This window comes from Aquarana catesbeiana, linkage group LG07 (genome assembly GCF_042186555.1).
Source record: "Aquarana catesbeiana isolate 2022-GZ linkage group LG07, ASM4218655v1, whole genome shotgun sequence".
Taxonomy (NCBI): domain Eukaryota; kingdom Metazoa; phylum Chordata; class Amphibia; order Anura; family Ranidae; genus Aquarana; species Aquarana catesbeiana.
This window is the reverse complement of record NC_133330.1, coordinates 337,493,486-337,565,574: the sequence shown is the minus strand read 5'-3', so window position 1 is coordinate 337,565,574 and position 72,089 is coordinate 337,493,486. Positions and strand designations below refer to the sequence as shown.

At 46.8% G+C, this 72,089-nt stretch overlaps 2 protein-coding genes across 3 annotated transcripts in view; one reads left to right on the top strand and one right to left on the bottom strand.

Annotated features, from left to right (window-relative positions):
• The first annotated feature begins 23,588 nt into the window (after positions 1 to 23,588).
• HYI (hydroxypyruvate isomerase (putative)) lies at positions 23,589 to 53,148 on the top strand. Of its 2 annotated transcripts, XM_073593918.1 has the most exons (8): positions 23,591 to 23,844; positions 31,620 to 31,731; positions 35,113 to 35,227; positions 41,090 to 41,168; positions 41,237 to 41,286; positions 41,935 to 42,004; positions 49,520 to 49,654; positions 52,506 to 53,148. In XM_073593918.1, the coding sequence occupies exons 1-8, from the start codon at positions 23,643 to 23,645 to the stop codon at positions 52,577 to 52,579; spliced, it is 837 nt and encodes a 278-aa protein (XP_073450019.1). In that variant the 5' UTR covers positions 23,591 to 23,642; the 3' UTR covers positions 52,580 to 53,148. The 2 variants fall into 2 exon arrangements, with proteins under 2 accessions (XP_073450020.1, XP_073450019.1); XM_073593919.1 differs by lacking the exon at positions 49,520 to 49,654 and having other exon boundaries at positions 23,589 to 23,844.
• A 5,029-nt stretch (positions 53,149 to 58,177) lies between these two features.
• The window catches only part of SZT2 (SZT2 subunit of KICSTOR complex), a gene marked incomplete in the record, with an annotated part of 250,239 nt that continues 236,327 nt past the window's right edge, over positions 58,178 to 72,089 (bottom strand). Inside the window, 1 exon segment of the mRNA XM_073593915.1 lies at positions 58,178 to 60,094. Coding sequence (XP_073450016.1) covers positions 59,951 to 60,094 — 144 coding nt within the window.

Here is a 72,089-nt window from a genome sequence, read left to right as displayed (position 1 = left end):
CAACTGCCTCACAACCCAATACACCCACTCTTCTACCACCAAGAGGGGATGCTACCACCCCGGGCATGGGGTGAGTGTGGCCAATGGAACTTCCCCCCAAGTTTCATCTGCCCTCACTCCCCCATGCCCAGCGTAAAGGTAATACCCTCTGCCCCCACCTACACCCACTCATCTACCACCAAGAGGGGACGCTGCCACCCCGGGCATGGGGTGAGTGTGGCCAGTGGAACTTCCCCCCAAGTTTCATCTGCCCTCACTCCCCCATGCCCAGCATACTAGTAATACCCCCTGCCCCCACCTACACCCACTCATCTACCACCAAGAGGGGACGCTACCACCCTGGGTAGGGGGTTAGTGTGGCCAGTGAAACTTCCCCCCAAGTTTCATCTGCCCTCCCCCACGCCCATCATACTGGTAATACCCCTGCCCCCACCTATATGCAATCATCTACCACCAAGGGTGACAATGCCTCAGGCTCTGCTACACCCACTCATCTACCACCAACACAGGGCTGATCCTGGAAATATTTGATTGCCTCTCGAGGGATCAGGAAGGAATTTTTTCCCCAGCTGGCGCACGTTGGATCATGCTTTGCTGGGGTTTTTCGCCTTCCTCTGGATCAACTGCCTCATAGCCCAATACTCCCACTTTTCTACCACCAAGAGGGGACGCTACCACCCTGGGTAGGGGGTGAGTGTGGCCAGTGGAACTTCCCCCCAAGTTTCATCTACCCTCACTCCCCCACGCCCAGCATACTGGTAATACCCCCTGCCCCCACCTACACCCACTCAACTCCCACCAAGAGGGGACGCTACCACCCTGGGTAGGGGGTTAGCGTGGCCAGTGGAACTTCCCCCAAGTTTCTGCCCTCACTCCCCCATGCCCAGCATACCCCCTGCTCCCATCTACATACACTCATCTACCACCAATGGTGGCAATGCCTCTTAGGTTCCACAGAAAATGGGGTGCCTTGCCGTGGCTCTGTGGCTTACGCATGCATTTGTAAATGTGTGTAACTAAACCCCTGTCTTTGACACATACTGCTCAACAGGACAGTTTGGTTGGTCACAGGCTGGTCGGTAAGTTGAGTGTGGAAATGCCTTATTTTTATGTGTTTGCCTTTGCAATGCTCCTTGCTGCAGTGACCAATTACAGGTGGGGGCGGGCAGTAACCACTTTTTTGTACCAGCAAGGGTGGCAATACCTCTTAGGCTCAGCTACACCCACTAATCTACTACCAAGGGTGGCAATGCCTTTTACTGTAAAGTGTTTTCTACATTTGCAATATAGCCCCATCTATGGGATTTTTTATTGGATATTGTAATAAAATTTGACTACTTTTACTTAACAATACTGGTGTGGTACTGTTACATTTCTATATAACTGTGTTCTTTAGGATGTTTGTTTTATGTAAACAGATGGGGATGGGGATTCCATTTGGTTTTTCCGATCCGCCAACTGTCTGATTGAAAAAAAGAAAATACACTTCTATGGCCAACCTTAAGGACTTTAGCAGCCCATAGATTATGCACCTTTTTTTCCATCCACAATGGGTGAATGGAAAGAAAATTGCTTGATTTCCCCCATCAACACAGATGGGGGAATCCCTCTCATAACGCTATTGTGTTTTGCCAGCGGGGTGCTTTCCCTGCTGGCAGAACAGAATGATCATTGCTGGCAGTGATTGCCTGAATAAAAATCCCACAGACTGGTTGTACTGAAGTCAATCGATTTCAGTACAACCAGCCTGCCCATGGATAGATTGAATCTCAGGCCTGTCCCTGCTGAACCAGCCGAGGTTCAATCCTTCTGTGGCCGGCTATAGATTGTAAGATCCGAGAGGGCTGATATGAATGTGCAATATAAATGTGTAAATTGTTGGCATTATAGAAATACTTGTAATAAATAAAGTACATTTATGCTTTAATAAAATTCCGTAAATTGAAAAGTTGTAGCTGGTGACTGGGTCTCTTTATAGGATATTTAGTGAAAGCAATAAAGAGTAACAATCTTATGTAGGGACAAACCTGCAACTAAACATATATATATATATATAGAGTTAGGGCCGCACTTTACAGAGGAGCCTTGGCGGGGCGCTGCGGCTTCCACATAGATTTTCAAATGAGTGCAACAAAAGCCTCTGATTTTACCCTGAATTGTTAGAAACGACAATTTGTTTCTTTTGCTGGCTGTCTGGTAAGTCTGCTGGTAATTTTTTTGCCTATATTGTGCAATCTCCTTCCATGTGCAACCATAAAAAGACAGAGAGGGCGCCCAGACCTAGTGCTTTATCCTAAAACCATCCCTTTATTAATATAAAAAGTGGTAAGTATTATACTCACAAGGTGATAAATGTATCGAGCACATCACATAGTACACCGTCATCCAATCCACATTGCATCAGATCATGTGGTAGGAGAAGGTGAAGATCCAATACGCTAATGCATTTCGAGGACTAGCTTCTTCAGGGCTCTGAGGAAGAGGCTAGTCCTCGAAACATGTTAGCCTATTGGCTCTTCACCTTCTCCTACCACATGATCTGATGCAATGTGGATTGGATGACGGTGTACTATGTGATGTGCTCGATACATTTGTCATCTTGTGAGTATACTTACCACTTTTTAGATTAATAAAGCGATGGTTTAACCACTTCCCGCCCTATGGCGGATTGACGTCCGGGAAGTGGTTCTGTTATCCTGACTGGACGTCATATGACGTCCAGCAGGATAACATGCCGCCGCGCGCCCACGGGGGCGCGCATCGCGGCGATCGGTGGATCGGTGTGTCAGTCTGATTGTTTATCCACGCAGCCCCCCCTCAGATCACCACACTGGACCACCAGGGATCGCCACTAGGACCACCAGGGAAGGGGCAACATGTGGATGGCCAGGTATGTACCCCATGGCCATCCACATGTGTCCAGTGTGCCCAATCTGTGCCAATCAGTGCCCACAAATGGGCACTGATTGGCACCATTATGTTGCAGTGATGCCCAGCAATGCCACCCTTAGGGGCATCACTGCAAATAACCAGTGTCATCAGTGTCCATCGGTGCCACCTGTCAGTGCCCACCTATCAGTGCCCATCTATGCCAACTATCAGTGCCACCCATAAGTAACCATCAATGCCACCTACGAGTGCCCATCAATGCCACCTATGAGTGCCGCATACCAGTGCCACCTATCAGTGCCCATCAGTGCCACCTATCAGTGCTCATCAGTGCCGCCTATCAGTGCCCATCATCAGTGCCACCTCATTGGTGCCACTTAATCGGTGCCTATCAGTGCCGCCGTATCAGTGCCCGTCAGTGCAGCCATATCAGTGCCCGTCATTGAAGAAGAAAATGTACTTATTTACAAAAAGTTTTAACAGAAACAAAGAAAAACTTGTTTTTTTTCAAAATTTTCGGTCTTTTTTTATTTGTTGCGCAAAAAATAAAAACCGCAGAGGTGATCAAATATCACCAAAAGAAAGCTCTATTTGTGGGAACAAAATGATAAAAAAATTGTTTGGGTACAGTGCAGCATGACCGCGCAATTGTCATTCAAATTGCGACAGCGCCGAAAGCTGAAAATTGGCCTGGGCGGGAAGGTGTCTAAGTGCCTGGTATTGAAGTGGTTAAGGATAAGGCTATTTTCACATGGGGGACCACGTTAGCACTAAAGCACCGCTCTTTTAGCGACACTTTAGCGCTGTTTAAGCGGCGCTTTTCGGCCGCTAGCGGGACGCTTTTAATCCCCCCCCGCTAGCGGCCGAAGAAGGGGTTAAAAACGCCCGTGTTGCGGCGCTTCCAAAGCGCTTTTCAGGCACTGCGGAATCACTGCCCGTTCATTCCAATGGGCAGGGCGTTTTGGGAGCGCTGTATGATGCTGCTTGCAGGACTTTTTGTAACGTCCCACAAGTGCACCGTCCCAGTGTGTAAGCACTCAGGCTTTCATATTCGGGAGACAGGTTTCTAATGTGTCCCTGTACCTTTAACACCTTCCCGCCTGGCCGTAAAATGAGGGCTGGACGGGATATTCGCCATTCTGGGTGGACGTCATATGATGTCCTCCCCAGAATGCACCTCGCGCTCCCCACATTCTGTGCTGCAGCCGGACACAACGGGTGACAGATCAGTGTACTGGCATGCTGCTGGTGCCATGTGTTTACTGTGACCAATCACCGCTGACCACATGACAATTGTACGCAATGAATGGCTACTAAATGGTTGCTTATACCAGTGAAATATAAGCAAATCATAGTGTGTAAAAAATAAAAATCCTGATCACTTCCCCAGAGTAGTGCAGTGTTACTATGTATGGGAAGACTGTATTGCTCTGGTCACAGTATGTAAAAAGAAATCATAAACACAAAAAAAATCATTAAAAAATTGTAATAAAAAAGGAAAACAAATGTAGAAAATTTTAAAAAATTGTAGAAAATGTAAAAAAAAAATATAAAAAAAATTTTTTTTTTGCATACTGTCACCAGTCAGTGTCCCTGATCACTGCCACACCAGTTATATGAGGACACTGTACTGCACTGGTGACAGTATGTAAACAAAAACAAATGGGTAACATTGTTTTTTCTTCTTCATTTTCCAAAATATTGCAATAAAAGATTACGACTTCAAAAAAACCCCACTGTGCCTCTTACTAAATACCTCAGACTGTCTATGTTCCAAAAAGGGGGTCATTCAGGGGGTATTTGTACTGTCCTGGCATTTTTGGGCCTCAAGAAATGAGATTGTCCGTCAGTACATCAGGATATGTGTTTTTCAATATTTTCGTTCTTTTTTTGTTTATATAATAACCAAAAAAAACCCAGTGGTGATTAAATGCCACCAAAAGCTCTATTTGTGTGAAAAAAAAATTATAAAAATTTCATTTGAGTACAGTGTTACATGACCGCGCAATTGTCATTCAAACCGTGATAGCGCTGAAAGCTGAAAATTGCCCTGGGCAAGAAGGGGCTGAAAGTGTCCGGTATTGAAGAGGTTAATGAAAAGAAAAACAGTACAATGGATCCCCTGCAGCTGACCGCCCCCCCCCCAGAAACAACAGACCCCCTCCCCCAGAAACAACAGACCCCCAGCAAGAACAGAATTCCAGTATCAATAGAGCCCCCCACCAGCACTCTTGTATCCTCTCTGCAGTCTCCGACCATCTCTTGTATCCTCTCTGCAGTCTCTGACCATCTCCTGTATCCTCTCTGCAGTCTCTGACCATCTCTTGCATCCTCTCTGCAGTCTCTGACCATGTCCTGTATCCTATCTGCAGTCTCTGACCATCTCTTGTATCCTCTCTTCACCCTCTCTGCATTCTCTGACCATAACTTGTATCCTATCTGCAGTCTCTGACCCTCTCTTGTATCCTCTCTGCAGTCTCTGATCATCTCTTGTATCCTCTCTGCAGTCTCTGACCATCTCTTCTATCCTTTCTGCAGTCTCTGACCATCTCTTGTATCCTCTTTGCAATCTCTGGCCCTCTCTTGTATCCTCTCTGCAGTCTCTGACCATCTCTTGTATCCTCTCTGCAGTCTCTGACCCTCTCTTGTATCCTCTCTGCAGTCTCTGGCCATCTCTTGTATCCTCTCTGCAGTCTCTGACCATCTCTTGTATCCTCTCTGCAGTCTCTGACCATGTCCTGTATCCTATCTGCAGTCTCTGACCATCTCTTGTATCCTCTCTTCACCCTCTCTGCATTCTCTGACCATAACTTGTATCCTATCTGCAGTCTCTGACCCTCTCTTGTATCCTCTCTGCAGTCTCTGACCATCTCTTGTATCCTCTCTGCAGTCTCTGACCATCTCTTGTATCCTCTCTGCAGTCTCTGACCATCTCTTGTATCCTCTTTGCAATCTCTGGCCCTCTCTTGTATCCTCTCTGCAGTCTCTGACCATCTCTTGTATCCTCTCTGCAGTCTCTGACCCTCTCTTGTATCCTCTCTGCAGTCTCTGGCCATCTCTTGTATCCTCTCTGCAGTCTCTGACCATCTCTTGTATCCTCTCTGCAGTCTCTGACCCTCTCTGGTATCCTCTCTGCAGTCTCTGACCATCTCTTCTATCCTCTCTGCATTCTCTGACCATCTCTTGTATCCTCTTTGCAATCTCTGGCCTTCTCTTGTATCCTCTCTGCAGTCTCTGACCATCTCTTGTATCCTCTCTGCAGTCTCTGACCCTCTCTTGTATCCTCTCTGCAGTCTCTGGCCATCTCTTGTATCCTCTCTGCAGTCTCTGACCATCTCTTGTATCCTCTCTGCAGTCTCTGACCCTCTCTGGTATCCTCTCTGCAGTCTCTGACCATCTCTTCTATCCTCTCTGCATTCTCTGACCATCTCTTGTATCCTCTCTGCAATCTCTGACCCTCTGTTGTATCCTCTCTGCAGTCTCTGACCCTCTCTTGTATCCTCTCTGCAGTCTCTGACCATCTCTTGCATCCTCTCTGCAGTCTATGACCATCTCCTGTATCCTCTCTGCAGTCTCTGACCCTCTCTTGTATCCTCTCTGCAGTCTCTGACCATCTCTTCTATCCTCTCTGCATTCTCTGACCATCTCTTGTATCCTCTCTGCAATCTCGGACCCTCTCTTGTATCCTCTCTGCAGTCTCTGACCCTCTCTTGTATCCTCTCTGCAGTCTCTGACCATCTCTTGCATCCTCTCTGCAGTCTCTGACCCTCTCTTGTATCCTCTCTGCAGTCTCTGACCCTCTCTTGTATCCTCTCTGCACTCTCTGACCATCTCTTGTATCCTCTCTGCACTCTCTGACCATCTCTTGTATCCTCTCTGCAGTCTCTGACCATCTCTTGCATCCTCTCTGCAGTCTCTGACCATCTCTTGTATGCTCTCTGCAGTCTCTGACCATCTCTTGTATCCTCTCTGCAGTCTCTGACCATCTCTTGTATCCTCTCTGCAGTCTCTGACCCTCTCTTGTATCCTCTCTGCACATCTCTTGTATCCTCTCTGCAGTCTCTGACCCTCTCTTGTATCCTCTCTGCAGTCTCTGACCATCTCTTGTATCCTCTCTGCAGTCTCTGACCCTCTCTTGTATCCTCTCTGCACTCTCTGACCATCTCTTGTATCCTCTCTGCAGTCTTTGACCATCTCTTGTATGCTCTCTGCAGTCTCTGACCATCTCCTGTATCCTCTCTGCAGTCTCTGACCATCTCCTGTATCCTCTCTGCAGTCTCTGACCATCTCTTGTATGCTCTGCAGTCTCTGACCATCTCTTGTATCCTCTCTGCAGTCTCTGACCATCTCATGTATCCTCTCTGCAGTCTCTGACCATCTCTTGCATCATATAAAACCAAAAAAATGAGAGAGAGAGGAAATCTGTCCCCCATAAGGGTGATGGGATTTTCACAGATACATATTTCTGTCGCTAAGGTAAACACAGCCACAGAGGGATAAATCGAAAAATATAATTTATTACAAAGTGTACATTATTAAAATAATAACAACATTCGGTCATATTTGTTTGTGACCAAAATTGATACTCCGTTCCAAGAGCTTGAACAGATGCTTGTGTGTATGGAGAGCTGACGCGTTTCGCAGACTAATTTGCTGCCTCTTCGGGGCTGTTCACCGTGCATCTATATCATTGTCCAAGTTGTAAAGAGATATAACATTAGTATCAAAAATAGACAAAGTTTTAATAATCATATTAGCAATGTTAACAGCATTTTATTAAATTGCTCACTAAAACATCCTGGCATTGACAGAAAAAGGTTACCGCAACATCAGAGAGAGCAAAAATGAGTCACATCCCGTGACAACAAGGCGCTGTCACAATCACCAATGTGGTCTTGTGGACGTCGGACCGTATATAGGGCTTTGATAGTTGGATCAACGATAATCTAAAAGTTCAAGACATATATGTTGAGATGCAAAAAGCATCATATATCGACGTATATGTACCTAGTAGGTACAAAACTGGTTCAAAATGTCTATTATCCGGTGAACAGCCCTGAAGAAGCAGCAAATCAGCCTGCGAAACGCGTCGGCTATCCATACACACAAGCATCTGTTCAAGCTCTTGGAAACTGAGTATCAATTTTTGGTGACAAACATACATGACCGAATGTTGTTATTATTTTAATCATGTGCACTTTGTAATAAATTATATTTTTTTCGATTTATCCCTCTGTGGCTGTATTTACCTTAGCGACAGAAATATGCATTCGTGAAAATCCCATCACCCTTATGGGGGGGGGGCAGATTTCCTCTCTCTCTCATTTTTTTCTTGTTTTTATCTATACAGCGGGGATGTGGATGCAATATTCTGTCCCTAGAATCTGTCCAACATAATTATCTACATCTCTTGCATCATGTCCGTGGTGGTGGTGGTAGGGGGTGGGGGGTGGGGGGTGGGGGTGGGGGGGGTGTGACATCATGTTTTATGGCAATGGGTGACACCAATTCTAGTGATGTCACTGGGAGGGCTAGATGATGCTGGATGCCCTCCAGCCAGGAAATTGGGCGGGGCTCTATCTGACTTGCTGCAACTTCTAATGCACATTGTGAGAAGCTCACAGTGTGCGGTGAAATCAGAGGAAGCTATTTCTGGCGCTTGCACAACTGTCATTGCTTAATATCTCCCAATAAATTTTCTTATGAGAAAGGATTTTCCTGAGCTGTCAGCAGAGTGTCGGTGAGCCTCGGCGCCGCCTGCTGAGATCAGAGATTATCCGTCCCTCCCGCCCCGGTCTGGGAGCCCTCCACACGTGCGCAACGACCCACCACGCCCGCCACCACCGGCTGTGATTCTGAAGATTTGATCAGGTCATATTTATGTATGGGAGAGAGAGAGAGCCGAACGATAGAGGCAGCGGGATCTGGAAGAAGGACCGTCCCCCTCCCATCCGTAACCATAGAAACGCTGCAACCTGTGGCGATGCTGCAGATGATACCTCGATGTAAAACGCACTTTTCGGGAAGGATCGCCCAGGACCCTTCGTACTCCATACCAGTCAGTTCTGGTTTCCTCTAGCTGACCCATCTAATGTCTCCTATAAGAGGAACCTGCCAATATGGGCAGTGCCAATGCTGGCTGCTCCTCCTGGAAAATGCCGTCTGCCTGGTCTTCATGATGACCTGGCAAAGTCTATGCAATTGTAGTCACTGACCTGAGACAAGTCAGATACAAAGTTCTAATCTTCCTCTCACTTTCCTGGTCTGGATTTTGGTTGACAAAGTACTAAAAGGCCGCACAACAGCCAGGGAATAGGCATTTTCAGAATGAGGTCTGCAAAATCCTTACTGAGAATCTATTGATTTTAATCAGATTGGTGGATGCTGGAGAGTTAAATACGCTGACATTTTCTGAGATCTTTGCATTGAGTTCCCAGGTTTGCATACCTGCTGTGCCCATTATGAGGGGTTCCCACCATCCCGGTGCTGAGTTCCTACGTCTGTACACCTGCTGTGCCCATTATGAGGGGTTCCCACCATCCCTGTGCTGAGTTCCTGGGTCTGTACACCTGCTGTGCCCATTATGAGGGGTTCCCACCATCCCGGTGCTGAGTTCCTAGGTCTGTACACCTGCTGTGCCCATTATGAGGGGTTCCCACCATCCCGGTGCTGAGTTCCCAGGTCTGTACACCTGCTGTGCCCATTGTGAGGGGTTCCCTCCATCGCTGTGCTGAGTTCCCGGGTCTGTACACCCGCTGTGCCCATTATGAGGGGTTCCCTCCATCGCTGTGCTGAGTTTCCGGGTCTGTACACCTGCTGTGCCCATTATGAGGGGTTCTCACCATCCCTGTGCTGAGTTCCCTGGTCTGTACACCCGCTGTACCCATTATGAGGGGTTCCCACCATCCCTGTGCTGAGTTCCTGGGTCTGTACACCTGCTGTGCCCATTATGAGGGGTTCCCACCATCCCTGTGCTGAGTTCCTGGGTCTGTACACCTGCTGTGCCCATTATGAGGGGTTCCCACCATCCCTGTGCTGAGTTCCTGGGTCTGTACACCTGCTGTGCCCATTATGAGGGGTTCCCACCATCCCTGTGCTGAGTTCCTGGGTCTGTACACCCGCTGTACCCATTATGAGGGGTTCCCACCATCCCTGTGCTGAGTTCCTGGGTCTGTACACCCGCTGTGCCCATTATGAGGGGTTCCCACCATCCCTGTGCTGAGTTCCTGGGTCTGTACACCCGCTGTGCCCATTATGAGGGGTTCCCACCATCCCTGTGCTGAGTTCCCGGGTCTGTACACCCGCTGTGCCCATTATGAGGGGTTCTCATCATCCCTGTGCTGAGTTCCCGGGTCTGTACACCTGCTGTGCCCATTATGAGGGGTTCCCACCATCCCTGTGCTGAGTTCTCAGGTCTGTACACCTGCTGTGCCCATTATGAGGGGTTCCCACCATCCCTGTGCTGAGTTCCCGGGTCTGTACACCTGCTGTGCCCATTATGAGGGGTTCCCACACTCCCTGTGCTGAGTTCCCAGGTCTGTACACCTGCTGTGCCCATTATGAGGGGTTCTCACCATCCCTGTGCTGAGTTCTCAGGTCTGTACACCCGCTGTGCCCATTATGAGGAGTTCCCACCATCCCTGTGCTGAGTTCCCGGGTCTGTACACCCACTGTGCCCATTATGAGGGGTTCCCACCATCCCTGTGCTGAGTTCCCGGGTCTGTACACCCGCTGTGCCCATTATGAGGGGTCCCCACCATCCCTGTGCTGAGTTCCCGGGTCTGTACACCCGCTGTGTCCATTATGAGGGGTTATCAAACTACGTCCACAGCACTGGAAGATAGCTACACAGAGCAATATCCGGCAGCTATGAAGGAGGCACTGAAGGGAAGATTTTACCAAGATTCAGCCTACTGCAGATAATTGGATTCCCACAATTACTAGACTGCAGCTTTACGGGACCCTGCTAATGGGGTTTAATGACACCATTTTATTCTTTTGTCAAATGTGTTATAACCCATCAAAGGCCAGCAGAGAGAAGAGATTGAAATCTGACCATTTTTGTCGCTGACTTGTGAATTGTGAAGAAATGAGGATGGCACTCTGCTAAGAATGATTCCCCATTCTTCACCTTCAGGTTGGGGCTCATTAGATGTCATTATCCTCACACCCCCAGGTGGTCAGGAACAGAGCTGGGAAATATGGCCGGGAGATTTCACCATTGGAATATCCAAGACATAGAAGAAGCCAGGGGCTGACTTATTAGAGAATGATGACATGACTGAGAATGCAACCTACCCATTCGCTGGAGACCAGTGACATCACTGAAAATGCAGCCTATCCATTCACTAGAGAGCGATGACATCACTGAGAATGCAGCCTATCCATTCACTAGAGACCGGTGACATCACTGAGAATGCAGCCTATCCATTCACTAGAGAGCGGTGACATCACTGAGAATGCAGCCTATCCATTCACTAGAGACCGGTGACATCACTGAGAATGCAGCCTATCCATTCACTAGAGAGCGGTGACATCACTGAGAATGCAGCCTATCCATTCGGTGGAGACCAGTGACATCACTGAGAATGATGCAGCCTATCCTTTCACTGGTGACCTGTGACATCACTGAGAATGCAGCCTATCCATTCGTTGGAGAGAGGGTCCGGGCTGCTGCTCATTTTGAGACACTGAAAAGTATAAAGGAGTACAAGTGATGTTCCTTCCTTGAATTTTTTTTATTTTGGAGTCATAATGGGATTCAGTTGCTATGGGAAGAATACCGGTAGGTTTCTCCAAGGTCCGTCAACCCCTCACAGGCACGTGACCAAATGCTGAGGCCCCAATTGGCTGGTTTTATATTATCCTCAGGGCGCAGTGCTCTACGTCCTCCCACCCTGCAATGCCAGTGAATCGGCATCGGCCATTCAGAGAGAAGTCACCCTCTTCGGACTTTGTCCGACGGACTCCGGTCCGCAGGTCCAAGTATGCCGTAAAGTCCGGTCATGTGTGCGCGGCATAAGTGTTATTTTGTTTTTTAGTCCCCCTTTATTTATTTTTTTTTGACCTTTTGTAGGGTTTGTATATAATGAGGAAAGCCCAGCTGTCCACCATGAAGGGACGATAAGCCTATCATGCAGCGTATTGGTCAGATGTAGGAGTGGGGGGTGGGGGCGCCAAGTAGTGGGTCTCACTAGAAGACCTCGCTTTGTTCCCGTCTCGCAGAGTCGGGCGGTTCGCCGGGTTGCCGCTGCGTCGCGGTATAAAGCGGAGTTTCCGAAGAGGAGAGTCGCAGCGTGGGGCGTTCTGATCCTCTCTCTCCCCCCCTTCGTTAGGAAGCTTCTTTTCATCTCTTATCAGAAAATTCCTTGCTTTACATGCACGCTATATTTAGCGAGATTTGCGAAAATGTCAAATCAATACACCTGATGTTTTTCTCTGGTCGCGGATTACCCTCCGCGTGCGGCGGGGACGCCAAAAACATGAGGCGGCATTTAGCGCTGTATGAGATACATAAACAAGTTCCACTTCATTTGTCCTCATTATACATCCCCTTTGATGTCTAATAGTCGGTTTTTATCAGGACTGACTGTCGGAAGGGAAGGGAACTTTTCTCGTCCCCCCCCTGAGGACCGCCGGAAGAACGCTGGGAGAAGGACGAGGAAATACATAAATAATGGAAAGCAGCCGAGATTACCCGAGACTAATATTCCTAATGAGAGCGGCTGGAGAACTCTCCCAAAAAAAGAGACGCTTCCACCGGGCCCTGAGCGCCATTATTAAAGGCAACAAAATGAATCCTATGTGGGGGGGGGGGGTAATATAAAGTCAGCTACAAGGGAGGGAGAGATTAAGAATAATAATTATTATATATTTTTTACTAATTATAATAATAATAATTATTAGTATTATTAACCACTTGCTACCCAGGCCAATTCTAAAATTTCTCTCCTACATGTAAAAATCATCATTTTTTTGGCTATAAAATGACACGGAACCCCCAAACATTATATATGTTTATTTATTTATTTATTTATTTATTTATTTATTTATTTTTCGTTTGAATAATTTTTATTGAGAATTTTAAGAGCAAAGTACAAATAATCATTACACAATCGTTATCTTATGATCTGGGCCAACATGACCCTATCCTGAAGGAAAAAGACGTAGTTAGTACATCAGCAATAAACACTATATATGTTTATTTAAGCAGAGACCCTAGAGAATAAAATGGCGGTCGTTCCAAACTTGTTATCTCACACGGTATTTGCGCAGCCATTTTTCCAAACTTGTTTCTTTTTCTTTTTCTTTTTTTTTTTTTTGAATTAATGCATTAATTTGTTTCATGCATTTAAAAAAAAACAAACAAAAACGCTTAATGTGAAAGATGATGTTACGCCGAATAAATGGATACCCAACAGGGACGCTTTACTTTTTTTTTTTTTCCAAGGGAGGGAGAGATTAAGAATAATAATTGTTATATATTTTTTACTAATTACAATAATAATAATTATTAGTATTATTAACCACTTGCTACCCAGGCCAATTCTAAAATTTCTCTCCTACATGTAAAAATCATCATTTTTTTTTTGGCTAGAAAATGACACAGAACCACCAAACATTATATATATGTTTATTTTAGCAGAGACCCTAGAAAATAAAATGGCGGTCGTTCCGAACTTTTTATCTCACACGATATTTGCGCAGCAATTTTTCAAAACGTGTTTTTTTTTTTTTGCGGGGAAAAAGAACAGTTTCATGCATTAAAAAAAAAAACAAAAAACAGTAAAGTTAGCCCAATTTTTTATTTTTTTTTGCATAATGTGAAAGATGAAGTTACGTCGAGTAAATAGATCCCTAACATGTCACACTTCAAAATTGCACGCGCTTGTGGAATGGCGCCAAACTTTGGTACTTGAAAATCCCGCTTTAAATTTTACAGGTTACATGTTTTTAGTTACAGAGGAGGTCTAGGGCTAGAATTATTGCTCTCGCTCTAATGTACGTGGCGATACCTCACATGTGTGGTTTTAATGCTGTTTACATATGTGGACGCGACTTACGTATGTGTTCGCTTCTGTGAGCGAGCACGCCGGGACAGGGGCACTTTAATTTTTTTTTTTTTTTTTTTTATTGTTAATTTTACTTTTACATTTTTCTTTTATATCACTTTTATTCCTATTACAAGGAATATAAACATCCCTTGTAATAGGAATATGGCATGACAGGTCCTCTGTACAGTGAGATATGGGGGTCTATAAGTCCCCACATCTCACCTCTTGGCCGGGAAGCCTGAAATAAAAAAAATATTAAAAAAAAAGATCTCAGCTTCCCAGCCAAGGCGGCGCCATTTTTTCAAATGCAGAGGCCGGGAGTGATGTCATAACATCGCCAGGGCCGTCTTTAATATGGTTTGGGCCCTGGGCAAACATTTTTTTGGTGAAAAAGTATGACTCTTAGGTGCAACTTGTGTGAATCCTGGGTAAAAAATTTGTAATCACTTTTAGTCATGGTGACCTTTCAGAGATGGGAAAAAGGCTTCCAAACAAGGACACAAACAGCGATATAAACCTGAGAAAGGTTCTAAAACAAAAATAATGACTTTCCATCATATCTGCAGATTTAAGAAGATTGAGAACAACTTCGAAATTCCTTTAATAGCCGAGAACGGTGTAGAAGTCTCCACTACCACAACGGTCCTCGCTGTCTTCTGGGTCTCATTCCGAGCAGATGTCCTTCTGAATGGTGACGAGAAGTGGGTTGTTCGATCAGCAAGGGAGCCATTCATAGAATGGGTTGTATGTTTCTCAATAGATACAAGGCATTCTCTGATTTGATGAGGTGGTGGTAGTGATGTGAACACCCCGTCTCTACAACTTGTCCGTTCAGAGGACACTTTTCCCATAGCAGAGGACCCAGAAGATAGTGATGATCACTGGAGTACTGGAGGCTACTACAGCGATTCTCTGCTTCTGCCTGGATCACCAAAGTATGGAACATGAATACTCCAAACTGGATCAATAAAACCATGAAAAACTCTCCACATCCGGAGTGCAGCTTTAAAGCTTGTGTGATATTTTATTCATCTAAACATCTAATGTGCCCACCTGGGAATATCCAATATTCCTAATTACCAAAAGAACACCGTTAAAATATTGTACTTTCATCGAATACAAAGAGATTTTTTTTTTTTTAATAAAAAATAAAACACAAATCCTCATCCTCACCCCCTCCAAACACAAACCCCCTTCATCAATCAATTCTAACACCCTCCCCCCCAATACCCCCCCCCCGAACAATTCCCCCCATATCACCCTCCCAGCACAACCCCCTCCCCCATCACCCTCCCAGCACAAATTCCCCCATTACCCTCCTAGCACAACCCCCTCAATATCCCCCCCCAGAGCAATTTCCCCCATATCACCCTCCCAGCACAACCCCCCCCCCCCATCACAAATTCCCCCACCCCCACTACCCTCCTAGCACAACCCCCCACCCAATATCCCCCCTAGAACAATTCCTCCCCCAATATCACCCTCCCAGCAAACCCCCCCCATCACAAATTCCCCCACCCCCACTACCCTCCTAGCACAACCCCCCCCCCCCCCAATATCCCACCCTAGAACAATTCCCCCCATCACAACCCCCCCTAATATCCCCCCTAGAACAATTCCTCCCCATATCACCCTCCCAGCAAACCCCCCCATCACAAATTCCCCCACTACCCTCCTAGCACAACCCCCCCCCCCCAATATCCCACCCTAGAACAATTCCCCCCATCACAACCCCCCCTAATATCCCCCCTAGAACAATTCCTCCCCATATCACCCTCCCAGCACAACCCCCCCCATCACAAATTCCCCCACTACCCTCCTAGCACACCCCCCAATATCCCACCCTAGGACAATTCCCCCCATCACCCTCCCAGCACAACCCCCCATCACAAATTCCCCCACCCCCATTACCCTCCTAGCCCACCCCCCCACCCCCAATATCCCACCCTAGAACAATTCCCCCCATCACCCTCCCAGCACAAATCCACCCACTCCCATTACCATTCTACCACAACCCCCCTCCAAAAAAAGTCCCCTCCTAGCACAATTCCCCTTCCCCCCTCTACCATCATCACCTCTACTAACCCCCCCCATCTAGCACACATCCTCTTACCCCACCCCCTCCAAACACAAATCCCCCTAAATCACCAATTCTATCACCCCCCTAGAACAATTCCCTCCCTATCACCCTCCCAGCACAACCCCCCCAGCACAAATTCCCCCATTACCCTCCTAGCACAACCCTCCCCATCCCAATACCCCCCGCCCCCATCACCCTCCCAGCACAAATTTACCCACCCCCCATTACCCTTCCAGCACCCCCCCCCCCAAAAAAAAGTCCCCTCCCAGGAAAATTCCCCTTCCCCCTCTACCATATCACCTCCTCTAGCACAAATCCTCCCCCCCTCATTCAGGACAAATCCTCTTCCCCCACCCCCCTCCAAACATAACCCCCCCTAAATCACCAATTCTAGAACCCTCCCCCAGAAACAATTCCCCCCATCACTCCCCTAGCACAAATCCCCCCCCCCCCCCAATTTTTCCTCCTAGCTCAAATACCCCAATTCATCCCTACTAGCACAATTCCCCTCCCCTTTATCATATCACCTCTTCTAGGACAAATCCTCTTCCCCCATCCAAACACAAATCCCCCTAAATCACCACTCCTAGCACCCCCCCAATTCCCCCTCCTAGAACAATTCTTACCTCCTACGGCCCCCAATTCCCCCTCCCAGCGCAAATCCCCTCCCCCAATCTCCTTGTGGTGCCCCCACCACCTCACATTATACCACAGTGCCTAGGGCAGCCGTCCCTCCTGCCCACCCCATGCCCCGGCACTGGGCGCGGGCACAACTGTGCAAGACTGAAGGGGAGGCCGGAGACAAGCTCTGATGTGTTTTCCGTTACTGCCCATTGGATCCATCATCCTGGTCCTTGCAGGTCACAGAAGGCTCTAAGAAGGGGTTAACCGGCCGTCCCCGGGAGACTTTCCAATTTCCGGACAATCTGTCATCAAACATCTTTTTTTTATTTTAAATAAATTCCATTTTATTACATCGGCCTCCCTGACGTTCGGTACAATTATCGCCGGGCCCCTGGAAGTCTGCGCCCGGCCTCATTAGCGGCACAGGAAGTCAGTCCTTGTTACCACGTCTGCCTGTTAGGAAGAATATCCAATATGAAAAGTGTGAATATAATTAAATCTTGATTCAGGCGAGGCGGCAGATGCGAGGTGCTGAGCGCCGCGGAGGAGAGAAATCGGGGACAGGCGCGGCCAGGAGAGACCAGACGGTGTCAAGCGAGGTCACCGGAGAAGACGGTGCCAAACTCATCCGTATACGGCGTATACCTGCCGGGAGAGCGCCCGAGCGATAGGACTGCACATAATCAGACGGCGAGACTTTTCTCGGCTTCACGCTGATGACAGAGATTACAGATGCAGACTAATCAGATGTGCTACAGAGGAAAGCTTGTAATGGAAAAATAGTGTTATATTTATATTTAGTACATATCAAGGGTTGTATTAATAAAAAAAAAAAAAAAAAAAAAAAGAAAAAAGAATTCACATAGCCATTCCTTCCATTTACTGCATGTAAATTTGTTCTGTGAGAATGGGGAAAAATCGAACGTTCTCAGGCTGTATTCTCAGCAATTCGAATGTGGAAAATACCGCATTATGCCCACTAGGTGTCACTGGCTAAGTATAAGTATGCTCCTCAGCTCCATCTAGTGGTCATAATGAGGTATTTTCGAATGCCCCTCAATTGGATTGAAGGGCAGGCGGTCATTGTTGTGCTATATTTTCATTTAGTACAAACCAAAGGGTTGTATTAAAAAAAAAAAAGAATTCACATAGCCGTTCTTCCATTGAAAACTTCATGTAAATTAGTTCTGTGTAAATGGGAAATAAAATAAAATCGAACGTTCTCGGGCTGTATTGTGTGAATGTGGAAAATACTGCATTATGGCCACTAGATGGCACTGGCTAACATGAAATAAGTATGCTCCTCCTCAACTGGGTACAGGGCAGGCGGTCACGTTTGTGTTATATTTTAATTTAGTACATATTAAGGGTTGTATTTATAAAAAAAAGAAATCACATAGCTGTTCATTAGTTGAAAAATGCGTGTAAATTCGTTCTGTGAGAATGGGGTAAAATCGAATGTTCTCAGGCTGTATTCTCAGCAATTTCAAATGTGGAAAATACCGCATTATGCCCACTAGATGGCACTGACTATCATATGAAATAATGATAGTCCCATCTAGTGGTCAAACACAGCTCCATCTAGTGTTTGAAAATACCTAATTATGGTCACTAGATGGAGCTGAGGAGCATATTTATTTCATATTATAGTCGATGCCATCTAGTGGCCATAATGAGGTATTTTCCACATTCACACATTCGAATTGCTGAGAATACAGCCTGAGAATGTTCGATTTTACCCCATTCTCACAGAACTCATTTACATGCAGTTTTCAATGGAAGAATAGCCATGTGATTTCTTTTTTTTTATAAATACAACCCTTAATATGTACTAAATAAAAATATAACACAAACCTGACTGCCTGCCCTGTACCCAATTGAGGGGTGTTTGAAAATACCTCATTATGGCCACTAGATGGCATCGACTATAATATGAAATAAATATGCTCCTCAGCTCCATCTAGTGGTCATACTGAGGTATTTTCAAACACCCTTCAATTGGATGAAGGGAAGGCGGTCATGGTTGTGTTATATTTTCATTTAGTACAAACCAAGGGTTGTATTTATAAAAAAAAAAAAAAAAAGAATTCACATAGCCATTCTTCCATTGAAAACTGCATGTAAATTGATTCTGTGTGAATGGGGTAAAATCGAATGTTCTCAGTGGAAAATACTGCATTATGACCACTAGATGGCACTGACTATCATATGAAATAAGTATGCTCCTCAGCTCCATCTAGTGGTCATAAGGAGGTATTTTCAAACACCCCTCAACTGGGTGTAAGGCCGGTGGTGGCAGTGCATTGTTGTGGCATTTTTAGGGTTACAACAGGCAGGCAGGGGGCGCCATATCACCCCTTCACCTCCGGTCAGACACCCTTGAAAAAGCATTTGAATGACATTTAAAAATTAAAACCTACTTGCTCCTCCCCCCTCCCCCACTCAAACAGCGGGTGCCGGGAATCAAGGTGAGCCGTCCACACCTTACAGTGCAGGAATCAGAGATCACCACACCACGATGACACTGGACTCCCGTTCCACCACATCCCAAAGGTGCTCTATTGGATGAGATGTGGTGAGTGTGGAGACCATTGGAGGACAGGGACCTCATTGTCCAGTGGTGAGATGATTGGAGCTTTGTGACATGGTGCATTATCCTGCTGGAAGGAGCCATCAGAAGATGGGGACACTGTAGTCATAAAGGGATGGACATGGTCACCAACAATACTCAGGTAGGCCGTGGCATTTAAACGATGCTCAATTGGTACTAAGGGGCCCAAAGTGTGCCAAGAAAATATCCCCCCACCATTACACCCCCACCACCAGCCTGAACCGGTGATATCCCATCCCCCACACCATTACACCCCCACCACCAGCCTGAACCGGTGATATCCCATCCCCCACACCATTACACCCCCACCACCAGCCTGAACCGGTGATACCCCATCCCCCACACCATTACACCTCCACCACCAGCCTGAACCGGTGATATCCCATCCCCCACACCATTACACCCCCACCACCAGCCTGAACCGGTGATATCCCATCCCCCACACCATTACACCCCCACCACCAGCCTGAACCGGTGATATCCCATCCCCCACACCATTACACCCCCACCACCAGCCTGAACCGGTGATACCCCATCCCCCACACCATTACACCCCCACCACCAGCCTGAACCGGTGATACCCCATCCCCCACACCATTACACCCCCACCACCAGCCTGAACCGGTGATATCCCATCCCCCCCCACACCATTACACCCCCACCACCAGCCTGAACCGGTGATATCCCATCCCCCACACCATTACACCCCACCACCAGCCTGAACCAGTGATATCCCATCCCCCACACCATTACACCCCCACCACCAGCCTGAACCGGTGATACCCCATCCCCCACACCATTACACCCCCACCACCAGCCTGAACCGGTGATACCCCATCCCCCACACCATTACACCCCCACCACCAGCCTGAACCGGTGATACCTCATCCCCCACACCATTACACCCCCACCACCAGCCTGAACCTGTGATATCCCATCCCCCACACCATTACACCCCCACCACCAGCCTGAACCGGTGATATCCCATCCCCCACACCATTACATCCCACCACCAGCCTGAACCGGTGATACCCCATCCCCCACACCATTACACCCCCACCACCAGCCTGAACCGGTGATACCCCATCCCCCACACCATTACACCCCCACCACCAGCCTGAACCGGTGATACCCCATCCCCCACACCATTACACCCCACCACCAGCCTGAACCGGTGATACCCCATCCCCCACACCATTACACCCCACCACCAGCCTGAACCGGTGATACCCCACCCCCACACCATTACACCTCCACCACCAGCCTGAACCGGTGATATCCCATCCCCCCCACCATTACACCCCCACCACCAGCCTGAACCGGTGATACCCCATCCCCCACACCATTACACCCCCACCACCAGCCTGAACTGGTGATACCCCATCCCCCACACCATTACACCCCCACCACCAGCCTGAACCGGTGATATCCCATCCCCCACACCATTACACCCCCACCACCAGCCTGAACCAGTGATACCCCATCCCCCACACCATTACATCCCCACCACCAGCCTGAACCGGTGATACCCCATCCCCCACACCATTACACCCCCACCACCAGCCTGAACCGGTGATACCCCATCCCCCACACCATTACACCCCCACCACCAGCCTGAACCGGTGATACCCCATCCCCCACACCATTACACCCCACCACCAGCCTGAACCGGTGATATCCCATCCCCCACACCATTACACCCCCACCACCAGCCTGAACCAGTGATATCCCATCCCCCACACCATTACACCCCCACCACCAGCCTGAACCGGTGATATCCCATCCCCCACACCATTACACCCCCACCACCAGCCTGAACCAGTGATATCCCATCCCCCACACCATTACACCCCCACCACCAGCCTGAACCGGTGATACCCCATCCCCCACACCATTACACCCCCACCACCAGCCTGAACCGGTGATATCCCATCCCCCACACCATTACACCCCACCACCAGTCTGAACCGGTGATATCCCATCCCCCACACCATTACACCCCCCCCCACCAGTCTGAACCAGTGATATCCCATCTCCCACACCATTACACCCCCACCACCAGCCTGAACCGGTGATATCCCATCCCCCACACCATTACACCCCCACCACCAGTCTGAACCGGTGATATCCCATCCCCCACACCATTACATCCCCACCACCAGTCTGAACCGGTGATACCCCATCCCCCCACACCATTACACCCCCACCACCAGTCTGAACCGGTGATACCCCATCCCCCACACCATTACACCCCCACCACCAGCCTGAACCGGTGATACCCCATCCCCCACACCATTACACCCCCACCACCAGCCTGAACCGGTGATACCTCATCCCCCACACCATTACACCCCCCACCACCAGCCTGAACCGGTGATATCCCATCCCCCACACCATTACATCCCACCACCAGCCTGAACCGGTGATATCCCATCCCCCACACCATTACACCCCCCACCAGTCTGAACCGGTGATATCCCATCCCCCACACCATTACACCCCCACCACCAGCCTGAACCGGTGATATCCCATCCCCCACACCATTACACCCCCACCACCAGCCTGAACCAGTGATATCCCATCCCCCACACCATTACACCCCCACCACCAGCCTGAACCGGTGATACCCCATCCCCCACACCATTACACCCCCACCACCAGCCTGAACCGGTGATATCCCATCCCCCACACCATTACACCTCCACCACCAGCCTGAACCGGTGATATCCCATCCCCCACACCATTACACCCCCACCACCAGCCTGAACCGGTGATATCCCATCCCCCACACCATTACACCCCCACCACCAGTCTGAACCGGTGATACCCCATCCCCCCACACCATTACACCCCCACCACCAGTCTGAACCGGTGATACCCCATCCCCCACACCATTACACCCCCACCACCAGCCTGAACCGGTGATACCCCATCCCCCACACCATTACACCCCCACCACCAGCCTGAACCGGTGATACCTCATCCCCCACACCATTACACCCCCACCACCAGCCTGAACCGGTGATATCCCATCCCCCACACCATTACACCCCCACCACCAGCCTGAACCGGTGATATCCCATCCCCCACACCATTACATCCCACCACCAGCCTGAACCGGTGATATCCCATCCCCCACACCATTACACCCCCCACCAGTCTGAACCGGTGATATCCCATCCCCCACACCATTACACCCCCCACCACCAGCCTGAACCGGTGATACCCCATCCCCCCACACCATTACACCCCCCACCACCAGCCTGAACCGGTGATACCCCATCCCCCACACCATTACACCCCCCACCACCAGCCTGAACCGGTGATACAAGGCAGGATGGATCCAGGCGCCAAATTCTGACCCCACCATCTGAATGTTGGAGCTGAAATCCAGACTCATCAGACCAGGCAACGTTTCTCCAATCTTCTATTGTCCAATTTTGGTCATCTGTGCGAATTGTAGCCTCAGTTTCCTGATCTTGGCTGACAGGAGTGGCACCCGGCGTGGTCTTCTGCTGCTGTAGCCCATCTGCTTCAAGGTTGGATGTGTTGTGTGTTCAGAGATGGTATTCTCCATACCTTGGGTGTAACGAGAGGTTATTTGAGTTACTGTTGTCTTTCTATCACCTGGAACCAGTCTGCCCATTCTCCTCTGACCTCAACAAGGCATTTTCCTCCACACAACTGCCGCTCACTGGATATTTTCTCTTTTTCCACCATTCTCTGTAAACCCCGAGAGACGGTTGTGTGTGAAAATCCCAGAAATACTTAGACCATCCCGTCTGCCACCAACAACCATGCCACGTTCAAAGTCACTTCAATCCCCTTTCTTCCCCATTTGAACTTCAGCAAGTCGTCTTCATTATGTCTAGATGCCTAAATGCATTGAATTGCTGCCATCTGATCTCACACCTCCCAACTTTCTGAGATGGGAATGAGGGACACCAATCAGTAAAAGTATGCAGGCATAGGACACACCCCCTTGCCACGCCTCCTTAAAGGAGAATTGTACAAAAAAACAGAATGGGTTAAACTCACAAGTGATTTTTTTTTACCACTATTATTCCTTTATATTAGATTTTAAAATTTACAAATGCAGCAATCAGATGAAAGGTTTAGAGCTGAGAAAAACTTTTTGATAGATAAAAAGTGTATTTTATATACAACTATATAGATCAGAGCAAAATGAGGGACAAATAAATCAGGGAGAGTGATTGGCTCCCCCCCCCACGTGTTGCTCTTCTATAGATCTCTGATATGGGGGCGTGTCTACCCAGACTGTCCGGCCCCGCCCCGCCCCTTCTTCGGCCTTACTCCTCCTATTATGCTTCTGTAGCCTGACCCCGCCTCCTCCTCGTGACCCCCTCAGACCCCGCCCCCCGCCATGTCGGCTCTCAGGTTCTCGGCCAATGTGAGTTGGATGTTCCCGGAGATCCCCGACCTGTCCGACCGGATCCGAGCCTCGGCCACAGCGGGCTTCCAGGGGGTGGAGGCGGCCTGGCCGTACGAGTGTCCAACCGGAGAGCTCCGGGGGGCTCTGAGCGAGGGGCGGGGCCTGGAGATGGTCCTTATCAACACGCCCCCAGGTACTGAGACCCCTCCCTCTATACTGAGACCCCTCCCTCCATCCTGACACCCCAATATTATCAGCCATCCCCCTATACTGAGACCCCTCCCCCTATACTGACACCCCTCCCCCTATACTGAGACCCCTCCCCCTATACTGAGACCCCTCCCTCCACCACGACACCCCAATATTATCACCCCTCCCCCATACTGACACCCCAATATTATCAGCCATCCCCCTATACTGAGACCCCTCCCCCTATACTGACACCCCTCCCCCTATACTGAGACCCCTCCCCCTATACTGAGACCCCTCCCTCCACCACGACACCCCAATATTATCACCCCTCCCCCATACTGACACCCCAATATTATCAGCCATCCCCCTATACTGAGACCCTCCCCCTATACTGAGACCCCTCCCTCCACCACGACACCCCAATATTATCACCCCTCCCCCATACTGACACCCCAATATTATCAGCCATCCCCCTATACTGAGACCCCTCCCCCTATACTGAGACCCCTCCCCCTATACTGAGACCCCTCCCCCTATACTGACACCCCTCCCCCTATACTGAGACCCCTCCCCCTATACTGAGACCCCTCCCTCCACCACGACACCCCAATATTATCACCCCTCCCCCATACTGACACCCCAATATTATCACCCCTCCTCCATACTGACACCCCAATATTATCACCCCTCCCCCATACTGACACCCCAATATCACCCCTCCCCCATACCGACACCCCAATATTATCACCCCTCCCCCATACTGACACCCCAATATTATCACCCCTCCCCCATACTGACACCCCAATATTATCACCCCTCCCCCATACTGACACCCCAATATTATCACCCCTCCCCCATACTGACACCCCAATATTATCACCCCTCCCCCATACTGACACCCCAATATTATCACCCCTCCCACATACTGACACCCCAATATTATCACCCCTCCCCCATACTGACACCCCAATATCACCCCTCCCCCATACTGACACCCCAATATTATCACCCCTCCTCCATACTGACACCCCAATATTATCACCCCTCCCCCATACTGACACCCCAAAATCACCCCTCCCCCATACTGACACCCCAATATCACCCCTCCCCCATACTGACACCCCAATATCACCCCTCCCCCATACTGACACCCCAATATTATCACCCCTCCCCCATACTGACACCCCAATATCACCCCTCCCCCATACTGACACCCCAATATCACCCCTCCCCCATACTGACACCCCAATATTATCACCCTCCCCCATACTGACACCCCAATATTATCACCCCTCCCACATACTGACACCCCAATATCACCCCTCCCCCATACTGACACCCCAATATTATCACCCCTCCCCCATACTGACACCCCAATATTATCACCCCTCCCCCATACTGACACCCCAATATTATCACCCCTCCCCCATACTGACACCCCAATATTATCACCCCTCCCACATACTGACACCCCAATATTATCACCCCTCCCCCATACTGACACCCCAATATCACCCCTCCCCCATACTGACACCCCAATATTATCACCCCTCCTCCATACTGACACCCCAATATTATCACCCCTCCCCCATACTGACACCCCAAAATCACCCCTCCCCCATACTGACACCCCAATATCACCCCTCCCCCATACTGACACCCCAATATCACCCCTCCCCCATACTGACACCCCAATATTATCACCCCTCCCCCATACTGACACCCCAATATCACCCCTCCCCCATACTGACACCCCAATATCACCCCTCCCCCATACTGACACCCCAATATTATCATCCCTCCCACATACTGACACCCCAATATTATCACCCTCCCCCATACTGACACCCCAATATTATCACCCCTCCCACATACTGACACCCCAATATTATCACCCCTCCTCCATACTGACACCCCAATATCACCCCTCCCACATACTGACACCCCAATATTATCACCCTCCCCCATACTGACACCCCAATATTATCACCCCTCCTCCATACTGACACCCCAATACTATCACCCTCCCCCATACTGACACCCCAATATTATCACCCCTCCTCCATACTGACACCCCAATATTATCACCCCTCCCACATACTGACACCCCAATATTATCACCCCTCCCACATACTGACACCCCAATATTATCACCCCCCCTCCATACTGACACCCCAATATTATCACCCCTCCCCCATATTGACACCCCAATATTATCACCCCTCCTCCATACTGACACCCCAATATTATCACCCCTCCCCCATATTGACACCCCAATATTATCACCCCTCCTCCATACTGACACCCCAATATTATCACCCCTCCCACATACTGACACCCCAATATTATCACCCCTCCCCCATACTGACACCCCAATATTATCACCCCTCCTCCATACTGACACCCCAATATTATCACCCCTCCCCCATACTGACACCCCAATATTATCAGCCATCCCCCTATACTGAGACCCTCCCCCTATACTGAGACCCCTCCCTCCACCACGACACCCCAATATTATCACCCCTCCCCCATACTGACACCCCAATATTATCAGCCATCCCCCTATACTGAGACCCCTCCCCCTATACTGACACCCCTCCCCCTATACTGAGACCCCTCCCCCTATACTGAGACCCCTCCCTCCACCACGACACCCCAATATTATCACCCCTCCCCCATACTGACACCCCAATATTATCAGCCATCCCCCTATACTGAGACCCCTCCCCCTATACTGACACCCCTCCCCCTATACTGAGACCCCTCCCCCTATACTGAGACCCCTCCCTCCACCACGACACCCCAATATTATCACCCCTCCCCCATACTGACACCCCAATATTATCAGCCATCCCCCTATACTGAGACCCTCCCCCTATACTGAGACCCCTCCCTCCACCACGACACCCCAATATTATCACCCCTCCCCCATACTGACACCCCAATATTATCAGCCATCCCCCTATACTGAGACCCCTCCCCCTATACTGACACCCCTCCCCCTATACTGAGACCCCTCCCCCTATACTGAGACCCCTCCCTCCACCACGACACCCCAATATTATCACCCCTCCCCCATACTGACACCCCAATATTATCAGCCATCCCCCTATACTGAGACCCCTCCCCCTATACTGAGACCCCTCCCCCTATACTGAGACCCCTCCCCCTATACTGACACCCCTCCCCCTATACTGAGACCCCTCCCCCTATACTGAGACCCCTCCCTCCACCACGACACCCCAATATTATCACCCCTCCCCCATACTGACACCCAATATTATCACCCCTCCTCCATACTGACACCCCAATATTATCACCCCTCCCCCATACTGACACCCCAATATCACCCCTCCCCCATACCGACACCCCAATATTATCACCCCTCCCCCATACTGACACCCCAATATTATCACCCCTCCCCCATACTGACACCCCAATATTATCACCCCTCCCCCATACTGACACCCCAATATTATCACCCCTCCCCCATACTGACACCCCAATATTATCACCCCTCCCCCATACTGACACCCCAATATTATCACCCCTCCCACATACTGACACCCCAATATTATCACCCCTCCCCCATACTGACACCCCAATATCACCCCTCCCCCATACTGACACCCCAATATTATCACCCCTCCTCCATACTGACACCCCAATATTATCACCCCTCCCCCATACTGACACCCCAAAATCACCCCTCCCCCATACTGACACCCCAATATCACCCCTCCCCCATACTGACACCCCAATATCACCCCTCCCCCATACTGACACCCCAATATTATCACCCCTCCCCCATACTGACACCCCAATATCACCCCTCCCCCATACTGACACCCCAATATCACCCCTCCCCCATACTGACACCCCAATATTATCACCCTCCCCCATACTGACACCCCAATATTATCACCCCTCCCACATACTGACACCCCAATATCACCCCTCCCCCATACTGACACCCCAATATTATCACCCCTCCCCCATACTGACACCCCAATATTATCACCCCTCCCCCATACTGACACCCCAATATTATCACCCCTCCCCCATACTGACACCCCAATATTATCACCCCTCCCACATACTGACACCCCAATATTATCACCCCTCCCCCATACTGACACCCCAATATCACCCCTCCCCCATACTGACACCCCAATATTATCACCCCTCCTCCATACTGACACCCCAATATTATCACCCCTCCCCCATACTGACACCCCAAAATCACCCCTCCCCCATACTGACACCCCAATATCACCCCTCCCCCATACTGACACCCCAATATCACCCCTCCCCCATACTGACACCCCAATATTATCACCCCTCCCCCATACTGACACCCCAATATCACCCCTCCCCCATACTGACACCCCAATATCACCCCTCCCCCATACTGACACCCCAATATTATCACCCCTCCCACATACTGACACCCCAATATTATCACCCTCCCCCATACTGACACCCCAATATTATCACCCCTCCCACATACTGACACCCCAATATTATCACCCCTCCTCCATACTGACACCCCAATATCACCCCTCCCACATACTGACACCCCAATATTATCACCCTCCCCCATACTGACACCCCAATATTATCACCCCTCCTCCATACTGACACCCCAATACTATCACCCTCCCCCATACTGACACCCCAATATTATCACCCCTCCTCCATACTGACACCCCAATATTATCACCCCTCCCACATACTGACACCCCAATATTATCACCCCTCCCACATACTGACACCCCAATATTATCACCCCCCCTCCATACTGACACCCCAATATTATCACCCCTCCCCCATATTGACACCCCAATATTATCACCCCTCCTCCATACTGACACCCCAATATTATCACCCCTCCCCCATATTGACACCCCAATATTATCACCCCTCCTCCATACTGACACCCCAATATTATCACCCCTCCTCCATACTGACACCCCAATATTATCACCCCTCCCACATACTGACACCCCAATATTATCACCCCTCCCCCATACTGACACCCCAATATTATCACCCCTCCTCCATACTGACACCCCAATATTATCACCCCTCCCCCATACTGACACCCCAATATTATCACCCCTCCTCCATACTGACACCCCAATATTATCACCCCTCCTCCATACTGACACCCCAATATTATCACCCCTCCCACATACTGACACCCCAATATTATCACCCCTCCTCCATACTGACACCCCAATATTATCACCCCTCCCCCATACTGACACCCCAATATTATCACCCCTCCTCCATACTGACACCCCAATATTATCACCCCTCCTCCATACTGACACCCCAATATTATCACCCCTCCCACATACTGACACCCCAATATTATCACCCCTCCTCCATACTGACACCCCAATATTATCACCCCTCCTCCATACTGACACCCCAATATTATCACCCCTCCCACATACTGACACCCCAATATTATCACCCCTCCTCCATACTGACACCCCAATATTATCACCCCTCCTTCATACTGACAACCCAATATTATCACCCCTCCTCCATACTGACACCCCAATATTATCACCCCCCCTCCATACTGACACCCCAATATTATCACCCCTCCCCCATACTGACACCCCAATATCACCCCTCCCCCATACTGACACCCCAATATTATCACCCCTCCCCCATACTGACACCCCAATATTATCACCCCTCCTCCATACTGACACCCCAATATTATCACCCCTTCCACATACTGACACCCCAATATCACCCCTCCCCCATACTGACACCCCAATATTATCACCCTCCCCCATACTGACACCCCAATATTATCACCCCTCCCACATACTGACACCCCAATATCACCCCTCCCCCATACTGACACCCCAATATTATCACCCCTCCCACATACTGACACCCCAATATTATCACCCCCCCTCCATACTGACACCCCAATATTATCACCCCTCCCCCATACTGACACCCCAATATCACCCCTCCCCCATACTGACACCCCAATATTATCACCCCTCCCCCATACTGACACCCCAATATTATCACCCCTCCTCCATACTGACACCCCAATATTATCACCCCTTCCACATACTGACACCCCAATATCACCCCTCCCCCATACTGACACCCCAATATTATCACCCTCCCCCATACTGACACCCCAATATTATCACCCCTCCCACATACTGACACCCCAATATCACCCCTCCCCCATACTGACACCCCAATATTATCACCCCTCCCACATACTGACACCCCAATATTATCACCCCCCCTCCATACTGACACCCCAATATTATCACCCCTCCCCCATACTGACACCCCAATATCACCCCTCCCCCATACTGACACCCCAATATTATCACCCCTCCCCCATACTGACACCCCAATATTATCACCCCTCCTCCATACTGACACCCCAATATTATCACCCCTTCCACATACTGACACCCCAATATCACCCCTCCCCCATACTGACACCCCAATATTATCACCCTCCCCCATACTGACACCCCAATATTATCACCCCTCCCCCATACTGACACCCCAATATTATCACCCCTTCCCTATATGGATTACTGACCCCCCAATATTATTACACCCCCCTTCATAATTTATCCCCCCCTCTTCCTTCCATAGTGCATACTAACACTCATCATTATTACAATTCTCTCCCTGGGTGTTGACCTCCATAATTATCCCCCCTCCTCCCAATATCCCCCATAATTATCCCCCCTCCTCCCAATATCCCCCATAATTATCCCCCTCCCCCCAATACCCCCATAATTACCCCCCCAATAACCCCAATAATTATCCCCCCAATACCCCCCCATAATTATCCCCCTCCCCCCAATACCCCCATAATTACCCCCCCAATAACCCCAATAATTATCCCCCCTCCTCCCAATACCCCCCATAATTATCCCCCTCCCCCCAATACCCCCATAATTACCCCCCCAATACCCCCAATAACCCCCATAATGATCCCCCCTTCCCCCAATACCCCCATAATTACCCCCCATAATGATCCCCCCTCCCCCAATACCCCCATAATTACCCCCCCAGTAATTATCCCGCCCTCCCACCAGTACCCCCATAATTACTCCCCAATACCCCCCATAATTATCCCCCCTCCTCCCAATACCCCCATAATTACCCCCCCAATAACCCCAATAATTATCCCCCCTCCCCCCAATACCCCCCCATAATTATCCCCCTCCCCCCAATACCCCCATAATTACCCCCCCAATACCCCCAATAACCCCCATAATGATCCCCCCTTCCCCCAATACCCCCATAATTACCCCCCATAATGATCCCCCCTCCCCCAATACCCCCATAATTACCCCCCCAGTAATTATCCCCCCTCCCACCAATACCCCCATAATTACCCCCCAATACCCCCCATAATTATCCCCCCTCCTCCCAATACCCCCATAATTACCCCCCCAATAACCCCAATAATTATCCCCCCTCCCCCCAATACCCCCCCATAATTATCCCCCTCCCCCCAATACCCCCATAATTACCCCCCCAATACCCCCAATAACCCCCATAATGATCCCCCTTCCCCCAATACCCCCATAATTACCCCCCCAATACCCCCAATAACCCCCATAATGATCCCCCTTCCCCCAATACCCCCATAATTACCCCCCATAATGATCCCCCCTCCCCCAATACCCCCCATAATTATCCCCCCAATACCCTCTATAGACATTTTATGATGACCACTAACAGTTGTTCTGTATGTAGGAGACACTCGGGTCGGAGAGTTGGGTCTCGGAGCCGTTCCTGGAAGACAAGACGCATTCCGAGCCGGCCTGGACCGAGCCGTCCGATTGGCCACCGACCTGGAATGTCAGAGGTGACCCCCCCTCCCCCCGCTGTGTGATCTGTCCCACCCATCATCCTCATCCACTGACCCCCCCCCCCCCCCCCCCCCCCGATCATCCTCATCTCATCAGGCAGATAGAAGGATGAAGATGATGGATCATGTGATCACATGTCATCTGACCTGACAGGTTCTCTTTAGAGATGAGATTGTGTCAGGAGATTGTATGATTGAGCACAGCTGCAGTGATTGCTGGACAGCCTGAGACTCCCCCCCTCCCCCAATGGTTTATAGAGACATTTTAAAAAAAATATATATTTATATACTCTTTACCTTCAGTAGCCAATAAGATGTTAGAGCGCCTACAGTGAGGGGAAAAAGTATTTGACCCCCTGCTGATTTTGTACGTTTGGCGCACTGACAAAGAAATGATCGGTCTATAATTTTATTGGTCGGTTTATTATAACAGTGAGAGACGGAATAATGACCAAAATATCCAGAAAAACACATCTCAAAAAAGTTATGAATTGATTTGCATTTTAATGAGTGAAATAAGTATTTGACCCCTTCATAAGACATGACTTAGTACTCGGTGGCAAAACCCTTGTTGGCAATCACAGAGGTCAGACGTTTCTTGTAGTTGGCCACCAGGTTTGCACATCTCAGGAGGGATTTTGCCCTCTTTGCAGATCCTCTCCAAGTCATTAAGGTTTTGAGGCTGACGTTTGGTAACTCGAACCTTCAGCTCCCTCCACATATTTTCTATGGGATTAAGGTCTGGTGACTGGCTAGGCCATTCCAGGACCTTAATGTGCTTCTTCTTGAGCCACTCCTTTGTTGCCTTGGTCGTATGTTTTGGGTCATTGTCATGCTGGAATACCCATCCATGACCCATCTTCAATGCCCTGGCTGAGGGAAGGAGGTTCTCACCCAGGATTTGATGGTACATGTCCCCGTCCATCGTCCCTTTGATGCGGTGAAGTTGTCCTGTCCCCTTAGCAGAAAAACACCCCCAAAGTATAATGTTTCCACCTCCATGTATGACGGTGGGGATGGTGTTCTTGGGGTCATAGGCAGCATTCCTCCTCCTCCAAACACAGCGAGTTGAGTTGATGCCAAAGAGCTCGATTTTGTGTGTTGACCACAACACTTTCCCCCAGTTCTCCTCCGAATCATTCAGATGTTAATTAGCAAACTTCAGATGGACCTGTACATGTGATTTCCTGAGCAGGGGGACCTTGCGGGCTCTGCAGGATTTCAGTTCTTCACAGTGTAGTGTGTTACCGATTGTTTTCTTGGTGACTAGGGTCCCAGCTGAGATCATTGACAAGACTCTCCTGTGTAGTTCTGGGCTGATTCCTCACCGTTCTCATCATCATTGAAACTCCACAAGGTGAGATCTCACATGGAGCCCCCTGAGGGAGATCGACAGTTATTTTGTGTTTCTTCCATTTGCGAATAATCACACCAACTGTTGTCACCTTCTCACCAAGCTGCTTGGCGATGGTCTTGAAGCCCATTCCAGCCTTGTGTAGGTCTACAATCTTGTCCCCAACATCCTTGGACAGCTCTTTGGTCTTGGCCATGGTGGAGAGATTGGAATCTGATTGATCGCTTCTGTGGACAGGTGTCTTTTATACAGGTAAGCTGAGATTAGGAGCACTCCCTTTAAGAGAGTGGTCCTAATCTCAGCTTGTTACCCATATAGAAGACACCTGGGAGCCAGAAATCTTGCTGATTGATAGGGGGTCAAATACTTATTTTATTCATTAAAAAGCAGGGACACAAACAATAAAAACCTTTCTGATCCACCGTGTGTTGGGTTCCAGCATGATAATAGAAGTCTATGTGTGTGTGCGCATTGGAGAGGGGGGGGGGGGGAGGGGCAGCATTCATGGCAGGGCCAAAAGGGGGCACTTTGAGTCAAATCGTCGTGGAAGATGAATGTCTAAATGTTAAACGTCTAAAAACCATTCCATGACAATCCTTCAGATTGACCAACACGTTTTGGCACCTTCACATCCCCCCCTCATCAGGGCTTTGTAATAGAAGTCTTGTTAGGACCAAGTTTACCTGTTGGTGGCAGTGTGGTGCTCTGGGTGGAAAGCTGCAGTTTTAGTGTCCACCAGTAGGTGTCTGCCAGCAGGTGTGGAGCTGATCGCTAGAGCCTGCTGGTGGACACTAAAAAAGCTTTCCACCCAGAGCACCACAGTGCCACCAGCAGGCGAACTCGGTCCTAACAAGACTACAGGGGGGTTGTTGGGGGCTAGACCACCAGGATCGCCCTAGTTAATAGTCCAAAACAATAATATTAATTTCCTCATGACCCTGCCTTTACACGCACATGAATTTTGATGGCAACCCAGTCTTCGTCCGTAGGGTTCAATATTGAGTTGGCTCCGCCCTTTGCAGCTACAACAGCTTCAACTCTTCTGGAAAGGCCGTCCACAAGGTTTAGAGGTATAGGAGTGTGTCGGGGGGGGGACAAGCGAGCACCCCTTCTACTAGACCATACCAGGCTACCTGCCATCAACATGGGGGGGGTGGGTGCTTGGGGGGGGGGGCTCTGCTCCAATAAGCCCCCCACCTTTGATGGGGACAAGGACCTCTGACCAACAACCCTGGTTTGTGGTTGTCGGGGGTGGGGGGCTTATTGGAATCTGGAAGCCCCCTTTAACAAGGGGGCCCCCAGATCCAGAACCCCCCTCCTATGTGAATGGGTATTGGGTACATCATACCGATAATTTCCTGATATATCTCAGTCAGGCAAATACTGCCTTTTGGCACTAACAACCATAGGAAATCAATGTAATAGACAAAATATGGCCAGAGTTCGTAGGGACTGGATGAAAGTATGGGACATTTATCCAACCAATTTTCTTTATACCTATATCCAAGCCCATAGTATCATAGTAGGTAAGGCTGAAAAAAGACACAAGTCCATCAAGTCCAACCTATGTGTGACTACTTTCTTTATTTTAGAAACTTCAAAAGATCAGAGCTGCTCAAAGCCCTGATGCCAACATGGTCCAAAAAAGAGCGCGTTCTCGCCTAATGAAACACTCGTATTGGCACTCTGATCACACCACCAGTTCCTCTTCTAATGAATCATTGTTTCCAATAAGTTACTTCTAATTATAGGAGGTCCCTTTCTTCCTTCCTTCCGCTAACAACTATTCCAGCCCTGATGAAGGAAAGGGGAGGTGTGAATGTTCCGAAACGCGTTGGTTCAAATGATATGACGAAATATGATGATAGATTTGTAGGAATGTGACGATCCATAACTCTTCTTTGTGAACAGTAAAAACCTGACAGAGGATCCAACCCTCCCCTACTCCAACCACGTTTAATATGTTTTGTCTTTAGATATACTTTACTGGTGGGGGGTCTCACAGCTCCGTTTTCGTCTTACAGGATTCACATCATGGCAGGACGGGTCCCGGTGGGCCTGGATCGGGAGTCGGTGGAGAAGGAAATGGAGGAGACGTTTGTTGAGAATCTCAGATACGCGGCAGACGTGTTACATCAGGTGTGTGTGTGAGGATCTGTCCCGAGGACAATCATAGGAGGTATGACAGATCTACACTCACCGGACACTTTATTAGGTCCCCCTTGCTAGTACTGGGTTGGACCCCTTTTGCCTTCATTCTTGGTGGCATAGATACAACAAGGTGTTGGAAACGTTCCTCAGAGATTTTGCTCCATAGTGACATGATAACATCACACAGTTGCTGCAGATTTGTCGGCTGCACATCCATGATGCCAATCTCCCCTTCCACCGCATCCCAAAGGTGCTCTATTGGATGAGATGTGGTGAGTGTGGAGGCCATTGGAGGACAGAGACCTCATTGTCCAGTGGTGAGATGATTGGAGCTTTGTGACATGGTGCATTATCCTGCTGGAAGGAGCCATCAGAAGATGGGGACACTGTAGTCATAAAGGGATGGACATGGTCAGCAACAATACTCAGGTAGGCCGTGGTGTATAAACCATGATCAATTGGTACTAAGGGGTCCAAAGTGTGCCAAGAAAATATCCCCCCCACCATTACACCCCCACCACCAGCCTGAACCAGTGATATCCCATCCCCCACACCATTACACCCCCACCACCAGCCTGAACCGGTGATACCCCATCCCCCACACCATAACACCCCCCACCACCAGCCTGAACCGGTGATATCCCATCCCCCACACCATTACACCTCCACCACCAGCCTGAACCGGTGATATCCCATCCCCCACACCATTACACCCCCACCACCAGCCTGAACCGGTGATATCCCATCCCCCCCACCATTACACCCCCACCACCAGCCTGAACCGGTGATACCCCATCCCCCACACCATTACACCCCCACCACCAGCCTGAACCGGTGATACCCCATCCCCCACACCATTACACCCCCACCACCAGCCTGAACCAGTAATATCCCATCCCCCACACCATTACACCCCCACCACCAGCCTGAACCTGTGATACCCCATCCCCCACACCATTACACCCCCACCACCAGCCTGAACCGGTGATACCCCATCCCCCACACCATTACACCCCCACCACCAGCCTGAACCGGTGATATCCCATCCCCCACACCATTACACCCCCACCACCAGCCTGAACCGGTGATACCCCATCCCCCACACCATTACACCCCCACCACCAGCCTGAACCGGTGATAACCCATCCCCCACACCATTACACCGCCACCACCAGCCTGAACCAGTGATACAAGGCAGGATGGATCCATGCGCCAAATTCTGACCCCACCATCTGAATGTCGGAGCTGAAATCCAGACTCATCAGACCAGGCAACGTTTTTCCAATCTTCTATTGTCCAATTTTGGTGATCCTGTGCCAATTGTAGCCTCAGTTTCCTGTTCTTAGCTGACAGCAGTGGCACCCGATGTGGTCTTCTGCTGCTGTAGTCCATCTGCTTCAAGGTTGGATGTGTTGTGTGTTCAGAGATGATATTCTGCATACCTTGGGTGTAACGAGTGGTTATTTGAGTTACTGTTTTCTTTCTATCATCTAGAACCAGTCTGCCCATTCTCCTCTGACCTCAACCAGGCATTTTCCTCCACACAACTGCCGCTCACTGGATATTTTCCCTTTTTTCCCACCATTCTCTGTAAACCCCGAGAGATGGCTGTGTGTGAAGATCCCAGAAATACTCAGACCAGCCCGTCTGCCACCAACAAACATGCCAAGTTCAAAGTCACTTCAGTCCCCTTTCTTCCCCCATTCTGATGCTCGGTTTGAACTTCAGCAAGTCGTCTTCACCACGTCTAGATGCCTAAATGTGTTGAGTTGCTGCCAGCAATCTGTGTTGCCAAGCAACTGAACAGGTGTACTTAATAAAGTGGCTGCTGAGTGTACAGTGGGGAAAATAATGATTTGCTCCCCTGTAGATTGTGGAAGTTTGCCCCACTTACAAAGAAATGAAGGGTCTATCATATTTATCATAGGTGTATTTTATATAATAGAGACAGAATATCAACCAAAAATCAAGAAAAAAAACACATGATACAAATGTTATAAATGGGGTTTCAGTTCAGTGAGTAAAATAAGTATTTGATCCCCTACCAACCAACCATCATTCTGCCCCCCCACAGACTGACCTCAGTAGGTCCTCATGTAGTACACAGATTAGTCCTGTCAATGGAAGAAGGTTCTCCAAACGACAACTCATTATGTGTATAAATGACACCTGTCCACAGAATCTCTTCTATTCAAACCTCACCATCATGGGGAAGACCAAAGAGCTGTCAGAGGACATCGGGGAGAAGATTGTAGACCTGCACAAGGCTGGAATGGACTACAAGACCATCAGCAAGAAGTAGAGCTGCACGATTCTGGCCAAAACGAGAATCACAATTTTTTTTTTTAGAATAAAGATCACGATTCTCGCGGTGTAACATCATCTTTCACAATTGTACAAAAAAAAAAAATTGGGCTAACTTTACTGTTCAGTTTTTTTAAAATTCATTAAAGTGTAATTTTCTTCCCAAAAAATTGCATTTGAAAGACCGCTGCGCAAATACAGTGTGACATAAAATATTGTGCAACAACCACCATTTTATTCTCTAGGGTCTCTGCTAATATATATATATATATATATATATATATATATATATATAATGCTTCTAAGTAATTTTTCTAGCAAAAAATAATGATTTTAATTCGAAACCAGCTAATGTAAGAAAAAAGGTTTAGTGTTTAAGTGGTTAAACTTCCCTCATTTACACACCAAAGTGTATTCCTTTGATCTAAAGGACAAATCGTTACAATGTTTATACTTAGTTCTGTGGCTGAAGATCCATTGTGATACTTGGCAGACTGCCCGTTTTTTTTTTTTTCTTTCTTTCTTTTGAGGGCTGTGGCTTCAGCAGAGCAGAGAATTCTCTGCATAGAGAAAAATCGGGAAAATACTTTGTCAAGATAGCAAGCGGAAAAAAATCACATTAACAATTCTTAACGATTAATCGTGCAGGTCTAGCAAGAAGATTGATATGAAGGAGACAACTGTTGGAGCGATTATTCGCAAATGGAAGAACTACAAAGTAACCATCAATCGCCCTCGGTCTGGAGCTCCGTGCAGGATTTCGCCTCATGGGGTGAGGATGGTCATGAGAAAAGTGAGGGATCCGCCGAGAACTACACGGGAGGAGCTTGTGAAGGTTCTCAAGGCAGTTGGGACCACAGTCACCAAACAAACCATTGGTAACTCAATACGTAGCCGTGGATTGAAATCCTGCAGCACCCGCAAGGTCCCCTCCTCGAGAAGACACATGTACAGGAACTTCTGTAGTTTGCCAATAATCATCTAAATGATTCAGAGAAGGATTGGGAGAAAGTCCTGTGGTCATATGAGACCCAAATTGAGCTTTTTGGCATTAACTCGACTCGCTGTGTTTGGAGGAAGAAAATGCTGACTATGACCCTAAGAACACCATCCCTACAGTCACACACAGAGCTGGAAACATTATGCTTTGGGACTGTTTCTCTGCTAAAGGTCCAGCCCCTTGCTGCATTAAGGGGCCAATGGACGGGGCCATGTATTGTAATATCTTGGATAAAAAACTTCCCTCAGCCAGAACACTGAAGATGGGTCATGGATGGGTCTTCCAGCATGACAATGACCCAAAACCAACCGCCAAGGCAAGAAAGGAGTGGCTCAAGAAGAAGCACCTTAAGGTCATGGAGTGGCCTAGCCAGTCTCCAGACCTTAATCCTATAGAACATTTATGGAGGGAGCTGAAACTTCGAGTTGCCAAGCGACAGCAAAGAAACCTTAAGGATTTAGAGAAGACCTGTAAAGAAGAGTGGACCAAAATCCCTCCTGAGATGTGTGCAAACCTGATCACCAACTACAAGAAACGTCTGACCTCTGTGATCGCCAACAAGGGTTTCTCCACCAACTACTAAGTCATGTTTTTCTTGGGGATCAAATACTTATTTTAGACACCAAACTGCAACTCAATTGATAACATTTGTATCATTTGTTTTTTTTTTGGATTTTTGGTTGATATTCTGTCTCTATCATTTAAAATACCCCTATTATAAAAATGATGGACCCTTCATTTCTTTGTAAGTGGGCATAGTTACATAGTAGGTGAGGTCAAAAAAAGACACAAGTCCATCAAGTCCAACCTATGTGTGTGATTATATGTCAGTATTACATTGTATATTCCTGTATGTTGTGGTCATTCAGGTGCTTATCTAATAGTTTCTTGAAACTATCGATGCTCCGCGCTGAGACCACCGCCTGTGGAAGGGAATTCCACATCCTTAAACTGTAACATCCTTACACAATCTGCAGGGGATCAAATAATTATTTTCCTACTGCATTTGGATAAGGACAGTCTGGGCTTTTACTTTGTTTCTTTTTTTTTTTTATTTGCAATTTACTGTTTTGTTTGGCAAAGGACGGAGTACCCCTATAACCCAGGAGATCAGAGTGTTCATTCTGGGGAGATGTCTGGGAGCTGAACGTTCTTTTAATGTGTAACATTGTTAGAGTTTGTTAGAGCGCGGTCATGTGACCTTCTCTCCCCCTTTTTGGGTCTTTGATCCCATTGTGGAGCTGGCAGGTGACGGTGGTCAGAGCTCCTCCTCTGGGGTGGTCACTGGATGTCATGTTCTCTGTCATGGTGTCTTCAGATTCCGGACGTTCGCAGGACAAGTCCCCCCCCCATGTGATCTCATCAATCAATAACCAGCAATCCCAGAGGATTACATCAGCACTATTAGATCTGTCCCTGGACTACAAGTCTCAGCATGACTCAGGCCCGGGACCTGCTGGAGGACTTGTAGTCATGCTGAGTCATGCTGAGACTTGTAGTTCCTCAACATTCGGGGGGGGGGGACATATTGTCTTGGTACAGGAAATATAAAAGGTCAGATGACACCAGATAAGGACCGTGAGTGGAAGGAGTTATAAAAAGGCCGTGTCCATTCTTGCTGGGGCTGATTAGAGGAGGAACACCGGAGGATGGAGAAGACCACCACTGCAGCTAGTATAAGTACATGAACCCCCTATGGAGGAAAGCCGTGTCAGGGGAGAGATGGAGAAACGCACGACTCAGTGTGGTATGGCTTGGTGCAGTAGGCGGGTCAGTGAGCGGGGTGTATTACTGTGCTCAATCCAGATTTATTATATCAAATTAGTGCGATGGTCAGTCAGGAATTGATCTACAGTGAGGGGGAAAAAGTATTTGATCCCCTGCTGATTTTATACGTTTGGCGCACTGACAAAGAAACGATCAGTCTATGATTTTAATGGTAAGGTCTGGTCGGTGTCCAGACCTTAATCCCATAGAAAATATGTGGAGGGAGCTGAAGGTACAAGTTACCAAACGTCGGCCTGGAAACCTTAATGACTTGGAGAGGATCTGCAAAGAGGACAAAATCCCTCCTGAGATGTGTGCAAACCTGGTGGCCAACTCCAAGAAACGTCTGACCTCTGTGATTGCCAACAAGGGTTTCTCCACCAACTACTTAGTCATGTTTTGCGAAGGGGTCAAATACTTATTTCACTCATTAAAATTCAAATCAATTTATAACTTTTTTGAAATGCGTTTTTCTGGATATTTTTGTTGGTATTCTGTCTCTCACTGTTATAATAAACCGACCATTAAAATTATAGACGGATCATTTCTTTGTCAGTGGGGCAAACATACAAAATCAGTAGGGGAGCAAATACTTTTTCCCCTCACTGTGTTGGGTTAATGCGGAGGGCAGTCAGGAATTGATCTATCAGGTTAGTGTGGTGGGCAGTCAGGAATTTCACCCCCCCCCCAATTTAGTATGTAATGTTTGTCCCGCCTCCATTACCCAGCGAGGGCCGTGATTGGTAGACTCAGCTCTCATCCTGGCTCTCTATTGGCAGGCCGGTATCGTTGGACTGATTGAACCAATAAACTCTCGTATTACTGAGCCGCGGTACTTCCTGAACACGCCACAGCAAGGTGAGCGGGTGGGGGGAGGGGAGGCTTTATCCCCTATTGATTATTGATCAATATTGATGTGATTTCAGCGGCTGCGATCTTACAGAAAGTGGGGAGAGAAAATCTGAAGATGCAGATGGTGAGTATTACATTGTGTATGGGGGGGGGGTCACTGGATATCTGACATCGCTGATATGGGGATGGGGTATGACATCACTGATATGGGGGTGGGGTATGACATCACTGATTTGTGATATGGGGGTGGGGTATGATATCACTAAGTTGGGATATGGAGAATGCGTATGACATCACTGATATATGATATGGGGGTGGGGTATGACATCGCTGATATGGAGGTGGGGTATGACATCACTGATATATGATATGGAGGTGGGGTATGACATCACTGATATATGATATGGGGTATGACATCACAGATCTGTGATATAGGGGTGGGGTATGACATCACGGATCTGTGATATGGAGGTGGGGTATGACATCATGGATCTGTGATATGGAGGTGGGGGTATGACATCACGGATCTGTGATATGGAGGTGGGGTATGACATCATGGATCTGTGATATGGGGGTGGGGTATGACATCACTGATATATGATATGGGGGTGGGGTATGACATCACTGATATAAGATATGGGGGTGGGGTATGACATTGTGGATCTGTGATATGGGGGTGGGGTATGACATCATGGATCTGTGATATGGAGGTGGGGTATGACATCACACTGTCAGTATTCGGTGGCTGACGTCTTCTCTGTGTCTGTGGTAGGACCTCTTCCACTGGCAGATCATGGATGGAAATCTGACTGAGAACATCCGGAGATATTTCCCTTTGATCGGTGAGTCTCTGAGGTTCCCCCAGACTGTGATCCTTCCAGAATAAACCCCGAAGCCTCCATTCTGGGTGGAGAAGTTTGGGATGGAGGGTGTGGTTTGGTCGGGTGGAGAGGACATGACATCATGTAGAGATATTGAGGTAGTATTAGCTGAAAATCCGACCTCCTGGGAAAGGAGATGAAAGTGACTCCCCCCCCCCCCCCCCCCCCCCGTCAGCCCCGATGAAGAGCTTTTCTGATCCCTGATGTGTGTTGGAAGATGTTTCCGTTTTTAGTGATCTCTGCTGGGACTCCATGACTGTACATTGGATTGGTCACTTCCAACTCTCATCCTCCATCTACTGTAACTTTGGTTTGGGAACAACCTCAGCTATCCCTCCCCAGACCCCCCCCCCCCCACCCCCACTTCTCTGCAGATCAGCTTCTGACTACACTGGGAGCATGCTTGTTCCAGATCATCCACTGAGAGAACACCAAATGCAGCCAGACAACTTTATATTTTCAGAAAGGAAGTCAGCTGTGAGGACTGGGGTCTGTGTCATGGGGGGGGGGTGGGGATGGGAGGAGAGAGACAAAAATGACCTTACAAAGAAGTGGGAGCAGGTACCTGTTTTTTGACAGGCATCTGCTTCCCCCACCCCCACCAGGTGCCAAATGGGGTACCATGGGGGGGGGATGAGATAAGCGGAGCTTCCAATTTTGGGTTGGAACTCAGCTTTAAAATGATATTAAACCTTTTTGTTTTCTTAAAATAACGAACATGTTACACTTACCTGCTCTGTGTAATGCTTTTGCACAGAGCAGCCCTGATCCTCCTCTTCTCGGGTCCCTCGCCAGTGCTCCTGGACCCTCCATTAAGGTGGGTGCCCCCCCCCAGGGAAAGCTGCATCCAGGAGGGCACCTGTGCACATTTGCTCCTGAGCCCCGCTGCTGCTGCGCTTATTGGCACAGACAATGGCTCCTGCTGCAATTGATCTGCCCAATGAGGAGCGAGAGAGGGAAGGGAGCCGCTGCAGATCGGATTGGGCTCCGGTAAGGACAAAGGTGGGGGTTGGGCCGGGGTGGGGGGGCGTTGGGGGCTGCAGAACAGGTGATTTTCCACCTTAATGCATAGAATGTACCCTAATGCTTTACAAGCAAACCCAAGTTTTGCATCTTTGACAAGTGTTAGTAAAACTGTACCCATCAACCCAACTGCTTTGTGCACCCAGGTGGATTATACAGCATTACCAGGACAGATTGGACTTTCATTTGGTGGTAAATGGTAATAAAAACTGGCCTAAAATTGTAAAAGAAAAAAAAAAAAAATAATTTTTAAACTTCAGCTGTATTGCCACCACCAAAAAAAAAAAAAAACCCTTCAAAATAAAATTCTTCTACTCCTGACAATCCCCACTACACCACGTATGTGTGCGATTTGTTCCTTGTACTTGTAGTAAGGCCAAGAAATAATCCTACCATTTTTTTTTTTTATCCTTCTTCAACACACTGACGCCAAGTATAAAACCTTTTTTTTTCCCCTAAATATCGCACTGCTGCGACTTGGGATCCGACTTGTGAGACCCCCAAGTTGCATGACGTGAAATCCCATGTTAGTCAATGAGATTTGTCTCCTTATTAGCACTAATGAAGCCTCTCCGACTTTAGAAAAGGCTCCTGTGCTACTTCAAGGCGACTTCTACCCGATTTGTGCCCATAGACTTTAATGGAGGTCGCCTCCGAGTCGAATCCTCATCTACAATGATGTGATTTGGATCCGATGTTACAAGAAGATTACCCGGGCATTCCCTGAAAGTCGCTAAAGTACAGGAAAGGTACAGTTCTAAAGTACAGGAAAACCTTGGATTGAGAGCGTTTTGCAAGACAAGCAACATTTTTAAATAAATTTTGACTTGATATACAAGCGATGTCTTGATATACAAGTAGCGTCATGTCACAACTGAGTATAAAAAAGAAGAGAGGCGCCTCTAAGTGTAGTAATATGGTTACATTTAATGAAGGTCCAACATTTAGCAACTCACATGGTTGATGATTAAAAGAGGCACATCTAAGTATGCAGGCATCCGGGGTAAAGCCGTCCACATAGACCAGAGATATGCAATTAGCGGACCTCCAGCTGTTGCAAAAACTACAAGTCCCATCATGCCTCTGGGTGTCATGCTTGTGGCTGTCAGTCTTGCTATGCCTCGTGGGACTTGTAGTTCTGCAACAGCTGGAGGTCCGCTAATTGCATATCCCTGACAGAGACCGTCCTTCTCACCGCCATCGATGTCATCCCTTCCACACTGCGCTCCGCAAGCGGTCCAAGCCTCGCTCCCAGATCGTCTTCCCGGTCACAATTGCAGACTGACACCGGTGAGAGCCGGAGGTGCGGGGGATGGTCTATGTGGACAGCTTTACCCCGGATCCTTTTTATACTTAGATGTGTCTCTTTTAATCATCAACCGTGTGAGTTGCTAAATGTTGTACCTTCATTAAATGTAACCATATTGCTACACTTAGAGGCGCCTCTCTTCTCTTTTATACTCTGGAGCTCCTGCTGGATTTTTCTTCTAATCCCCTTGTGGAGGCTTCCATTTGTAGAAGAACAGTTTATGGTTACACAACCTGGTCACATTGGTAGAATCTTTTTATATAGAATATAAACTGAAGGACTTCTGAATAAATGGTTGTAGAACGAATCATCTGAGTTTCCATTATTTCTTATGGGGGAAACTCGCTTTGATATACAAGTGATTTGGATTACAAGTATGTTTCCGGAACGAATTATACTCGTAATCCAAGGTGTTACTGTAGTACTAAAGTCGCACCGCAGGTCGCAGTAGTGTGAACCGAGTATAACAACTGCCACCACTAACACTAAACTAGGTCCAACCCTGAATTAGTTCATTTTCATTTATTTATTTTGACTTTAACAGTTTTTTTGTTTTTTTTTTTACTGACTTCTCCTCTGGCATGAAGAAAAATTTGTCAATTAGTCACAGCTACTTGGTACCTGTTGTTATAGGAGATTTTTTTTTTTAATTTTCTTTCTATATGTTAGTTTTTTTTTTTGTTTTTTTTTCTTTCTATATGTTAGTGTTGTTTTTTTTTTTTATTTTCTTTGTATATGTTAATGTATTTTGTTTTTTGTTTTATTTTCTTTCTATATGTTAGTTTTTTTTTGTTTTATTTTCTTTCTATAGGTTAGTGTTTTTTTTTTTGTGTATATTTTTTTATGTTATAAATTGTGAGGCGTTTCATTGTAACTTGTTTGCAATGACAATAAAGCATTTGCCATATTTATCTTCTCTTATAAATATTAATGGCACTCCCACACATCTGTAAATGCAGCGAGTACCAAACCTCACGGGGCCGTGCATTTTTTTTTTTTCTTTTTGGAAAAGAGTCTGAGACTTCTCTCCCATGTTCCTCGTGCCTAGAGCAGCCCTTTGAAATGCAGAGGCCGCTGTACATACGCAGCATTGAAATGCACCTGTGATGGTCACACCTATAGGTGGGATCCAAGCCTTAAAGTGTAAGTCCACTTTTTCACAAATGGTACATCCTTTCCAATCCTCCCAGCTCCTCCCCCCCTCTCTCGGTCTGTGTTGCACTCTGTGGGCCTTTGGTGTTTGCGGCCCTCGGGTCTCAGCAGTCAGTGGTGGAAATGTTGGTTTGTAAAGAGGTCTTTATTAAATTTGTAGGTTCACCTAACAAGCTCCCCCCTCCCCCCCATTACACTTCCCTCCGTGGAGGATTACCGCCCACCGCCCACACAGCCGTCCAGGGATTTTGAAGCCAAGGTCTTCTTCTCCTTGTTACCGTAAGGTGGAGTTCCACCCAAAAATGGAACTTCCGCTTTAAGTGCTGGTGACCCCCTGATAGAGCTTTTTTTTTTTTTTTTTTTGGTGGTATTTGATCAACACTGGGGTTTTTATTATATAAATAAAAAAAGACTGTAAATGTTGAAAAAAAAAGTTTTTACTTTCTGCTATATCAATAAAACATTTTGAAAAAATCAAATTTCTTCATAAATTTTGGTCAAAATGTATGTAAAAAAACAAAACAAGAAACGTAATAAGTGTTTATTGATTGGTTTGCGTGAAAGTTATAGGATCTACAAACTATGGGATATATATACTGGATTTTTATTTTTCTAGTAATGGCGGCAATTAGCGACTTATAGCAGGACTGTGATAGCGCAGCTGGTAATCTGACACTAACTGAAAGTGGGCGGGAACTGGCTAACTAATAACACTGACATCACCAGTGACACTATTACACGAAGACCGGGCTATTTTTTGCGATATGGCACTGCGTTACTTTAACCACTTGCTTACCGGGCACTTAAACCCCCCTCCTGCCCAGGCCAATTTTCAGCTTTCAGCGCTGACGCACTTTGAATGACAATTGCGCGGTCATACAACTCTGTACTCAAATTACATTTTTATAATTTTTTCCCACAAATAGAGCTTTATTTTGGTGGTATTTGATCACCTCTGCGGTTTTTATTTTTAGTTAAAAAAATGTAAAAAGACAGAATTTAAAAAAAAAAAAAATTTTTTTCAAAATATTTTGTTATAAAATTTTAAAAAAGGTAATTTTTCTCCTTCATTGACGTACACTGATGAGGTGGCAGTGATGGGCACCAATAGGTGGCAGTGATGGGCACTGATGGGTGGCAATAATGAGCACTGATCTGTTACACGGATATGCAGCACTGCACTACATATGAGGCATTATTGCCTCTTCCTCTTCGGGATCGATGTCCCTTGCTGATGAGCCGGTGATCGGCTTTTTTTTTTTCTCCTCGCACTGTCAGCGTGAGGAGAAAAAACAAAAACGATCACAGAGCTTTTGTTTTGATCATGTGATCAGCTGTCATTGGCTGACAGCTGATCACATGGTAAGGGGCCGGGACCGGCCCCTTACTCAGATCGGTGATCATCCGAGTCTCAGTGACTCGGTGATCACAGCGCGCGCAGGGAATGTGCACAGGGGAGGCTGTCATATGACGGCCTCCCAGGAATTCAGGTCCGCGCTGTGGCCGTCATTCGGCTATAGCGCGGACGTCAAGTGGTTAAATGACAATTGCGCGGTCGTGTGAAGCTGTACACAAATAAACATCCAATAAAAAAAAAAATGTAAAAAAAAAAATCAAATTTCTTCATCAATTTAGGCCGATATGTATTTTGCTACATTTTTGGTAAAAATAAGTGTAAATTGATTGGTACGCTATCAATATATATTAAATTGTTTTATTTCTTTTTTACTAGTAATGGCGGCAATCAGCGACTTATAGCGGGACTGCAACATTGTGGTGGACAGATCAGACACTTTTTGGGGACCAGTGCTAATAACATGCACTGTCACTGTACTAATGACACTGGCTGGGAAGGGGTTAACACCTTGGGCACGCAAAGGGTTAACTGTGTGCCTAACAAGTGTAAAGTGTTTACTGTGAGGTGCTTTTACTAATGGATGTCAGTTTTTACTCCCTGCTTTGCAGGGAAACAAAAACCGGCACATCGCCGCTGTCAGTAAAGGGCTCCGTGTTGTTTACCTGCATAAATCATTGGCTGGGGACTCAGTGATCGGCGTGTGCTGGAGACAGTGCCAGTGGAGCGCCCCCTAGCCAGAAATGCAGAATCGTGTGTGTGTGTGTGGAGATATATATATATATATATATATGCACATACAGTATCTCACAAAAGTGAGTACACCCCTGACATTTTTGTAAATCTTTTCTTCTATCTTTTCATGTGACAACACTGAAGAAACGACACTTTGCTACAATGTAAAGTAGTGAGTGTACAGCTTGTATAACAGTGTAAATTTGCTGTCCCCTCAAAATAACTCAACACACAGCCATTAATGTCTAAACCGCTGGCAACAAAAGTAGCAAAGTGTCATTTCTTCAGTGTTGTCACATGAAAAGATAGAAGAAAAGATTTGCAAAAATGTGAGGGGTGTACTTACTTTTGTGAGATGCTGTATATTTAATTTATATATATATATATATATATATATATATACACACACACACACACACACACACACACGACTGCGCAGCCGGCCCACATTGTAGCAGTAAAACTACAGCTCGCAGTCGGCAACTGGTTACAAACCGATACTTCTACCACCGGACTGCTGAGACCTTCGGGCCGCACTTCAGGGTCACAACGGTTTACACTTGGGCCTCAAGTTGGACACTAGGGTGCTGTACAGACTGATCAATAGACATATGTACTGCCGAAAAATTTGTTCGTCATGTTTTCGTTTTTTTTTATTTAGTTTTTCGGGTCATTCATTATGATTGCAAATCGTAAACTCGAAAATTCGAGAATCCGAAAATAAAAAAAAAAAAAATCCGAAAATTTGAAAGAGTAACTAACTCATTATTAGATTATAGGTATTAGAATTTGTTAGTGAACGTAACAAATACGAATTTATCCAAATTAACGAATGCCGCATCTAAACATCAGGAACGGTACAAATTATTAATAAATAATAATAAAAACTTATTATTATTATTTATTATTATGAATTAATTACATTCCATTTGTTTAGATGCGGCATTCGTTATTTCGGATAATTCGTAACTTCGGGTAAATTCATACTCGTTACGTTCACTAACAGACAAATTTGAAAGGAAATTCCAATAACTATAATTTAATAGTTAAGTTATTATTAGTTAGTTATTATTTCAGATTTTCGGGTTTTCGAATTTCCGAATATTCGAATAAAAATTCATTAAACGGGTTTTTGTTAATTTGGATATTTACGAATTTGTCAAAATTCATTAAAAAACTAATTCGGAACAAAACGAATTGCACGTCTACTGATCAATTCATGGTCGCTGCAACTTAATCAAGTCGGTACAAATGACAACTTTGATGATTTATATTTATCACACAAAGAGCCGCTTATCCTGTAAAGTGGATCTGTCATTAAGTGGCGCAGGGTGAAGTGCGCCATTCTCAGTGGCGTTGATTCGTACCCGCCGTACTCGTAGTACCCGCCGTACTCGTAGTACCCGCCGGTTCATACTCACCGATGTTTCTAGAAGAGCCCGTAGCTCTTGGTACTCAAGTGGCTTCCTTCACCGAGTACTCCGAATCCTCCCCTCCCCCCCCCTCGTCCTGGAGATGGCTGCGATTAGCCCGCCGCTATGATTTACATCTTCATCGGCAAAACAGACACTTCCCTTTGTGCGGCTGCCAGCGGCGTCCCGGATCCGGCTGGCAGAAATCATGCTGTCGTAATTATACGTTCCGGGCGAGATAATGGCGGTGAAGAGTCGGCGGATAGAAGGCTGGTGTCACTTGCCGGGAAAATGCGCTTATTTACTAGTGCCGATCGGCAAATTAGAAATTGTTCTGATCTACTTCCTCCGCCGTTTACTTTCCTATTGATTGAGGTCTTCGCCTCGCCGTGTCTATTAAGCTGATTTCTCCAGGAAAGGGTGCGGTGGGGCGGCGGGGGTGGGGGAGGGGACCGCCACTAATAACGCTTTGTATGGTTCTCTATGTGCAGGTCACGTCCAAATCGCACAGGTCCCTCACCGCCACGAGCCGGACAGTCCCGGAGAGCTGAATTTCCCGTATCTCTTTGACCTTCTGGAGGAGCTGGGCTACCGGGGATACATCGGGTGCGAATACAAACCTCGTGGTGAGTGGCCAACATGAGGGGGACCCCCGGGAAACCCTCAACCGGTTTGTTATTTACTTATGTTACATTGTTATAAACATGGATACTGGGGGGGGGGGGGGGGGGATTTACTAAGCCCTCGTTCACATTGAATGCAGCTTTGAAATCATGCGACTTCACCTGAAATCGCACAATCAGTGAGACTTCTGGTGCGAATTGAAAGACGTCTGTGCGGCTTCATGCATAGAGGTCTATACAAGTCGCACCCAAAATCGCCAAAAGTAGTGCAGGAAGTACTTTTTCAGATTGTGGCTCCCAAACAAAACTGACGTCCTTTTTTTTCCCCCACAAATAGAGATTTCTTTTGCTGGTATTTGATCACCTCTGCGTTTTTTATTTTTTGCGCTATAAACAAAAAAATAGCGACAATTTTGAAAAAAAAAAACGCATTATTTTTTTTACTTTTTGCTATAATAAATATCCCTAAAAAACATATAAAATTTTTGTTTTTTTTCCTCAGTTTACGATACGTATTCTTCTACATATCTTTGGTAAAATAAAAAAATCGCAATAAGCGTTTATTGATTGGCTTGCGCAAAAGTTATAGCGTCTACAAAATAGGGGATAGTTTTATGGCATTTTTATTGCTAATTTTTTTTTTTTACTAGTAATGGCGGCGATCTGCGATTTTTATCGTGACTGCGACGATTATTGCGGACACATCGGACAATTTTGACACATCTTTTGGGACCATTGTCATTAATACAGCGATCAGTGCTAAAAAATTGCATTGATTACTGTAAAAATGTGACTGGCAGTGAAGGGGGTTAACCACTAGGTGGCGCTGTAGGGGTTAAGTGTGTCCTAGGGAGTGATTCTAACTGTGGGGGGGGGAGGGGCCATGTGTGACACGTCACTGATCAGCGCTCCCGATTACATGGAGCAGAGATCAGTGTCATTAAGCAGAATGGGGAGATGCTTGTTCTTCCTCACCGTGAGACGATCACGGTATCCCCGCAGACATCGGGTCCTGGTCACGGAGCTCTCGGCGGGCGCGCGCCTGCGAGCCGCCTCTTAAAGGGCAATGTACAGGTACGTTAATCTGCCTGTACGTGCCCTTCTGCCGCAGTATATCTGCGTGAGCCGGTCGGGAAGCGGTTAATTTTTTTTTTTTTTTTAATAAATATTTCATTTTATTGTTTTATTTTCACGCTGTCTCTTTATGTTTTTTGATCAATTTTATTCCTATCACAGGAAATGTAAACATCCCTTGTGATAAAATATGGAGACATTTTATGGCGACTTCTGGGACCTATAAGACCTCAAAGCTCTCCTCTACCCTGGAAAGCATAAAATTAAAAAAAAAACATTGATCCCAAGCTTTCCAAAGTAAAAAATAAATAAAAAGAAAGTGTTTACATCTGCCTAACCGGAAGTGACTTCTTAACGTCGGCTTCCGGCCTCCTAGAGCAGGGATCTCCATAAAGAGAACCTGTCATTCTTATTTCTTTTACATTCATTTTACTTTTCATTTTTACACTGTCCTATTTATTTTTATTTTTTACCACTTTTATTCCCATTACAAGGAATGTAAACATCCCTGTTTACATTCCTAGTAATAGGAATAAAAGTGATAAGAAATTAAGAAGAAAAGGGACAGTGTAGAAATGAAAATAATAATAAATAAAAAAAAAAAAGTGAAAAAGCATTGCCATCTTAACCGTGCTCACGCGAAGAAGCGTACGCATATGTAAACAGTATTTGAACCACACATGTGAGGTATCGCCGTGAATGTTAGAGCGAGAGCAATAATTCTAGCCCTAGACCCCCTCTGTAACTCTAAACATGTAATGCGTAAAGGCATTTAAAGCGTCACCTATGGAGATTTTTAAGTACCGTGTTTGTCGCCATTCCACGAGCCAGCGCAATTTTAAAGCGTGACATGTTAGGTATCTATTTACTCATCTATTAACATCATCTTTCACATTATACAAAACAATTGGGGTAACTATTTTTTTTTTTTTTATTCATTAAAGTGCTGCATGAACACCGTGTGACATAAATTGCAACGATCGCCATTTTATTCCCTAGGGCAGTGATGGTGAACCTTGGCACCCCAGATGTTTTGGAACTACATTTCCCATGATGCTCGTGCACTCTGCAGTGTAGTTGAGCATCATGGGAAATGTAGTTCCAAAACATCTGGAGTGCCAAGGTTCACCATCACTGACCTAGGGTCTCTGCAAAAAAAAGAAAAAAAAAAGTATACTGTTTGGGGGTTATAAGTAATTTTCTAGCAAAAAAAAAAAAATACCGATTTAAACTTGTAAACAAAAAGTGCCAGAAAAAGCCTGGTCTGCAGAATTGCGCACGATCGTGGAATGGCGACAAACATGGAATGGCCCCTAAATTGGGGTAACTATTGTGTTTTTTTTTTTTTTTTAATTCATTAAAGTGTATTTTTCCCCCCCAAAAAATTGCACTTGCAAAATTGCTGCACAAATACCGTGTGGCATAAAAACAATTGCAACAGTCACCATTTTATCCCTTAGGGTCTCTGCTAAATAAAAAAAAATATATATAATGTTTGGGGGGTTATAAGTAATTTTCTAGCAAAAAATACCGATTTAAACTTGTAAACAAAAAGTGCCAGAAAAAGCCGGGTCTTCGAGTGGTTAAACAATGGAAAAGCATTTTTAATGTGAACAGCCCAGCGCAAAGTCAAGGCAATTTGCAGCATTTTGATGCAAAAAAAAAAAAAGAAAAAAGCTAAGCACCCTTGTGTTGTAATCGGTGCATCACCCCGTTCCCCTGGCAGCGGCGGCGGTATAACAAACCTTTAACCTTTTATAAATGCTGTTGTGTCTTCCAGGGGACACCGTAGCTGGACTCGGCTGGATGCAGGAATATCATAAGAGGCGTGAAGAGCGAGCCGAGTCCAACTGAAGCCTTGGAATCCAGAGGGTGTCATTCGTCGGGTCTAATGCAGGGGGGAGGCAACCTGAGGGGCCCTCCAGTTGTTGTAGAACTACATTTCCCATGAGGCATTGCAAGGCTGGCAGTTACTCCCAGAGGCATGATGGGACTTGTTCTGCAGCAGCTGGAGGTTTCCCCAGGTTGCCTACCCCTGGGTCTAATGCAACTGCAAGACCCCAGTCTGAACTACAAGTCCCAGAATCCTGCGAGGAATAAACATGGAGAAGGCAGAAGATCTGTAGAGCAAAACACGGGAAGGGAGTATTTTTTTTTTATACAAATAGAAAAAGCAAAAATGATTTCACGGTGCTCACATGAAGAAGTCCGGGCCAAGCTGTACTTCTTGGAGATCAAAGGCAGCACTTTCTTCATTTGTAATTCTAGTTGTTGATTGTAAATAATAATTGTTTTTCTCTTCTAATTATTCTTTGTTCACGGTAAATAAAATGTTACTTTGTATCTGTGTGCCTCTGACACAGGAGATTTTCCTGTGGAGGGATATGAAGGTAATGTTCAATAAATCACATTGCAAGTTCCCATGTACCTTGTCTTCACTGTCTGTGTGTGTGTGTGTGGGGGGGGGTTTGGGGCGGTCAGACATCTTGGTAGAGGAGCAGGGCTTTGCTTCTGTATATCAGAGTGCCCCCCCCCTTCATTGATAACTGGTCAGGTAATGATGAAGCAACAGGAGGTGCAGGAAAGAGATCCACTGAATGGAAGAAGCAAAGAGATCCTTCCATTGCAGGTCCTCAGATGCAGCTTCCACTCCAGCAAGGAGAACAGTGAGCAGCACAGTCGTGACATCATCAAATCTAAACTAAAAAAGGCTAAACTAAACTACAGGCAGATAGAAAACACACGGCTTTGTATTATTGCATGGTCAGAGCATTTTGTGGCCATACTTCTCCTGCGGGTCACATGTGTGCACTTACTGTTGCTCTCCTGTGACCCAGAATCAGCCTTTAGCGGGCTATTGTCAGCTGACAGGGCAGAGCCCAGTGGCGTTGGCAGGGGGAGCTCACCATGGCTGAAGCCCCGAGTGGGTCCCCAAAAAGCCCCGAGCGGGCACCGTTCTATTTATAGCCCCGAGCGGGGACTGATCTTATCCCGAGTGCCGCAGAGTCCAATAGCAGGTCCCGCCTTCAGGAGCCTGCAGCGCTGATGGACGTCCCACTGGTCCAATGGTGGGACCGCGGGACGTCCATCATAGGCATTGCAGGCTCCAGAAGGCGGGAATTACAATGCAGCCGCCACGTGAGATCGCCGCACGGCTCTCCTCCGGCTGCCTGCTGTGAAGATGGGTGCGCGCCGCACACCATGGCTGAGCTGCTGCTGCAGGACACATGAAGTCTCCTGGTCAGTGTGTGTTACTACCGTCAGTGTATGTCAGGTAGGTAACTCAGCCAGGCAGCAACTAGGAAGTGAGCTTACCCCCTGCCACACAACCCCACCGCCCAGCCAAAAAACCCTGCGCCGCAGCCCCCCCCGCCGGCCTTGAACTTTGGGCTGAAGCTCCTGGTCTTTTTGCCACCTAGCAACGCCCCTGGTAGAGCCGTTTCAGGTTCTGGAAGGATCCTGACAATACTGTCGGGATCCACCCAGCTGCCTGATTGACAGCTGGCTCCCTCTCTCAGCATGCGGTAGAGAGCCAGGTGCCAACTGCGTCCGCCACCTCCCCTGCTCAATACTCCATCGAAAGCGGGAGGAGCAGAACCGAGAGCTTCAGGCTCTGGAAGGATCCCGACAATATTGTCAGGATCCATCCAGCTGCCTCCACCTGTTGCTGAGGGATGGAGCCAGCTGCACCCACCCCTTTCCCTGCTTATTGCTCCATTGAGTGTTGGAGAAGCAGAGAGCGGTGACTGACAATCACTGCTCTCTGCAGGCCACCAGCAGTCATGTGATCACTCAGTTCTCAGTCTTAGAGCCGTGGAACATAGTAGGGTGTTTGAATGTTTAGTTTATTTATTTTTTAACCCCTTAAGGACCGCCCCAGGTACATATACTGCACGTAGCGAGGTCACCACGTGATCGGAGTAGGAGGATGGGCTCTGTTTGTTTGTGCCGGCCGGCATTCTTTTAAGCGATATTATCCTCTTTTAAATCTCTCTCTTTTCCTGAGCACCCAATTGAGAGTAACGGACACTTTAGCGGGACAGAGGGAGCGATCTGCACCATCCGATTCACTGTCACTATTGTGGTCATCTGCAAGCTAAAGGGCCAAGGCTGGGTTATAGCCATTCGCCTTTTAAGCTTGCCGTCTAGTAAGCAGAATCTACAGCTATGGTGGTCGGGCGCTCTTCTTGTTTGTGTGCACACTGCGGCGGTATCAAGCCCTAAGTAGTTTAAATGGATTTTCTCGGCTCCATGTCATTTGTTGTGGACACATTCATCGAGAATTTTTAGCGCAGCTTTTTTAATTTCATTGGATTCTCTGTGTTATCGCACTATAGGCTGCTGCTTTTTTTTACAAGTTTATTTATTCAATTTTCTCTCCAGCGCGGTATCCCCTTTTGCACATATACTGCGGCAGGGTGGCCCTTTAGTGCAAAATCACGTACCTGTACGCGATTCTCGTGATCGGTTCCCGTGTGCCCTGCCGGACCCCCGCTGTTATTGGACTCAGCGGGAGCCAATTAGTGGGTCCACCGGCTGCCGTCCGTAGAGAGGCAGAACAGTGGTCTGCTTATGTAAACAAGGCAGACCGCTGTTTTTCCAGAAAGTAGATCTCATGTTTCTGCCAAGCAGTGTGAGATATCTGTCTATATATAAAAACATACGAACCACATTTCTCTACGTTATATAGCGCGCTGGCATGTGGACAGCTGTAAAGCTAAGAAGAATCCATCACTTACCATGTGATATACCTCCCAACTAGCCACTCTATTTTATGTTGGTCTACCATATTGTACAGACTTCTGTTGTTCTTCAAGACTCTGATGAAGAGAGAACCCCTCGAAACGCGTCAGCCACCATTTAGCACTTGCCCTTGCATGGGCATGTCCAATTTCAAAAATGTTAATGTGTTTTTATGAATACGTAGCTACTTTTTATATGCATTTGTTTCTGTATATAAATAAACTGTATCAATTTGATCAAAGCGTCAGATCACGCGCTTTCCACCTCTTTCCTTCACCTGCACAACTACAGCATCTTACGGTATGGCGAGACCCCTCTGCCTATGATCCCAAAAAACGTATACCAGCCACAGTACTACCTAATGATAATTTGGTGGAGTCTTTGGAAGCAGGGGAATTTAGATATAAGCCTCAGGGCCAGTACCCTACTTTACTGTTGATTGACAAAGTTTGGTGTAAAGCTAAACAACATCTCAGTTACTTGCGTTTCACCTCCTTTTCTCGTATCTTTAACAATAATGGTGTCGAACTTCAGAAACTGCAGGGATTTAGTACCTGGTCCATTTATGATCTTGTCTACATCTCACAATTGTATCAAGGTCAAGTGCTGAAAGACTTTCAGACACTGAAGTAAGAATATGGTATGCCGAATAATGTGTTTTACCAACACCTACAACTTCGGCATGCCATTTCTTCACAGGCCAAAATTTCTAACTGGACATTAATGGATCCCAAGACGCTCACACAACTAACATCTTCTACATCTAGAAAGGGACAAATTCCCTCTTTATATAGCTCATTTAGGTCTGAAGTATCGCATGCCATGCCCTCTACTGATAGAACCCGATAGTCTGAAGACATAGGACATATTTCAGATGAGGAATGGTCTACTATACTTGACGATCTACCCAATGTCTCACTATCGGCAGCTCAGAAGATCACCCAGTTTTTCATCGTACCCCCCAAATGCTATATACCTGGCACAGGAGGGACTCACCTCTATGTCCTAGATATGAAATAGACAATGGCACTCTCATTCACATGTTGTGGAAGTGTCCAAAATTTACAAGATACTGGACAAAAGGAATTCACACTATTAATAGTATTTGGAAGCTCACCCTTCTTTTAGATCCAAAACTTTGCTTACTGGGTTGGATGGACAAAGCACTATATACTCCCAATACATACCTAGCTATTACTAGAGTATTTATTTTATTGCTCAGAATCTTATAGCACAAAAATGGCTTTCTACCACCCCACCCTCCCATGAGGAGTGGGTCAATGCATTGAGAAGAGAGAAACTGATGTATCAACACAGGGTTATAGAACAACAAAATCCACACATATATGGGACGATTGGCTGGGTACTCCTGGTCTTGCTCCCTTTCAGCTAGTCAAAGATAGAATACTGAGTGAGGGAGTATCTTCTGGCTTGATCTAAATCACCTGCAAGTAAAGCGTTTCATATAGTTCAGGATGCTATGAATATGTAGATTCTGCAATGTCTTAACAACTTTGAAAATAGGATTATGTATTAAAGAGGCAGTAAACCCTAATGGTGTTATATTATATCTAGGTTACATGGCATATATAACTTTGAGCACATGTATGGGCCATTCCATCTGTTCTGGTTTTATTTTTTGGATAAAAAAAACTTGATAAAAAGATCCGATTTAAAAAAAAAAAATAAAGATAAAAAAAGCAGAAATAGTGGTGGAGGAAGCACAAATTCACAGAATTAATGAATGAAGCAGGAGCATGGGGATCCTTGCACTGCAGGTCCTCAAGTACAGCTTCCCTTCCAGCAAGAAGAACAGTGAACAGCACGTTAGTGACATCAAACCTGGTGAGACTAGTAGTCGGAGGCAGCTGTACCTTAAAGCAGGGGTGTCCAAATATTCTAAACAAAGCCAATTTACTGTCCTTCGGACTTCAGGGGGGCCAGACTGTGGCCAGTGGGAGTAGAAAATGTCCGTGTCAATGAGGTTAGACAATGTCTCGGGCTTGGTGGTCAGTGGGAATACAAGATTTACATAGCGCCTGCAGTCAGTAGGAGGAAGAATAGTGGCCCGCCGTTGGGGTCGGTGGGAGGCATAGTGGCCCGCCGTTGGGAGGCATAGTGGCCCGCCGTTGGGAGGCATAGTGGCCCGCCGTTGGGAGGCATAGTGGCCCGCCGTTGGGAGGCATAGTGGCCCGCCGTTGGGAGGCATAGTGGCCCGCCGTTGGGAGGCATAGTGGCCCGCCGGTGGGAGGCATAGTGGCCCGCCGGTGGGAGGCATAGTGGCCCGCCGGTGGGAGGCATAGTGGCCCGCCGGTGGGAGGCATAGTGGCCCGCCGGTGGGGTCGGTGGGAGGCATAGTGGCCCGCCGTTGGGGTCGGTGGGAGGCATAGTGGCCCATCGTTGGTGTCGGTGGGAAGCATAGTGGCCCATCGTTGGTGTCAGTGGGAGGAATAGTGCCCCATCATTGGTGTCAGTGAATTAAATAATGCAATACTGTCAGTGTAAGGAATGGTGCCCCAAAGCTCAGATAAAGGCAGGCAAAGGGCTGTATCAAGACCACAGGCCTGTTTGGAGACCTCACACTGCAGAAATACAGCACAGCTACTGGGCTACGGATTGGGAGTACCTAAGCACAGGAAGTAGCTTGCTTTTTTTCAGGAGGAATCCAAGACAAATATTCTTCATTACTAATTAGAAGAAAGCCATCTCTACATAGAAGATACTCGTTTATTCAAATAATTAGAACATTCCATCAGATTTACATGACATTTACATAAAATCTTACATCTGATAATTAAATTCAGCAATGGCTTCAGGATTAAAATAAAACAGTTTGTAACAGGAACTCTCGTTGAGTGATGTCCGTGGTGCCTTTAGCCTCTATCCAGATTCTGTGGCGTATCACGAATGGTTAGCAGCGAGTAGTGGAGCCAGGACCGGAGAAGTGTCTGACCCTCTGGGAAATGAATTGGCATCTCATGGACTTAACCTTTAACACTTTGTCCTGTGATGCAGCTCTTGGGAAGAGTAAAAGGAAACTCCTTCTGTGAGAAACATGAAGGCCGCCATTGCTGACCTCATTGCCTGGCTCTCTCTGACGTCAGTACTTTTACTCATTGATCTGGAACAAGCATGCAGATTAGACTGCATAAATATTCTAGGCGAGTACCTCAGAAAATAAGTCACTGAATCAGCTTGAAAGCCTTGCATTTTCAGAAGGAAAGCCTCCATAATTCTCTGACTCCTTTTAAAGCTCTTCTCATTTGTAGAGGGGGAGGTTCAATGCTTAATAGCCTTCAGCCCATCAACACTTGATAGCCTTCAGCCCACCAACTTCAACAGCAGAGCTGTATACGGTCTGAACCCTTTGCTGAAATCAGCAGCCCTGGGACAGATCTAGTTGTGAAGAGGTTCTACCTGAACAATGTCAAGGACAAAAACCTTCTCTCTGTCTCAGAGTGGCCAATGTCAAATAAGGGCTCATACATAAATTATAAAAATAAATAAAAAGCTGCTGCAGGTATAAAGTGAAGGCACCTAGAGCAGCCTCCCAAACTTCCCTGGCAAGGCCAAATCCTGGTGATGCAAAAGCCTGCCAGCCCCTTCCCCTACATTTTTAATGGCTAGCAAGGCTCCTCGCCATAGTGATGCATCAATAGGAATGTGCAGGACAGGACTTAGCGGCAAGTTCCTAAACCGCCTAGAGGTGTTGGCTTTATATGTCAGGTTCGGTGGTGACAAGGTTTTGGGAGGTAGCTGCAACTATAGGTCTAGTCTCAGTGTATCTCATACTTGCAGCATTTGTTTTATTTCATAGAAGTTCGAACCGCAACTTAAAATTGTTGATAAATTTCCCAAGGACAAAGTGCATGTAGCACTTGGTCCCACTCTGATCCGTGCTGTTGTTGCTGAACTAGTGTGGTCAAAAGCCCTCCTGCCTTCTCCCACCACTTTCTGTCCAAGCTGCTCAGCTGGAGACGAGTATCTAATAGGTGTGGGTGACAGTGCTCATTGCTGGCATTAGCGGCACGCTGGAAACAAGTGCCATCATTCACTACATTGGGGGAGGGGTCAGCTTGGATCACAACACAAGGAGAATGCTTGTAAACAGTGGAGAGGGTGAGGTGGCTACAGTGTTCTAGCTCCCCAATGGGAATGCCCATAAATTGGGCTTCAGTCTGGGGTGGAGCACAGACATAAAGATGTGCTTTTATTGGACAAAGCAGCCACAGATCAGAACTGGGGAATCAACAATGATTTTAAGTTGTGGTGATGCTTCTTTATTAAACAGTCCGTTGGATGCAGTTCTTTATACTGTAGAAGTTATAGAGCAGGGACCTGTGCATCACAGAACGATCTCCTATCAGGGATAAACCTCACACTTTTCCAGGAGAACGTCCCTATATCCTGTGCTTTGGCATTCCAATGTGGCAAGAAGACGTGATTGGCGGTACAGTATTGGCGGACATTGGGAAGGCGATGTCAGAGAAGGCCACTCCACAGATTGAAGCAGGCGGTATTGATGACGGACTCCAGGTGGTGGTACGTGGAGACCAGCTGAGGTAACGGACTGTCGCTGTTCTGCGGCTGCTCTGGAAACGGCTCCCGGAACACCACCTTTAGGCTCTGCAATAATGAAAACATAAAAAGACAATGAATGCTGCTTGCCTTAAGGCAATGATGTGCTTTTTACTGATCCTTTACTGGACTTTCTAGAGAGAAGAGTACAAAATGCAAGGTATCACCAGCACGCTATTCTAGAAATGCATAAATAATGCATTTATTTACCACCAAACATTGCAATGTTTTGGGGCCACTGAGGACCCCTTCCTCAGGCAGAAGTGACAGTTGACAATAATGAAACACAAACAGGGCAATTTATAAAGACCGTCTTAAACACACTTCAGAATTTCAACGTGCCTCCACACAACAAATGTCCTCCATACAAGAAATGTCAGTGCAGGCAACAAATTCATGTACCTGTTGCAGACAGGTGCATGAATCTGAGCAGGCATCACGTGTGGAGGACATACCGGACACTCCGGCCTCAGTGCAACCGCATTTTCACCCCGCCACTGTAGCGGTCACACAGACAGTGCAGCGTTCTGTATCTGAGGGGGTGGAGCCTGATAGGGATTCACAGACACTGGTTTCCCATCGGGTCCACTCCCCTTGTGACTGACAGCAGGCAAAGCCTTAGCCAATAGACAAGCCTGCTACTGGCTATAAAATTGCCCACTGCCGATCACAAGAGCAGGCCTGATTGGGAACCAGTGTCAGTCGATCCCCATTTGGCCCCGCCTCCTAAAATACTGAACTCCCCGGCATTGCACTATTTGTATGGCAGCGGCAGCGAGGAAGTTGGACTGAGGCTGGAGTGTCTAGTATGTCCTCCACACACGTGTGCCCAGATTGCATGGGGAGCGGACCTGACGGAGAACTAATGTCTCAGCTTCCCCATCAGGCTTTGCTCATTGCAATGTAACTGGCTGCTCGGAGGCTGTGGGCTGTGAAGGCAACAGCGTTCCTAACAGCAGCGATAGGGAGAGAGTAGCGGCAGCAGCAAATATCTCTACTACACTGCATACAGAGACAGGCATTCTGCCTGTCTCTGTATGACAACTTAGAGAAGGTCTTAATTACCTCCAGTTTCATTAATTAATTTGGTGCACTATTAGGAATTACCTGAATATGTTGCACGTGTTAGTAAAGGGGTGATGGGGATATTTGAATCTGGCACAGCTCATTTTAAAGGGCCACAGTGCCAGAAAAATGTCAGTAGGGAATCTTTTGAATGCTAAAGAATGTTTAAAGTGGTTGTTAAGCCACTCTAACCTGTATACACCATCAGCACTGCCTCCTATTGTAGTATCCCCCTCTATGTGTGATTTATAAAAATTAATGCTGCAAATACCTAATTTTACTGCCGAGATTGCAATCACATGACTGGCCAGCTTTCTCCTTTCCTCCTCTGAGAGATGCAGCGGGCGGGGCTGAGATTCCTCTGCTGATGTCAGTCCAAGAGGAAGAGCAGAGAGCTGGCTGGTCATGTGATCGCAATCTCGGCTCTTAAATGAGGAATTTACAGCATTTATATTTATAAATCATCCACAGAGGGGGACACTGCAATAAGAGGCAGTGCTGATTGTGTATACAGGTTAGTGTTATGAGAGCAGCAGGAGGGGGGAGGGGCGGCTCACATACAGAGAGGGGAGGGGGGGTGGAGGACACAGGAGCAGAGAGAAGAGCAGATCGCATGCTGACGATGAGAGAGGCACGTAAACAGACCACGGTGTCTGGTCACAGCAGCCATGATACACCGTGGTCAGTTTACTGAGGGGTGGGGAGAGACTGGCAGGATTAGCCAGGTTGAATGAGGGGCCAAATGCCACAGGACAAGCTCTGTGTCATATAACATGCTTTAAAGGAGCAGGATGTTTTTTTTTTGGGTTGACAAACGCTTTAAATAGCTCAGATCCACCAATCACATCCCCCATTGCTTCAGCACCCCCCCCACAACCTAAAGGCAATCGAGTAATGTCGAAAATATTAAACCGCAGAGTAGTAACTGCAAAGTCCATTATGGTAAACATCTACAGTACTGTGCAAAAGTTTTAGGCAGGTGGGAAGAAATGCTGTAAAGTAAGAATCCTTTCAGAAATTTATATTGCAATTGTTTATTTTTTATCAATTTATAAAATACAAAGTGATCGAACAGAAGAAAAATCGAAATCACATCAATATTTGGTGTGACTACCCTTTGGCTTCAAACTAGCATCAATTCTTACACTTGCACAAAGTGAGGGATTTTGTAGGATTAGAGTCAGACGTACGATTAACCAATTACACAAAGCAGGTGCTAATGATCATCAATTTCATATGTAGGTTGAAAAATATTATCTGAAACAGAAACAGCCTGTGTAGGAGGCTTATAACTGGGTGAGGAACAGCCAAACTTTGCTACTAAGGTGAGGTTGTGGAAGACAGTTTCATGTCACAGGTCATACATCATGGAAAGACTGAGTACAGCAACAAGACACAAGGTAGGTTATACTGCATCAGCAACGTCTCTCCCGGAGAAAGATTTCAAAGCAGACTGGGGTTTCAAGCTTTTTGAAGAAGCACGAAGAAATGGGCAACACTGAGGACCGTAGATGCAGTGGTTGACCAAGGAAACTTAAAGAGGAAGTAAAACCCTGATAGGTTTAACTTCCTTCCTTTGCCCCTGCAAAGTAAAAGCATAATGTGCTAGCACAATATGTGACACATACCTTAAAACGAAGCCTGTGCCGTCCCCGCTGCAGGCCGTATTCATTTTCCCCCTTCTTCCTTTCGGGGCCGCAGACGCTGGCTCTGTGACTGGCCGAAGCCGCGTGATGTCACTCACGCGCGTCATGGCACTCGCTCGTGCAGAAACGGCATAGGAGGCAGTTTCTTCACAGCGTATGCGCAGATGACATCAGTGCAAAATACAGTAAATATCTCCTAAACGGCGCATGTTTAGGAGAAATATTTACAGTACCTATAGGTAAGCCTTATTGGCTTACCTATAGGCATACCTCCCAACTTTTTGAGAGGGGAATGAGGGACACCTATCAGCAAAAGTATGCCGGCATAGGACACACCCCTTTCCACGCTCCCTTAAAGGAGAATTGTACAAAAAAACAAGATTGGTTAAACCCACAAGTGATTTTTTTTACCACTATTTCTTCATATTGGCTTTTGGAATTTACAAATGTAGCAATTTAGAAATCAGATGAAAGGTTTAGCACTGTAAAACACTTTTTAATAGATAAAAAGTGCATTTTATATACATCTATATAGATCAGACCAAAATGAGGGACGAATGAGGGACAGAGGGACAGAGGGACATTGTTCCAAATCAGGGACAGTCCCTCCAAATCAGGGAAAGTTGGAAGCTATGCATATAGGTACAACTTCCACAGAGAGGTTTACAACCTCTTTAATGCAGCAGATGAAAGACACATCATGCTTACTTCCCTTCCACATCAACAGATGTCCAGCAGTGACATCAGCACAGAACTGGAGGAAACTAGTGGGACCCAGGTACACCCATCTACTGTCTGGAGAAGTCTGGCCAGAAGTGGTCTTCATGGAAGAATTGCGTCCAAAAGGCCAAACCTTCGACATGTAAACAAGGCTAACGACGCAACTATGCAGGTAAACATAGGAACTGGGGTGCAGAAAAATGGCAGCAGGTTTTCTGGACTGATGGAGTCACAATGTGAAATACTTGGCTGTAGCAGGAAGGCAAAGGGCTGGACAGCGGTACAATAATGAGTGTCTGCAGCCAACTGTGAAGCATGGTGGGTGTTCCTTGAAGTGTTCCTTGGGGGGTGCATTTCTACACATGGAGTCGGGGATTTGGTCAGGATCAATGGTGTCCTCAATGCTGAGAAATCCAGTGCCTGAGTTCACAAATGCACTCCTGGAAGAAGGGTCAAACATTCCCATAGACCAGTGGTTCTCAACCTTCTAGTGCCGTGACCCCTTGATAAAATTTACCAAGTTGTGGGGAGCCCCAACAGTAAAATTATTTTCGTAGTGTGGGTTGTCAGCACCCAAGGCAAGACAAGTAATTTGCGCCCCTAACCTGCAGACATTTAGCGCTCCCCGAGTCCTTTTAATGACAACTATAATCACAGGTAGTGTTACTCACTATGTCTCCGACTTTGTGGTGTCTCCTAGCAGTGACACCTATGCCAAAATCAGGAGATAGGATCTCAACCAGCTCCTCCCACTTCACATTCCTCACCAGTCAGCTGACCTCTAGTCCCTGCCCCCTAGCCATGCCCTGAACTGAATGGGCACCTGCGAAGAGGCTGAGTGGGCAGCCGCGGGCTCCAGGAACAGCTGGGCTGGGCGGCCGCAAAAAGGCTGGGAGAGCGGTGCGGGCTTCAGGAACTGCCCAGGATTGGTGACCTCTGGCAAATCATCATTCGACCCCCCAGGTTGAGAACCACTGCCATAGACAGACACACTCCTAAACCTTGTGGACGGCCTTCCCAGAAAAGTTGAGGTTGTTGAAGCTGCAAAGGGTGGAGCCAACTCAATATTCAACCCTACGGACTAAGACTGGGATGTCATTAAAGTTCATGTGTGTGTAAAGGCAGGCGTCCCAATACTTTTGACAATATAGTGTAATATATATATATATATATATAGAGGTAACCATGTATAAAATATCCATGCCTGGAATTCATCGACTGCCAAAAAAAAGAAGTTACTGGCTTGGCCATCTACAGCCTAGGATGAGAAGAAAGGGATCGGGTATATCGGTAGCTTAGCGAGACGACCAACAAGTGCAGCGATGGAAAAATCGCCACCTCTCCCCCAACAACAGCAAGTAGGGAAAGTGCTTAATAACGAGACACAAAAGCAAATTCCAATTAGAAGTTTCTGGCTCCCCCGCTGTGACCACATTAAAAGCAGTCAGCGACGGCGAGAGTGACGAGGCCGTGACGGGAGGAGAGGAGGGGGTGTGAACGAGGATTGTGGTGAGGCTCGGCCTTCCCGGTTTTGTTGTCTTTCTCATTAGCCATTTAGCGCTGAGCAAATCAAACAACTGATTCAATTTAACACTGAAATGCTTACTGACCATTTTACGAGCAAAAAAAAAAACCCCACGCTTTTTATTTCCCTAATTATTTTGTATCTGATCATGAAAGTGTTTGTGAAAACAAGCGGTGACCCTTTAAGTGACAGACTTCTGAGCGAGGCATTTTCGGCGCACGGATTAATTTGTAATCCTCAAAGCTTTGCAGGGACATATTTTGCGGATCCATGCAGGAAAAAAAAAAAAGCCGAAACAGACGCATTTGTGAAATCTTCATCTTTGAAGATAAATGTATTCTGCATAACAAGTCGGAGCCGTGACTGATACAGAGGCTTTGTTTTCCTCACATCGGCAGATGTATAGGTTCACCATGTACTGCTGTGACAGGCGAGATAAAAGGGGGCTTATGGAATATTAGAAATCGCTGGTGAGGCTCCAAAATCCTGGATACCGGCTAGTCCGGGGCCCACCCGCGCTGCAAGGTGGGCGCAGGAAACTCGGAGAGGGTTCCAAAGCGGCGGATGAATGAAAGGGACGAGAAAAAGTCTCATAGTGAACGGTTAGAAAAATTAGGCTGGTCTGATTTGGGGGGGAAAACAAGTGACTGCAGATGAGATCCGATTAGCATTTAATAAAATAAAAAATATGCAGTACATCACCGCAATACATTCCCCTCTCCCTGCGTTTTGTCTCCTTAAAACAGAACTTCACCCTTCCTGACAAGTTTCCTCCTCTCCATCCAGCCCCCCCCCCCCCCCCCCCCCCTGTACATTGATCGGGTGTTATTTACCTTCTTGTCAGCATCCATTTATTTGTGACCCCCTCCTCTGTCATTCACCATTAGTCTCCAAACTGCGGCCCTTTGCTTGATTTTATCTGGCCCTTGGGGCACCATTTTCATCCAACAATGGGACATAATTCCTCCCACTGACACCAATTAAGGGGCAAAATTTATCCCATTGACACCAAGGGTGGGGCACAATTCCTCCCAATGATACCAAGGGTGGGGCACAATTCCTCCCAATCAGAACAAGGGTGGGGCACAATTCCTCCCAATCACACCAAGGGTGGGGCACAATTCCACCCAATGACACCAAGGGTGGGGTACAATTCCTCCCAATTACATGAATAATGGGGCACAATTCCACCTAACGACACAAACAGTGGGGAACAAATCCTCCCAATTGATACCAATGATGGGACACAATTCCTCCCAATGACACCAATGATGGGGCACAATTCCTCCCAATGCCACCAATGATGGGACACAATTCCTCCCAATGACACCAATGATGGGGCACAATTCCTCCCAATGCCACCAATGATGGGACACAATTCTTCCCAATGACACCAATGATGGGACACAATTCCTCCCAATGACACCAATAATGGGGCACAAACCCTCCCACTGACACCAAAAATGGCAGATTGTTTATTGCTACTGATGTCAGGACCTCTTCTACTCCCAATGGCCTGAATCTGGCCCCCCTTAAGTCTCAAGGACAGTAAACTGGCCCTTTATATAGAAAGTTTAGAGACTCCTGGCTTAGGCAAATGACGTCAACGCCCCCTGGTGCCTCTCAGGATATATGACATGGCTATCTCAGGAGGCGCCAGGAGCATCCATTTACCAAAGCAGGAGGAGGTGGGCCTAGCGGGACATCATCGGGAGGTGTGCCTCCCAATGACACCCCAGAAAAAGATGTCGGTGCCTGACCCGAGTGCCAACTACAGAGAAGGGAATCTCAGCGGGACAACGATGGATCCACTGAGTGGGTTAGTATCCTTCCTGTGCAGAACATTGCATCAGATGCAAGGGGGGAAAAAACAATTAGGGGGGGCGAGGGTAAAGTTCCACTTTGAAGCTGAACTCCAGGTATGGATATTAGTACATAGCTATATTGGACCAGCTTGGAGCAATATAAGTATACATATTCCATATAAAACAGAAAGAGTGGCCGGGAACTCCAACATCAGTATAAACTTCTTTATTTCTCACACAGGACTAAATAAAATGCATACATATATTCCAAACCTGTGGGGACGTTGTGGAAGTGGAGAATTGCTGTAGTGGTCACCACTGTCTTCTATGTCCTGTGCTCATGTGACTAAAACCACAGCAGGCATTTGGTCACATGACTAGCTGCAGGAGGAATCTTGAACCGGCAGCATTTTGTGCATTTGGTTACCATTTATGTGGTGTAATTTATCTTCAATTTTCAAAGCACTCTATTATAACCGCATTTAAAGAAGAACGGGATGGATACGTACAGCTATATACACTGATCAGCCATAACTTAATGGCCACCCACCTAATATTGAGTAGGCCCCCCTTATGTCACGAAATCAGCCCTGACCCATTGAGGCATGGACTCCACTACACCTCTGAAGGTACACGGTGGTATCTGGCACCAAGCCATCAGTAGCAGATCCTTCAAGTCTTGTAGGTTGCAAGGTGGGGCTTCCATGTTTTTCCAGCACATCCCACAGATGTTCGATTGGATTGAGATCTGGAGAGTTTGGGAGGTCAAGGCCAACACCTCGGGACTCCACCTTGTGTTCCTCAAACCATTCTTGAACCATTTTTGCAGTGTGGAGGGGCACATTATCCTGCTCAAACAGGCCACTGCCATCAGGAAATGTGGCTTCCAAGAAGGGGTGTATTTGGTCACCAATAATGTTTAGGTAGGTGGTACATGTCAGGTAACATCCATATGAATGGCAGGAGCCAAGGTAGAACGTTGTCCAAAGCATCACACTGCCTCCGCTGGCTTGTCTTCTTCCCATACTGCATCCTGGGCTGTTGCCGAAACGCGTCAGTTTGTTTGTCACTTTTTGTAACCAATCATTAAAATCGCTATATGGAATACAGAGTTGCCGACTTGATCCTTATACTTGTAAAAGAAAATGTCATTCATCAGACCAGGCCACCTTCTTCCATTGTTCAGTGGTCCAGTTCTGATGCTTACGTCTTCATTGTAGGCGCCTTTGGCTGTGGACATGGTGGTCAGCTTGGGCACCCTGACCGGTCCGCGACTACACCGCCCCATACACAAAAAACTGAGATGCTCTGTGTGTTCTGATACCTTTCTATCAGAACCAACATGAGCGTTTTCAGCAATTTGAGCTTCAGTAGCTCTTCTATTGGCTGCCCAAGTACATTAATGAGCCTTGGCCGTCCATGACCCTGCCACCCGTTTTTTTTCAGTTTTCCATGGACCACCTTTGGTCGGTCCTGACCACGGCAGACCTGGAACATCCCACAAGAGCTGCAGTTTTGGAGTTGCTCTGACCCAGTTGTGTGGCCATTACAATTTGGACCCTGCCAAAGTCATACAAAACCTTACACTTCACCATTTTTTCTGCTTTCAACACGTCAACTTCAGGGACAACATGTTCACTTGCTGCCTAACATATCCACCCACTTTCAGATGCCATTGTAATGAGATAATTAATGTTATTCTTGTAACATGTCGGTGGTCATCCAGGTATGGCCGATTGGTGTGACCCTTCCAGGGTCCTAACAATATTCCGAAGATCATTATAGCAGGAGCAGCACATGTCTGTGTCCTCTTCCCTCTATTGGTTTATCCATAGGACTAAATAAAAACCTTGCATCATCACACCCCAAAATTGATGAATTCATTTAGTTACAGCAACGTAGAGCTGCACGATTCTACATAAAATGAGATTCGAGATTTTTTTTTTTTGCTTAGAAGATCACGATTCTCGGCGTAACATCGTCTTTCACATTATACAAAAAAAAATTAGGCTAACTTTACTGTTTTGTTTTTATTCATTTAGGTGTATTTTTTTCCCTCAAAAAAAATGTGTTTAAAAGGCCGCTGCGCAAATACAATGTGATATAAAATATTGTAACAACCTCCATTTTATTCTCCAGGGTCTCTGCAAAAAAAAATACATATAATGTTTGGGGGTTCCAAGTAATTTTCTAGCAAAAAATAATGATTTTAACTAGTAAGCAACAAGTGTCAGAAAAAGGCTCAGTCTTTAAAAGGGGTTGTAAAACCCTCGTGTTTGCATTAAGGTGAAAAAAATTCTGTCACTGGTCAGCCCCCCAAACCATCCCCCCCCCCCCAGTTTTACTCACCTGAGCCCCATAATTCCCACACCAGAGACGCGCTCATCCTCTCTGCTCATTGTCTCGGCTCTTGATTGGATAGGTTGATAGCAGCGCAGCCATTGGCTCCCGCTGCTGTCAATCAAATCCAATGACGCGGGCGCCGAGGGGGCGGGGCCAAGTCCGGCATTCTGTGTCTATGGACGCAAATGCTGGACTTGGGGGCGCCCCCGTACGGTAACTCCCCGGGAGAGCGCTTCACCTAGGTGGTTTACCGATGCGGGGAGGAGCTGCGAGAGCCATTGGGGGACCCCAGAAGAGTAGGAACGGGACCACTCTGTGCAAAACGAACTGCACAGTGGAGGTAAGTATGATATGTTTGTTATTAAAAAAAAAAAAAAAAAAAAAAAAGAGGGTTTAACCACTTGAGCCCCGGACCATTATGCTGCCTAAGGACCAGAGGTCTTTTTCCAATTTGGCACTGCGTCGCTTTAACTGCTAATTGCGCGGTCATGCAATGCTGTACCCAAACGAAATTTGCATCCTTTTCTTCCCACAAATGGAGCTTTCTTTTGATGGTATTTGATCACCTCTGCAGTTTTTATTTTTTGCGCTATAAACGGAAAAAGACAGAAAATTTTGAAAAAAAATGATATTTTCTACTTTTTGTTATAAAAAAAATCCAATAAACTAAATTTTAGTCATACATTTAGGCCAAAATGTATTCGGCCACATGTCTTTGGTAAAAAAAATGTCAATAAGCATATATTTATTGGTTTGCGCAAAAGTTATAGCGTCTACAAACTAGGGTACATTTTCTGTAATTTACACAGCTTTTAGTTTATGACTGCCTATGTCATTTCTTGAGGTGCTAAAATGGCAGGGCAGTACAAACCCCCCCAAATGACCCCATTTTGGAAAGTAGACACCCCAAGGAAATTGCTGAGAGGCATGTTGAACCCATTGAATATTTATTTTTTTTGTCCCAAGTGATTGAATAATGACAAAAAAAAAAAAATATTTACAAAAAGTTGTCACTAAATGATATATTGCTCACACAGGCCATGGGCATATGTGGAATTGCACCCCAAAATACATTTAGCTGCTTCTCCTGAGTATGGGGATACCACATGTGTGGGACTTTTTGGGAGCTTAGCCGCGTACGGGGCCCCGAAAACCAAGCACCGCCTTCAGGATTTCTAAGGGTGTAAATTTTTGATTTCACTCTTCACTGCCTATCACAGTTTCGGAGGCCATGGAATGCCCAGGTGGCACAAAACCCCCCCAAATGACCCCATTTTGGAAAGTAGACACCCCAAGCTATTTGCTGAGAGGCATGGTGAGTATTTTGCAGCTCTCATTTGTTTTTGAAAATGAAGAAAGACAAGAAAAAAATTTTTTTTTTTTCTTTTTTCAATTTTCAAAACTTTGTGACAAAAAGTGAGGTCTGCAAAATACTCACTATACCTCTCAGCAAATATCTTGGGGTGTCTACTTTCCAAAATGGGGTCATTTGGGGGGGTTTTGTGCCACCTGGGCTTTCCATGGCCTCCGAAACTGTGATAGGCAGTGAAGAGTGAAATCAAAAATTCACGCCCTTAGAAAGCCTGAAGGCGGTGATTGGTTTTCAGGGTCCCATACGCGGCTAGGCTCCCAAAAAGTCTCACACATGTGGTATCCCCGTACTCAGGAGAAGCAACAGAATGTATTTTGGGGTGTAATTTCACATATTCCCATGGCATGTTTGAGCAATTTATCATTTAGTGACAACTTTGTGCAAAAAAAAAAAAAAAAAAAAAAAAATTTGTCTCTTTCCCGCAACTTGTGTCGCAATATAAAATATTCCATGGACTCGACATGCCTCTCAGCAAATAGCTTGGGGTGTCTACTTTCCAAAATGGGGTCATTTGGGGGGGTTTTGAACTGTCCTGGCATTTTATGCACAACATCTAGAAGCTTATGTCACACATCACCCACTCTTCTAACCACTTGAAGACAAAGCCCTTTCTGACACTTTTTGTTTACATGAAAAAGATATTTTTTTTCCAAAAAAATTACTTTGAACCCCCAAACATTATATATTTTTTTAAAGCAAATGCCCTACAGATTAAAATGGTGGGTGTTTCATTTTTTTTTTTCACACAGTATTTGCGCAGCGATTTTTCAAACGCATTTTTTGGGGAAAAAACACACTTTTTTAAATTTTAATGCACTAAAACACACTATATTGCCCAAATGTTTGATGAAATAAAAAAGATGATCTTAGGCCGAGTACATGGATACCAAACATGACATGCTTTAAAATTGCGCACAAACGTGCAGTGGCAACAAAATAAATACATTTTTAAAAGCCTTTAAAAGCCTTTACAGGTTACCACTTTAGATTTACAGAGGAGGTCTACTGCTAAAATTACTGCCCTCAATCTGACCTTCGCGGCGATACCTCACATGCATGGTGCAATTGCTGTTTACGTTTGACGACAGACCGCCGCTTGCGTTCGCCTTAGCGCTAGAGCAGGGGGCGACAGGGGTGCTTTTTTTTTTTTTTTTTTTTTTTCTTTATTATTTTTTTGCTTTTTTATCTTATTTTTAAACTGTTCCTTTCATTTTTTTTTTTTTTTTAAATCATTTTTATTGTTATCTCGGGGAATGTAAATATCCCGTATGATAGCAATAGGTAGTGACAGGTACTCTTTTTTGAAAAAATTGGGGTCTATTAGACCCTAGATCTCTCCTCTGCCCTCAAAGCATCTGATGACACCAAGATCGGTGTGATAAAATGCTTCCCCAATTTCCCAATGGCGCTATTTACATCTGGCGAAATCCAAGTCATAAAATGCTCGTAGCTTCCGGTTTCTTAGGCCATAGAGATGTTTGGAGCCACTCTGGTCTCTGATCAGCTCTATGGTCAGCTGGCTGAATCACCGGCTGCATTCTCAGGTTCCCTGTTGAGACAGGAGAGC

What these genes read in the sequence shown, in the direction of transcription:
- HYI (XM_073593918.1), top strand. Translation starts at nt 23,643, where the DNA reads ATGTCGGCTCTCAGGTTCTCGGCCAATGTGAGTTGGATGTTCCCGGAG. An exon ending in CGGCAGACGTGTTACATCAG is followed by an intron (nt 35,228 to 41,089) that starts GTGTGTGTGTGA and finishes CTCTATTGGCAG; the next exon opens with GCCGGTATCGTTGGACTGAT. An exon ending in AAAATCTGAAGATGCAGATG is followed by an intron (nt 41,287 to 41,934) that starts GTGAGTATTACA and finishes TGTCTGTGGTAG; the next exon opens with GACCTCTTCCACTGGCAGAT.